We start from the raw sequence: 72089 nt of genomic DNA on the forward strand, positions 1-72089 counted from the left end.
AACAAACTCCCACTTGCACTAATATAAAACAAAAAGTGCGTTTCAAATAATCTCAACACCTTGATATACAAATCAAGTGTAGTAGTAGTAAACTCCTCATAATAGGATCTGAAAGGTTGAATTAACCACAACCTTTTCTCCACCATTACTCTTCCTTTAATCACAAAATCATTGATAATGTGAAATTCCTCTCTATATGTCTACTCTCTTGGGATCTTTTGGATTCTATATCTTTGGCAACTACTTTTGGTTAATCGAAATTAACACTAGTAGTTTAAGGCAATTTGGAATGGTGCCAAAGATGTATAGAACTTTCCTTAGGCGGAATAAGTACCTTTCTGCAGACTTTAACATTCGGTCTCTCTCTCGGTAGACCTAGAGACTTCGTATAGGTTTTTACACTTCTCCAAAATCACTATTCCACCCCCGGAAGTAACCACCATCTTATCGAAATATTTACTAGCACATAGGCAAATTTCGAAATCTGATATGGTGTAGTCTAAGAGTTTTAAACACACCCTTATAGACTAACATATAGTTCCTCTTCTTTATCTTAGGATTTACTTGATTGTCTTCCAATGTTCTTCTCCTGGATTAATCGATACCTACTCATTACTCCCACTCAACAAGTGTCTGGTCTAAGGCATACAAAAGCATATCTAAGACCTCTCACTGTTGATGTAAGAAATTCTTTCATGGCTTTATCTTTTTGGAATAGTTAAGACTTTTCCTTAGATAAATAAAATCTATACCTAAGAAGTTGTGAAGCTTCTATAGATTGCCATTAGAAAGAAAATGCTTGACATCTTACTAAAGTAAGTTGCTTGCATTAGAGTAAGTAATTACCGGGTATACCACAAGCCATAGGTTTAGATAATCTCAAACCTATAATACTAGGAACGGGAAGTTTTGTTAAGTCCATAGAATAGACTTATTAACGAAAATTTCCTTTTATGTCCTTGTAATAGAAAACTTTAGGTTATTCCATGTGAATGGATTAAACCATAGTTCTATTGGCTTTCTTCTTAGTTTGTTATCTTGACAATCCATTACTTGTTTAAACTCACAATGGATTTTAATCACTTGTGTCTCCCAAGTCATAAGAAGGTGAGTTCCTAGAAACTGCTCCCACTACGACAAGGTACCGTGAATTATGTCGAAGAAAACTAAATGGTATTGATCTCTTCGGTTGTGACAAGACAACGTAGGCGATTGGGATCATCTTATGTTATATAAGATGATAGAACACTTTTGGAATCAAGAATAAATATCTCCTTTATTTGCTACTTGTTTTTCAGACTTAGTCATTTTCTTAGAAAAGTAGTATTTGTTTGAACAAACACTTTCTTATCTATTGACAATGGGATGGTCCACCCCTAATCACTTAGAAAAGCTAACAAACCATGGTTAACGAGTTCTAGCCTTTCTTAAGATTTTGATTAGGTCATCCATGAATCTAGTAATGATTTACATTAAGTATACAACCATTACATCATTCGAAATTGTATTACCATAGAAGGACTTAGGCAACGACTAGTAACTAATCATCAATATGCAAATCGAAATTTAGGGAGGTAAGTTTGGATATAATTCAAAAATCAATGTAATGATCTTTGAACCGCATATCTACTAACTATTTCTCCACCCCTATCGATTCGCAAGATCTTTAACCACATACCTTAATGGTGTTTAACCATTGCTAGAAATTGATGAAATTTTTCAAACATTTCAAATTTCTTTGCATAAGGTATAATCTAGAGTTATCGTTTTAAGAATACAACGAAAAACTCATATCCACCCCTGAATGTACATCCATCTGCGAATGAGATGAACTACTTTCGATGGATATAGGCATATTAACTCTTTGCAGAGATTGATCTTGTCAAAACCACTATGAACAAGATACAAATGCCATAGATTAAAAAAAATGTGGTAGTGTCTTTGGATGATATAGGTTTAGTTACATCAAAGAGTTCTTAGAATACTTCAAGTGGATCCTGGTCACGAATCACCTAACTCACATTCCATACAGATTTTAATCCATTAATAAAAGATGGATATTAAACACTTGAGAAAGTGTAACTGTATTGTATTATGGAATTAGAAATTTAAGAAAATTTCTATTTGGAATCTAAAATTAAAGTCAAAGACTTAAATTTATACCAAATATAATGAGTAATTCTATCTTGGACCAGCACTACTAATACAAACTCTAAGTCAGATTTGCCCATACAAGTAGGAGATTTCTAAGATTGAGGATTTATATCAATTGGGAATAGAATTTCGGGATTATAATCATATGCGTCATATAAAATGACATGAAATGATTTATAGACCATTCATCCAATGATATGTTTTGAAAGCTAATTCGAAATGAATAAGCTAAGAGGAATTAGGATAATTTCGTTTAAAATAAGAATCCAACGATGCTTCGATTAGCGAAAGTCAAAGTAATCTTATTTATATAATCTTCTTGTTTCATATCGTAAAAATACTAGTCTAAGGTGTCATCAATTGATGAACAGCTAGATGTCGCATGTACAATATTTATCTTTCGAAATCTAACACTATTATGTATGTCTAATGGTGAAAATCCACTAGGGATTTATCTCATTAGATAAACAAGCCAAGTTAGACCAACAATGAAGATTCGAAATTAAACTACAACTTAATAACAGAAAATAACATGGTTCAATATAAATTCATACACAATTCAGAAATTATAAGCATATAGCAAGTAGGAATGACAAGTGAAAATACTAAAACTTACAATCCTAAATAATTTCCAAGGTTTTCAACAAACCGATACAAAGGTCCCTAAGTAGGCGAGAGTCAAAGCATCATTTATTGAATAGAGTTGTCAGCTCTTCTAAAATAGAAACCATTCTAGCAACCTTTTATTCGATCAAAATAAGAATCCAACGTTGTCCCGGTAGGCGAGAGTCAAGGTTATTCTCATTTTATGAGCTTCCACCATTGTTTCATGTTTCATAAGTTTATCTCTAAGTAGTCACCGTAGGGGAGAGTCTAATAGAGACGAAAACTTACAAAACACTTATCAAATGAAATCTTACGGTGTTAAATGCGTTCAACGAATAACCATCCATAGGGGGACGAAGTCTAGCGTCTCGAGGTTATATTGAAAACATTTAACTTTTGTAAGACCAACAATGGAGATCGAATATCTTAATAATAATCAAGCTCATTATTTAAAGTGAGTTGTATTTTCTTTGATTCTCTTTATTTAATCTATTTATTTTAAATATATATTTATTTAAAATTTCCAATTTAGAATGAAAAATTCTAAATATAAATTTTAATTTAATATTTATAAATTTTACTTAGATGGATATGAAAATAATATGAATTATTTCCATCTTAGTAATAATTTCCAATAAATATTTAGAAAAATATTCAATTTAAGTTGTTACAAAATTAATTTAAATTAATTTACAACTCAAATTTAATTTTCTATAAATATATATTGCATTTCGAAAAATTAAAGTATATAAGAATACAATTTTCGAAAAATGCATATTAAAATAAAAAATAAATCCTGGAAAAAATATTCTAATTTAATGTTGGCCCAAAATTAATTAATAAAATTAATTTACAACAAAAAATATAATTTTCCTATTTAATTAAATATATAAGAAAAATTTCAAATATTTGAGTATGATGATGAAAATCAACTTAAATATTAATTTTCTATTTAATTAAATACATTAGAAAAATACTTCAAGCAAAAATATCATCTATCTAGATTTTCCTTTGACTAATTAATTCAATTTCTAATAATATACTTTAATTCAATTTATTTTAAATTAATCAATAAATGAAAAAATCATTGATTTAAGTTGATCCAAGAATTAATTAAAATAAATAATTAATTTACAACTTAATCTATTTTTCAAGATAAAATTCGAAATTCTAGCATTTAAGAAATGCAATTTCGAAAAATTGATTAATAAAATAAAGAAAAAATATATTTTAAAAATTATTTAAATTTAGTTGAAAAATTAAATTTCAACTAAAAATAATTTCTTTTTAATTAAATGTCATGAAAAAGAAATATTTAAGTATGATGATTAAATCAACTTAGATATTTTATTTTCAAATTAATTAAATGTATTAAATTCAAGAAATAAATAATTAAGTGTAGAGAAGGCTTAATTATTAATCTCTAGTTTAATACTAGGAAAAATATACTTAAAATAAATTGTACCAAAATTAATTATATAAATAATTAATTTCACAATTTATAATATTTTCCTATTTAATATTAGAAATAATAAGTAGTCTAGAAATAACTATCTAGAAAATATCTTATTTGACTAAGTATCTTTTCCACAAAATTTGAAAAAATATCTAATTTAAGTCGTATTAGAAAAAAATCTAGAACCTAAATATTTTTCAAATTTAAATTTAATTAAATATCAAAAATTAAGTTGTAACCACTTAATTTGAAAATATTCCATTTTAAGTTAATATTCGAAAAGATATTAACTTAAAAAAAATATCTAAAGAATCTTAATAACCAATGCCTAAAATTCCTCAACTTAATTTTGAAATTTGAAATTCAAAAGATATTCAGATTTAAGTTGGTTAGTTGAATATAACTAAATATCAACTTAAATAGGAATATTTAATGAAAAATTTAAATTAAGTTCCAGAAAGAATCTAGATGGTTATAATTCTATATTTAATTAAATACAAGAAAATACATATAGTTTAGCTTAGAATATAAAATTCCTTAAACTATATTTTTCTTAAATTAATTTCAAAATAAATGAAATTAATTATGTTGCTAATCAATTTTAATTAGGTTAAACTAGTGTAATTAACCTAGTACAGTCATTCAAATTAGGCAAATGGGCCTTCACAATTGGGGTGGTTTGTGTGAGTGTGGGTTCAGTATGTCGTACCCACTTCTATGGCTCCCAACTCTCACACAAGGCCCAAAAGAGAGGAATTTAACCTTAATAAGAACAACTGTTATTAATTGAATAGGCCCAAAAACTAAATGGGCCTAAATAAATTCTATCAATAACTATGATAATTTATTTTAGCAACATTAACCTATATGCATCTATAATAAAATTAAACACATAGGCTCACACAGGCACACTTTGGATGGGTCCTATCATGTTGCTAGGTCATACACAGATGAAAGAAGATTGTAAATATACCTGTTACAAATTATTATCTTGACCAAGGGAGCCATCAGATCATTAGATCTGGCAAAAAGTAACCATGGCTATTTGCAATCAAGTAATAATAGGTTTTAAAAACTTACACATAAGCTAAAACACATACTCCTGCAACAAGGTTAGCTGGATAGTTGGATGTAGGATTTATTTAATTTTAAATAAATATTTAATTTCGAAAATAATTAATTAAATAAAAAAAAAATTAATATTCGAAAAATAATTTAAAAAAAAAAATTAATTTCGGAATTTAAAATTAAATTTCGAAAATAAAAAAAATTTAAAATTAAACCTACTTTTTATCTTATATCTATTTAAAATTACATGATTATAAATATCTATTTTAAATTTAAATAAGGTCAAAATATCTTAAAAAGATTTAAAAAAAAATCTTAAAAGATAAGATATTTTTAAATATCTTAAAAGATAAGATATTTTAAAATATCTTAAATATCTTAAAAGATATTATAAATATCTTAAAAATCTGACCTTAAATTTAAAAAAAATATAATCAAATTTAAAAATAAGATAGATTTTTAAGCAAAAAGATAAATACTAATTCTATTCAAATTCAAATTACACTAATATCTTGAATTAAATTAAAAAAAAAAATTAAATTAATTCAAAATGATAATTAGAATTGAATTAGGAATAGTAATAGTATATATACAAAACCATACAAAAAATTGGAAGTTAATTCCATGAAAAAGTATGAAAAATTGAAGAAAATTGAAAAAATTCGAAACTGTACGGACAGTTCTGCGATCGCAGGAAACTATCAGCACAGCCCCGATTTTGTCAAATCTTCAAAAAATCATAACTAATTCAAATAAAATCCAAATTGAGTTCTGTAAAAGGCTAACTTGCTTAATTTTTTCCATACTATCCAATAAAAATAATGCCAGAACCGAAATAACAATTATTTTTCACGAAAATTTCACAATCATCAATCAATCATCAAATAACACTCAATACAACATGATACCATCCAAAGAACATACAAACAATCGTTTTAAAGTCCAAATTACATGTAAGTAAATCAATTACCATGGCTCTGATACCAGTTGTTGGAAATTATTTTACCAGGATCTTAGATCTACTCACAAGTATGTTTATTAACATCCTAAATATGAACTTTCTAAAACGATGAAATAAACACATATAAAGTTTAAGAAACCTTACATTGGGTGCAGCGGAATATAATGACTCCTTCCGTTCAGATATCTAGCCCTTGATTCCTTTACGTAGCGAGCATTATCAATATCTGAACCTGGATCTCTTTCTCTGAATCTTTGATGCTGAAGCTCCTGTGCTGATGATCTTTCTTCACGATCTTCCTCACTATGATTGAGGTATCACTTGATGTGTGTGGGCACTACTCAAATCACTAAGGATTTCGAAATTCTAAGGAAGAAGAGAGAGAGTGGTCAGCTAAAGATAGGGAGAGAGAAGGCTCAGTTTTTCTGAATAGAAAAAGTCAGAAGAAAAGTGTGTAATTTTTCTGAAGCCTTCACTATCTATTTATAGCATTCCTACTAGGGTTAGATTTGAATTATATGGCATTAAAATAATGAAAAAATCAGTTTAAATTTCCTACAAAAGTGGCTGGCCCTAAACTTAGTGGATTGGGCCTTGCTTTTTGCAATTTTGCAATTTTAACACCTTTTGTATCTGATTTTCTCAAAAATGCCAATTTCCTAATTCAACCATTTAAATGCCAATTCTAACTATTTAATAACTATAAATAATTATTAAATAATATTGTCATTTATCATATTTATTAATTGAACCATACAAAGTATCATAATTAACAAATATGCCCCTATAAACTCTTTCTTTACAATTTCGCCCTTACTTAGTGAAAATTTCACAAATAGACATAGTCTAACTTGTGAATTATAATTGATTAATCAAAACCAATTACATGAGTCTTACAAGCAATATTATCTCAACTAGTGGGGGGACCATGGGTCTATATAACCGAGCTTCCAATAAGTAGATCAAGAATTTAGCACTAAAATTCACTAACTTATTAATTCTTCGTTGAATCCACGCATAGAACTTAGAATTGCACTCTCAGTATATAGAATGCTCTATATGTTCCACCATATAGACACATCATTAGTTATCCATTGTTATAATCCTAATGTGATCAATGATCCTCTATATGAATGATCTACACTGTAAAGGGATTAAATTACCGTTACACCCTACAATGTATTTATTCCTTAAAACACTTGACCCCGTATAAATGATATTTCAGCTAATGTGAAATGAGTACTCCACCATTTATGTTCGTTTGGTCAAGCTCGAAGGAGATCATCCTTTGCTTACTATTCGCCAGATAGAAGCTATAGATTCCATGTTTATGCTAGCGCTCCCACTCAATTGCACTACCGTGTTCCCAAAATGTACGTATCACCCTGACCTAAAAGTAGGCTTAACTAACAAATCAAAGAACACGAATAGCCTTTCAAGATTGAGCCTAATCATATCAGGATTAAGATCATTTGATCTAGGATCAACTAGGCGATATTGACTTGAATAGATATTACGGTAAGTTTAATAAATCTAAGTCAAAGTTCAATATCGGTCCCTTCCGATGCATACTCCATGCATCCAACCTGAGCTTTACTTTAACCAATGCTCTGGAAAGAACATAGCACTTCTCCAAATGCAAGTAAACTCTTGTTGTAGATTATCATATCAGTAAAACCCTGTGTCTGATAAATCTAGGAAACTTTATTCACATAGTCATGTTTACTTTCCAATGTGTTGACGGCACAATAAACAGGATCAAGTATGTGAAAAGGGTTTCAGATGAATTTATACATTATGTACATATAATCATGAAATAAATCATGTGAACCATGCAACATTAAATGTTATTTCTGATCTATATTAATAAGTAAATCTGATTATATTGAAATGAGTTTTATTTAGGGCATAAAACCCAACAGCAATTTCAAGTGTAAATAAGTTAAAGAGCTCCATGCCATGGATGAGGAGATGGATTTACTCCGAAAGAACAAGACTTGGGTTGTTGTACAAAAGCCATAGAACAAAAAGATTGTGGAGTGAAAATAGATTCTCGAGGTAAAAGGGGGAATTAATGAGAATGAATCAGTGTCGTTCAAAGCCAGGTTAGTAGCTAAAGACTTTACTCAAGTGGAAGGAATAGACTACACTAAAATCTTCTCACTTGTGGTAAAGAACATGACAATAAGATTGATGTTATCTTTGGTAGCTCAAAATGGAATTTGAAGTTGAAAAACTTGATGTTAAATCTTCCTTTCTCAATGGATTCTTAGATGAAGAGATTGACATGAAACAACCACCTGGGTTTTAGGAGGAAGAAAAGTGAGTTGAATTAGTTTGCAAGCATAATAGGTCCCTATATGGTTTGAAATAGTCCCAAAGACAATGGAATAAATGATTTGATACTTATATGCATCAAATCGACTTGAAACGATATCAGCATATGATCCCTGCTTATATTTCAAGAACTTAGAGCAATCTCAATCGGTGAATCTGTTGCTCTATGTGGATGGTATGCTCATCATGAGCAAAGATAAATCAGTGATCAAAATTTTAAAGAGAACTTGAGATGAAAGAGCTTTGACCAGTTCAAATGATACTCAGCATTGAAGTTTCAAAGAACTGGAAGGAAGGGACTATCAGTTTGAAACAGTCTGGGCACATCAAGAAAGTTATTTTGAATCTCAACATGGAAGATGCAAAGAGTACATCCGTTCCATTAGGGGGATAGTTTGTTTTGTTGAAGGAATAGTGTCCGAACAATTCGAAGGAGAAAAAGGAAATGAAAGATTTACCCTATGCTATAGTCTTAGGATTTTTATGTTAGGGTTTATGCCCTCAAAAACCTGTAAAGATATTTTTAATTATTAATAAAGAGTTAAAAATTTTGATATATGCTTGAATATAAAATTATTAATATTATTATTGGATAATTTATATATAAATATCAAAAAAATTCTTTATTCATATATGAGGTTGTTGCTTGTAACTGTACAGAAAACTAAGACAACTTAGCTATGAATAAAACAGTCAACAACATATTAAAGTTGTGGAATCTTTAATCAATCGTTGATAGTACGGTTCACTCATGCCTGTTTTTCATTGTAAGTAATCTTGGTTCGACTCACAAATGTAGTATGACGTCAAAGAGAAGGTGTTGTATATAATAAAGATTATATATGACAATGATCTATATGAATGAAGTTGTCTTTATCTAAAATGTCGTTTACAATAATGACCTAATTCTTATCATGATGATGATCAATAGTAGATCGGCCTAAATCTTGAGTAATCATGAACTCCTATTCATGTTATTATTTTCTTAGACTCACTCATTAAAGTTTCTCAGAGAAGATGTTTCTTACAACTATTGTTTTGGGAAGCTAATAATGTGGATGGCTTGAAAAATGATTTACAATTATAGAAACTTAACTTTCCTAATGGAACGAATGCTGGTTTCCTTTAAGTGTTAATTCTAGATGAGATCTAAATTATACTTCCACTTGTGAATTAATGGTACTAAAGGATAAAGAAATAATTAGAAAGGTAAAATGGTAATTTAACCAAAACTAATTACTAACCAACACATGGAGGACTAATCACTAAAATTGATTATATTAATGGACACTGTAGTAAAACTCAGTAAATATAATTCTATAATTACTAAGAGTTCAATTCCATATATTAGTGGAGTAATCTTGGAATTTATAAACAAGGATTATTTGGTTGATGAGACTCAATAAACAATCTAGTTTATTGGAGCTTAGAATTATAGGTCCATAGTCTCTCAATCACCACCTTGAAACACTGTCAAGGATTGGGATAAAGCATAGTATATTATTGTTCAAAAAAATTTATTTTAAATTGAAAAAATAGTAATTATATATTTTTATAATAAATAAATAATTTTTTAAATTAACTAAATAAGAAAAAGAGAAATATTATTAATACAAAATTTGTTAAGATAAGATTTTTTGAGACAACAGTTATGAGGATAAAAGACACTATCTTTGTCTTAATTAGGACAAGGTAGGCACCTATGCCCAATGGAGTTTGTTTCTTTTGGTTAATTAATTATTTATTTAATTCAATTAGATAAATACCTGAATTTAAAAAGTGGTTAAAGATATTTCAAAGTAGTTGAGATATTCTCTCAAGTATGAGAGATTTTCTCATAAATATTAATAACCGAATTCGGTTATAGATACTTTATTTATTTAAATAATTATATTTGATTTTATTAAAGAGTTTTTAACTACTATAAAGAGAAGCGTGCTTTGAGAAAACAGAGAACTTTTGACATAACTATGAAAAGAAAAAGTTTTTCTCTAAGAAATTGTTCTTGCTCATGTGTTAAGAACTTAAGAACAAAATTATAAACTTTATCATAATAGCCCTTACTATTCCTTTTGTGTCGTGGATTTTTTTGGAAGTCACTGGTGTGAGTATAATTGCATTATCCTCATCATTTGAATTAGGGGATACAATATACGAAAAATTTTGAGGGTACCCTGATAGTCTTCAAGAGGTATATATTCTAGACTTACTATTTTATGTTATGATTTAATGTACACACATTTGAAGATTTATTGAGGTATGGTACAATGATAATTATAAATACAAAAATCTTTCCGCTGCGTATCTAATTTAGTACCATAAAAATTAACAATTTATATCAGAGTAGTATACATTAAATGTTTTGTGGGTTTTATACTTTTATATATATATATATCTGTTATATATATGTGAATGTATGGTTAAATTATTATGAATATATGAGAGGTGATGAATTGTTAGTTATATGGTATAATTGGATATAAATTTTGTTATTATTATTTTTAGAAAATAATGTAAGCCATCAAAGGGCATATGAAATTTTTCTTTGTAATTTTAATTTTATGAAAATTAATTTATATGTAAATTATATACCTATGTAATGCTCATTGCACGTGAGATCAGTTTCTAAACTTGAAACCCAACCATACACGTCAAATTCACATGCATCTGAATTCGAGAATTATTTCCTAGCTATGGACAACCACCAGAGTGGCTTCGGGTATCATGCCCACATTAATGCATGCAAGCCATGCATAGACCCATATGTTCCTTCTTGACCCAATCCACATGAACAACGAATGACCCTTTGGTCGTTGTTGTGAGACAGTCGACCGACCTCCCTAGAAGTTTTTTTCCATTCATCCCAAACCCACGGCTCCTCTTGGAGCTTATCACGGGGTCCTATCCCCGTCCACCTCGAGAAAATAAGACCTAGTTGGGTCTCGGGTTGATTGTGACCTGTGATCGTGCGAGTCTCCTCTCGTGGTCTCCACGGCCACCGTAGGCCATGGTGGTTGTCAAGCTGTCGGCTACAGCGGTCCAATATAGTGTATATATAGTATACTACTATAAATTATCTATTAGTTATTTATTGTAAATATTTAATTATTATTTTGAGATATTTATTTAGATTTAAATTTCAAATTTAATATAATAACTATCTTAATTATTTAATAATAAATAATAAAATAGTTTTATTATTTTATATACTTAAGATAAAATAATACAGTTTTGAGCGATATTTATTTTTTTCAAATTTATTTTTGAGTTAAATAAATATAATAATTTTAGGTTTTGAATTCAAACTCAAACCTAAAACAAAATTAAGACAAAAGTTGTCCTAACACAAAATAAATAATAAATGTTATTATTTTACGAAAAAAACTTGATGATAGTAATATTATCTTAAATAAAGGGTTTACTTAAGAATAAATTAAGTAAAAGAGTTTAAAATGTGTTTTAAATAAAAGGGCATGTGGAAACGGTGTACTGGTGCGCTGGGGAAGGGACACTGGTGGGTAAACGGTGATGATAAGGCTAAGCGGTCGAAGACGGAGGAGAATGGTACTAGCAGTAAAATGGTGAGCTGTCAAAAAGTGTCAATAGTACGAGGAGGCGTGGCCGTCCCCGTGGAATCCTTTGACAGTCAATGTACGATAAAGGAATGTGGGAATGTTGTGCATGTGAATGCTAATTGCACAGGTGTTGAGGCAAGGAACGTGGATAATTTGATTGGTGTGGGGACTAACATGGATAACAGATTTTCTGTGATAATTCACGAGAGTAGTTTGAATGCTATTAGACCTAGAGTGGATACTGGACCTGCTTTTTTGAAGCTACCTCAGCCCAATTTTACTTCGATGGAGGGTAGAGATGATTTGATCCCTGATATTGGGCCGACAATTGCACTAACATTGGAAGTTCCTCATTCTTGGATATGTCGATCCCAACGACCAATTCTATACCCTGAACCTACCCCTATATGCTGTCCCAATAATGATGATGAGGCCCAAAGACTGTTTCTCAAGCTTTACGGGCTAGATTACACTGATCTCTATAGGACTTAGGCTCCACTTATCTCAAACCCCCTTGACTTATCTGAGATGATTACGCACTTGCTTGGAAGTCGTAAGAGGAAAATGTACACTTGGTATCATCCCTATCTGACTATCTCATATTTTCAACTCCCTACTTGCCCTAGTAATGATGAGAAGGTAACAGAGATTGGTGCTACCGGGGAAGTTGCAAATTCTGAGCTTATTTTCTACATTGGTGTTGGCAAAGCTAGTCAGAGTACAAGGAAAAGGGGGCAGGGAAGAAAAATCAAAGGCACAGATAAACTGGTATCTACTATAAAGAAAATGTCGGGAGTCAAAACGAGGAGAGGACGAAGGCGTGAAGAGATATCAAAGGCAGATTGTAAAGATTTAACGTGTAATTTGGAAGTAGTGTTAGCTAACTGTGTTGAGATCCCAATTTCATATGAGCAAAATTTTGGCAATGGCGAGGAGGCAGCCTCTTTCATGCCCCCACCATCCCCATGAGGTGCCTATTTGGAACTGTCGTAGGCTCTACACGCATGCAATAGAGAGAACCCTTTGGGGTTTGATACAAGAGTCTAATGCGGATGTGGCTTTTCTTTATGAGACTAAGGTTGGAATGGAAGTTATGAGTACCATTATGAATCGCCTGGGTTTTGCAAATGTGGTGGGGATACCAGCTGTTGGTATTGGCGGGGGATTTTGTTTAGCTTGGAGACAGGGGACTGTAATTCATGTGATTGACACCTTCAATATTGGCTTCCATGGGGTGATCCCCGTGGCCAGGGGAGTGGGTAAGTGGCATCTGTTTTGTATGTATGGCACGCCATATGCTGAACTAAAAGGAGCATTCTGGAACTGGTTTACGAGTAAAGTGGCGGGTTCTGACAAACCTTGGGTCGTTATTGGGGATTTAAACGTAATCTTGGACGAAACTGAGAAGGAAGGTGGGACGTCTATAATGGACAAGAGGGAAGTATTCTGAGGAACTTCTTATTTGAGACTAGAGGTGTCGACTTGGATTTTCATGGTGTCACATGTACATGGCACAACTCTAGAAGGGGAAATTATCGCATTCGCAAGAGGCTCGATAAGGCCATGGCTGACGTCTCCTAGTGTATGGCCTTTCCTAATGCCAAAGTCACAAATTTAATTTTGGCATCGGACCACTCTCCTCTATTGCTGAATATTTGGGGTTATGTCAGATTCTTAGAAGCATGGACTACAAGCCCAGATTGTGAAAAGTTGGTGAGCAGATCTTGGAGTAACATATTTAATGGCAGTAGTGATGCTATTCTGTCTAAGAAAGTAGGGAATATAAAAAAGAGCTTAAAATTTGGAATTAAAAATTCATTTGGTTTTTGTGAACATAAGTTACGAAAAAAAAAAGGAGGAATTGGTTTCTATCTAGAATTCTTCATTTTCTCAGGAGGCTTTGAAATGGGAAGCGAGTGTGCAGCTCGAAATACTTGATATAGAAGAAAAAATTGAGCAGATTTGGAAACAAAAATCCAAGGGAAATTAGCTGTGTTTTGGGGATGGTAACCCCAGATTTTTCCACGCTTCCACAGTGGTTTAAAGACGAAGGGATTTTATTGGAAGTATTGAGGACGAAGATGGTTCGTGGCTGCACCATCATGACAATATTGGAGATTTTTTCAAGAAAAAATTCAGTGAAGTCTTCGAATCTCAATGCCCTGTCATCGGGGATGATTTTGAAGATCTGTTCACAGAAGGGATCACTGAGGCAGAAAATGACATGATTTGAAAAATTCCTAGCTGTGAAGAAATTTGAGACGTGATCGTTGCGTTTCATCCTTTGAAATTGCCAGGACCAGACGATTTTTCAGGCATTTTTTACAGGAAGTAATGGGCAATCGTTGGAAGCCAAGTTTGCGAAATGATACAAGATTTGTTTGCTCTGAAGAATCCTAATAGAAAAATTAATCATACATTTTGTGCTTGATCCCAAAAACTACAAAAGCTTCGACCTTTGATCAATTTTGATTAATAAGCCTATACAACTTCTGTTACAAGATCATCTCAAGAATTCTGACGGACCGACTCAAGGGAATTTTGGATAGAGTAGTCTCTCCACATCAGTCGTCTTTTATTCCGAGACATTGGATCGCGAAATGTTCGATCTTGGCTCAAGAAGTTCTACACTCTTTCAAACACAAGAAAGGGAAATATGGAGTTAATGCAGTTAAAATGGATATTATGAGTAAGGCCTATGATCACCTTGAATGGAGCTTTTTGTTACGGGTTTTGAAAGCTATTGGATTTCAGAGATATGCCTGCCTGCTCATTATGAATTGTGTAACATCTGTTTCATATTCTATTTTACTTAATGGCGCGCCTTTGACTCCCTTCATTCCCAAGCAAGGTCTAAGACAAGGCGATCCCTTATTTCCGTATTTATTCATACTCTACAGTGAATTGTTGTCCAAACTTATTCTTCGGGTGAACGGAAGGGAGATATTGTAGTTGTGCCGGTCTCTCGAAATGCACTACCTATCACACATCTGTTCTAAACTCATGATGTTGTGTTCTTTTGTCAAGCTTCTTATCGTAATGCCACTAGTCTCATGGAGTGCTTGAGACAATATGAGGGTTGGTCTGATCAAAAAGTTAATATGGTAAAAAAGCAGAGTCGTTTTCTCCCCCAATACGCCATGCAAAGAAAATGAGACTTTAAAGGTAGTTCTTGGTATGAATACGCTTAACTCTAAAGAAAAATACCTTGGTAATCTTTTTTTCTTCTCTGCTAGAAAACACGATGATTTTAACTTCCTGAAAAAAAATTATTGCTCGTTTAGAGGGTTGGAAAGCTAAATATTTATCGCAGGCTGGTAGAACTACTTTGGTTGGGTCAATCCTGCAAAGTATCCTTAACTATTATATGTCTACGGCCAAGTTGCCCAAAACTTTATGTGAGGAGCTAGATAAGGTTGTTGCACATTTCTAGTGGATAGGTAACGTGGACAAGAAACACTATTGTGCTCTCAAGAGCTGGAGCAATATATGTCAACCGAAGAGCTGTGGAGGATTGGGGTTGAGGAAGTTTTTTGACATGAATATGGCTTTACTTCCCAAACTTTACTGGATGTTCATTAAGGGGGATAACAAATTTTGTATTCGGATTATGTCAGCCAAATATTGCCATGTCCTAGATGCTTGGTCTGTCTCTAAAAGGGTAGGGGATTCCCGGTGCTGGCAAGGCTTGTTGAATGCGCGCCCCATTTGTTTGGATGGTGCAGAGTATTTAATAGGAAAGGGAAATATTGATCTCTGGGATAGACCTTGGATCCCAAACAAGACTATAGAGGAGATTAAGGAGAGTTTCAAGTATAATCGAGTTCATGCTTTTTACAAGATTTCAGACTTATTCTTGGCTGGAGAAAAGGACGGGGTTGGTGACCTTATTCAGGCGTGTTTAGATGAGGAGATGGCACGTAGCATTCTCTGTATCAGGCTATTGGAGGAAGATAAGGATGTGCTTTTTTGGAAAGCAGCAAACTCAGGTAAATTCTATGTGAAATGTGCTTACTGGGTGAGTCAAAGCTTTCGTTTTTAGGAAGCTAACAAAATTTGGAGGGTTCTGTGGAAGATGAAAATGCATTCTAAACTAAAGCTTTTATTGTGGAAAATCTGGTCTGATATTCTTCCAGTGAAAGAAAGACTGGGATTCTTGGATCCTAATAAAAACAGGTGTGCTTTCTGTGTATCTTCTGAAGAATCGACGGTGCATCTTTTCTGTCAATGCAATTTTACTAGAGGTCTATGGTTTCAGAGTCCTTGGGGCATTCGGATAGACAGTCTGTAATGAAATTCGGTCTGGGATTTTGCTATCTGGTGGACAAACTTTAGTGATGGTGATTTAAAGTTGTCTGTTGTCTCCCTATGTGATGTGCTTTGGAAATGGAGAAAGAAAATTCTGTTTGACAAAACTAGAATTAATATGGAATGCATTGCACATGATCTTCGTTTCAGATATCAAGAAATGGTGGTATCTAGGTCGGTGAAGGAGATTTGCGACCCAAAAAAAACTATACTCTCTACTGGAGTTTCTGAAGGATGTGGACACTGTCTGTTTTCAAACTGATGCTTCGATGATGCACAAGGCTGCGGGGATGGACATCGTGGAAACAAGGGATATGTCTGCTACTGAGCTGTGGGTTGCAACGGATTTTGCTCAAGTTTCGAGTGCCCTAGAGGGTGAGCTTCTTGCAATTTTGATGGCCCTCCGAAAAGCAAGGGAGCGAAACATTTTAATGCTACACATTCAATCTGATGCTTTGGTTGCAGTCGATGCTCTTAATTAACTCTGGATACCATCCTGTGGGATGGACGACATATCCAGTTTTCGTCTCTTCTTTAAACATCTGTAAGCAGTTTGATAATGTGTTCTTTATCCACATTAGCCGGTATGTTAACGGCATCGCGGACGCCTTAGCTGTTTGGGCCTGTTGTAGTTACTACTATGTTTTAGTTTACTTTCTTAATAAAATTCACTTAATTATTGAAAAAAAATGTACAGTCATCATTCCAACAGAATGATAATGATAATAACAGAAAATTAATAGAAAAATGTAACATGTGATATTTATGCTAGGATGCCACATTCCGTATATCAATAATATTTATTATTTATAAGATATATATATATATAGCACAATGTCAAAGAGACCAATGTTAGTAATTAAATTTTGCAGGTTTGAGTGCAGTTAAAGAAAAGAGCATCTCATAATATATTCCACTATCAATATAGACATATAAAGAATTCAGAAACAGTGAAACTAAAAGAAACAATGTACAAGACAATGGTGGTGGATGTTGGTGCCAGCTACGTACTTTTTATTATCACTATCTTCATTTATCATTTCTCTTCTCAAACCACGCTCACTGTCACACACACACACTAGTTATCAATATATACAAACACTTATATGGATATATCTTTTCGGGGCAAGGGGTACATTCTCATGTGCTCTGACAGAGCCATTTATATGTAAGCATCAACAAATTAAAACTAAATAAAATAGTGGAGGTAAAATAAAATAATAAGGTATTGTTAAAAAATTAAAAATAAAAAAAAAAAATACCTTTGATTTAGAAGGTGTATTAAAATCCGACAAGATTATTTCACAAAAAAAAAAAAAAAAAAAAAAAATCAGACAAGATGATATTGTAAGAGTGATTGCTCTTCTGTTTTATATCAGCGTTCCTCTCTCTATAAATACATTACATGTTATTAATTGGATCACATTTAATAGATTTGGATTCAACTAATTCAATCCAATTATTTATTAAAGATTAAATTTTATCATCCGATCCAATCTAATCGAACTGAGTTATCCGATCTGATCCGATCTAATAGATATATTAGATTAGATCAATTCTAATCATTGAATGTGTTGATTGATTATTTATTAGAATATTAGATTGGATTTATCCAATCCATTTTAACTACTATTTAAATTAATTTCATTAAAAAATATATAGTATATATAAAAAATCATAATTTAAAAGTTAATGATCCAACATATATAATAAATATTAGTTTAGTCCAACATAATTCTCATAATCTCTTATAATAAAACTGTTAAAAATAAAATAAAATATATTAAATATATAAAATCATCACTACTACAAAAATAATTTTTCTCGGTGTTTTTAAATAGTCGTTTAAAGTATTCACATCGGTTTCCATAACCATCGCCTATACGACCGTCACAAAACAGGCAAATAAGCAACAGTTAAAAACCGTCACTAATATAGACTTCCCGACGTTTTAAAACCGGTGCCTAAGCCCTGTTATAGGCGATGGTTTAACCGTCGGGAATGAAAAAATAGAAAAAAAAAAACATATTTTTCTACCATTAATGGCAGAAAAATCTGTATTTTCTCTATTTTTTTCCTGCATTAGTTTTATAATTTTACCTAAATTAAAATAAAATAACTAATTAATTTTATTACAATAACAACTAACTTTAAAACACATTAAATTTATACAATAACAAAATAAATATATGTATTTATACCGAGCTCGGAGAGAGAGAGAGAGAGAGAGAGAGAGAGAGAGAGAGAGAGAGAGGGAGATGGACAGGAGGTGGTGGTCCGACGTATGAGACGGAGATGAAAGGGACACCGACAAGAGGTGGTGGTGGTCCGACGTATGCGACGAAGAGGAGAGGGAGACCGACGGGAGGAGGGGTGGGTGGAGATCGATAGACGAGAGAGATGAGAACAACGGGAGATCGAGAGAGGGAGGAAAACGACGAGACAGGAGGGTGATGGTGCGAAAGCGTGGGTGGGATTTTGGAGAGTTAAGATTTTCGGTTTAGGGTGTGGGAAATAGAGAAAAAATAGGTGGGCATGTGGGAAATAGAAAAAAGTAGGTGGGCACGTGGGAAATGTGGCGAGAAGTAGGTAACGATTTTTTATTGGGCCCTTATACCCGAAGATTTAAAATCGTCGCCTATACTATAATTACCCTAAACCTTAAGGGCCTGTTTGGCCAGTGGGATAGGGACTAGGGTTAGGATAAATTATTTCAATCCTATGTTTGGTGGTAATAGTTGACTGGACAAATAATCCTTTGACCGAAAAATAATCCAACTCCTATGGGATAAGTAGTCCCAACAATATATATGGGATTAAGTGGGATAAACCTCACTGACCACTCTTCTCCCAAAACCCAACATCAACGTCATTATTTGGATGGATTTATTCTTTTTGTATTTTTTTTTCTTATAAGGAATGTGTTCTTAAATATATATAATCTTATTAATATATACAAGTAAATTATGTAAATAAATTTATTAAATAATAATAATTATTTTTTCTGCATATAAAATATTTTAATATTTTTTTTTCCTTTTAAAGAAAATATTTTAATGTATAGATAATTTTATATTTTACCAATAAAATATAAATTTTATTAAATTAAGTTTTTTAAAATTATTTTTTTCAATACAAAAATCCAATCTAACTCATAACCAAACACATTACTGGATTCAGCATAATCCTATCTAGTCCAATCCAATCCAATCCAATCTAATACAATCCTGTGTACCAAACGGGCCAAGTAAATCCAATGGGATAAAAACTATAGTAAGAAAAAAATAGTACATGCTACAGTTGATGCATTCCAATATCATGACTTAACTATTTGAAAATTATAGTAGGTACTGATTTTGTAAAAAGATCTAATAGATTCTTACCAGATTTGATATATTATACATTTAGATCATTTTTTTTCTCAGTTTATTATGTGAACGAAAAAAATTTAGTAGAAATTTGGGTTTTAGAGAAATTTTTCAGAATATACAACGTCGATTTTGACAAAATTCGTAATTGACATTTTTCCAGGTGACACTATTGGGAGAGAATTAACCAACGGCATAAAACACTCTTGTCGGTTATTAGCTACTAACCGACACTTTAAAAACAATATTTTTATAGTGTTAGTTATTAGCAAATAACTGATACCTTATAGTTAATATATTTAAAATTTGATATTGATATAGAATTTATTTTTTCTATATTTATACTTTTTTTTTGTTATTTTTATTAATTTATTTAAAGAAATTTTTACATGAAAAATCCTTTTTACACACTTTATTACATAATTACCCTCACACGCCTATTACTACATTTCTACTTACAAACTTATTTTTATTACACATTTACCACTTACTCATCATACCATGCATACACGTGTTCTCTCCCCATGCATCATCAATCAAATCATACTCTCTTCCCTCTCTTTTTTCATTTTGTTTTCATTTCATTTTCTATTCTTCATTTCTGTTCTCTAAGTTCATTTTGAATTCAAGTAACCTCCATTAACCACCCATAATTTATCACGTTTTTCCCTCTTATTTTTGGTTCATCCACGAATTTTCAACTTCCTCTTAGCCCACGATTTAGCAACTGTTTTTCCCTCTCTGTTTCATTTTTTTTCAATCTTATTTATACCATGGCAATCACTCGGTCATCTTCATCCCCTTCTCCAGTTCTCAAAAAGAAATCAAAAATGGGCAAGAAATCTTTGGCCAACAAATCCAAGGGTAAACGCCCAATCATTGATGATTTTGATTCTGATTTTGAAGCTCCCATGCCGAAGCGTGTGAGACCCCATTCTTCGAAGAAATCGAAGCTGAACTTGGAGGAGCCCACGCTTCCAGAAATTTCTGGGAAAAAATTTCAAAAATCTATTACACATGCTGAAGATCGGACTGAGGTTGGTTTTTAGTTTTATTTTCGTTTCCCCCTTTCTTCCATTTATGCTTTACCCAGATTTTGGCGTTTTCATGTTCATTATGCTTTGTGTGATTTTAGGGTTTCATTTGCGCATTTTGTTTTATGTTTTTAAATTTTTTAGTTATTTATTGTTGCTTTTGATCATTTCATTTGATTCTGGTCTGGGTGTTGTTCTTTAATTTTGTTTTGTTTTCTTTATTTTCAGTGTTTTTTTGTGCTTACAGGTTATGTGTTTTGTTTTCGTTTTTGGTGTTTTCAATCATTCTTCGGTAGTTTCTTTTCAGTTTTTTAATAGTTTGTTACTGGTATGTTTTGATGTGTTTTCGATTTTCATTAGGTTTAGTTGTTTGCTGTTATATTTTAGATTTCAAAACGATTTTCAAATCTTTGCTCTATATTTTTCTATAGTTGTATATGTTTTTTAGTTTGTTTGTTGTTTTAATATAGTTTTGTTGTTCTTTTTATACTGCATTTTTCGATTTCTTTTAGGGTTAGTTGTTTACTGTTTTTTTTATGTTTCCAAACGATTTAAGGTCTTTTGTAACACCCTAACTAATTTAGGCGTATTACGTGATTTTTAAACGTACTGTGCAGCTCGTTGCTAATCAACGAGGTTTATGGAAAAACGTGATTAATTAAAATTTTGCTTTTTCATTAAACTTATAAACCATTTTACCAAAAAGTCTCGGGATCCCGATTTATAAAAATATTTACAAACGTTTTTACTATTCAACTTTTACATCAAAATGAGGTCATCTAACGACCGTTACAAAAATCTCAGCCCTGCTGTCCCGAGGATCGTACGCTCCAGGCCTAACCGCCCCGACATGTACAATCTCATAAGCCCGCTCACGGTCCATCAGCAACTGCCTTGCCTTTACCTACACATGAACGTAAACTGTGAGTCGACAGACTCAGTAAGAAAAGCATAAAAATATCATACATAAAACTGACTGCCGTGTCCAACACGATACTGAGTCCCGCTACTGCCATGTCCAACATGGTACTGAGCACTACTGCCATGTCCAACATGGTACTGAGTTTTGAACGTTCAGGGGACGGTACTATTGACAAGTATCCTCCTGATCGGTCGAACCGGTCATACTCCGCCGCCGGTCATACTCCAGCCTGTACCGACGGGATAGGTCAATAGCACTGAACCACCAACCAGTGTCAGCCTGATCGGTCGAACCGGTCATACTCCGGCTGCTGGTCATACTCCAGCCTGTACCGACGTGACAGGGTTGGGTGGTTCGAAGCCTAAATACATATCTAATGTAATCTAACAGGCTTCCTACATGCACGCTAAACATGTAATCTACATATGCATACTGTTATACTAATCTTACCTGGATTCCGATTTCAGGTGTGCCGGTCAACCTGACTGGAACTGAAGCTGAACGGCGGATTACTGGCTCCTAAACCATAAAAATCACAACGCTATAAGTGACACGCTAAATCACTTCCCGGGGACTAAAACTTGAAACTAAAAGTTTCCCTATCGATAAAAAGCATGGCAATACCCCTAAAAACCCAAAAACGAGGAAAACTAGGGTTCTGAAAAATCCCCATCCGGAAGACCGGTTGCCCAACCGGAATTCCGGTTCTGGAAAAATCTGAACCCCCATCCGGAATTCCGGATGCTCAACCGGAATTCCGGTTCCTCGCAGGCAGCAACCAAAAATTCACATATCTTGACCAATTCGACCCCAATTGATCCCAAACTTTCCAGACCTCCTCTATAGGTCCCAAATAACAATTCTAGAGTATCAAACCTACCCAGAAATCCCACATGCAAAATTCACCATTGGAGCTCAAGCTTTGAGTTCCAAACTCAAGCTTGAGCAAAACCACTTAAACAAGCAATCCAATAGCATAAAACAACATAACTAAGCATCATATAACCTCTGCAAACTAACAAGAACAACAGCAACAACACAGAACATAAACATAGCATTTTCTCACAAGATTCACCTATTTTCACATATAATTTAAAAGTTTGAACAACCTAACTAATATGCTTTCAACACAGCTCATTTAACATCAAAAATCATGCTTTGAATCAACCTAAATCAACAACAAAACGCAGCAGAAACATCTCTCAAAAATCACATGCATTTCATCCATTTTCATCATTTTTCTCAAGTAATTTAAAGAGAAAGAGTTAGAATTTACATACCACAACCTAGAGTTCACAAATAGGATGAATTTAGCTTAGAGAAATGAAGAAAAACCCAGCTTTGCACCCCAAAGTTCCCAGCCGAAAGTGAAGAGGAAAAGAGAGAGCTTTCTTTGAAAATTTCTATTTTTTTCTCTAAGTGTTGAAAAATGAAAGACTTAAAATGAAAATGCCATTTAACTAAACTCATTTCAGCTAACATTTAATAAAATAAACACTTATTTTTCCATTTAATAAATCACATAAAACAAAACACTAATGGGGCAAAAAGACCATTTTGCCCCTCCACCATAAAATCACATAATTCATACTAAAGGGGTACTTTTGGGACATTCTAAATTCCCGGCCATTCCCGACATTCCCAATGTCTAAAACCCGTCCCCAAAATACTAACATACTAAGTTGTGATTTCTACTGAGCCAAACGCCGCGTTCCAAAATACCGGACACCGGAAATGCGAAATATAAAAGCTACCGATAACATACTCATGCATATCTGAATTCCATAAATATCCATAATAAATTATTTAAATAGCTATAAATAATTTCATGATTAACATAAATAACTGCTAATTTCCAAATTAACTAAGCGGGCTTTACAACTATTCCCCCCTTAAAAGGATTTCGTCCCCGAAATCTAACCTGAATAACTCTGGATATTGAGCTCGCATATCTGATTCTAGCTCCCAGGTGGCTTCTTCCACCTTACTGTTTCTCCAGAGAACCTTGACCAACGCTATGGTCTTATTCCGAAGGACTTTATCCTTTCTATCCAGGATCTGCACTGTCTGTTCCTCATAAGACATATCTGACTGAAGCTGAAGGCTCTCATAACTGAGTATATGAGAGGGGTCTGAAACGTATTTTCTCAACATTGAGACATGAAATACGTTGTGCACTGCTGATAAAGCTGGAGGCAATGCTAACCGATATGCCACTTGACCTATCTTCTCGAGAATCTCGAAAGGTCCTGTAAACCTAGGGCATAACTTGCCTCTTTTCCCGAAACGTTTAATCCCCTTCATCGGAGATACTCGCAAAAACACATGGTCCCCTACTCGGAACTCAACATCCCTACGTTTCGGATCTGCGTAACTCTTCTGTCTGCTCTGGGAGGCAAGCATTCTAGCTTTAATCTTCTCTATTGCCTCATTGGTCCGCTGAACTGACTCTGGACCTAGGTATTTCCTCTCCCCTGTCTCATCCCAGTGGATAGGGGATCTACATTTCCTACCGTACAACAGTTCGTAGGGTGCCATCCCTATCGTACTCTGGTAGCTGTTGTTGTACGAGAACTCCACTAACGGTAGGTATTTACTCCATGAACCCTCAAAGTCCATAACACAGGCTCTCAGCATATCCTCCAATATCTGAATTGTCCTTTCGGACTGACCATCTGTCTGAGGATGGAATGCTGTGCTGAATTTTAGCTTCGTACCCATTGCCCGTTGCAAACTTTGCCAAAATTTAGAGGTGAATTTCGGATCCCTGTCCGAAACTATAGACTTCGGTACCCCGTGAAGTCTCACTATCTCCCTGACATATAACTCTGCCAACTGATCCACTGTAAACGTTGTTCTAACCGGCAGAAAATGAGCAGATTTCGTAAATCGATCCACCACTACCCAGATGGAGTCATACATACCCGTGGTCCTAGGTAACCCGACCACAAAATCCATCGTAATATCCTCCCATTTCCACTCTGGTAGGGTTAGAGGCTGCAACAACCCTGCTGGTCTCTGATGTTCAGCCTTGATCTGCTGACACGTGAGGCATCTCGAAACGAATTCTACCAAATTCTTCTTCATACCGCTCCACCAGAAGTACGGTTTCAAATCTTGGTACATCTTGGTGGTGCCGGGATGTAGAGAATATGGAGTAGAATGAGCCTCCTCAAAGATCTCGTTCCTCAAGTCCACACTGTTCGGGACACAAACCCTGGCTTTATACAAAAGCATCCCACTGTCTGTCACTGAAAAGTCTTTGGCTTGACCAGCCAATACCTCATCTCGGATCTTCACTAACTCCGGATCTGTTGTCTGAGCAACCTTTATTCTTTCTAACAGATCAGATTGCAGCGTTAAGTTGTGAAGCTGACCTACCACAAACTCAATGCTGGATCTAACCATATCCTCTGCTAGCTGAGGTGAGATCTGAACCATGCTAGCCACTTGCCCGGGACCCTTTCTGCTCAGGGCATCGGCCACTACATTGGCTTTCCCGGGATGGTAAAGGATCTCACAATCATAATCCTTCACTAATTCCAACCAACGCCTTTGTCTCATGTTCAAATCTTTCTGAGTAAAGAAATACTTGAGACTTTTATGGTCGGTATAGATCTCGCACTTCTCTCCATACAAGTAATGCCGCCAAATCTTCAGTGCAAAAACCACTGCGGCCAATTCTAAATCATGAGTCGGGTATCGCTGTTCATAATCCTTTAACTGACGGGAGGCATAAGCGATAACCCGATCGGCTTGCATCAATACGCACCCCAAACCCTGTTTGGATGCGTCACAATAGACCACGAACTTCTCCTCGTCCGAAGGCAAAGCTAGTACCGGAGCAGTAATCAATCTCTGTTTCAGCTCCTGAAAACTAGCTTCGCATTTATCTGTCCAGATAAATCGCTGATTCTTCTTTGTAAGCTCGGTTAGGGGCATTGAAATTTTGGAGAACCCCTCCACGAACCTACGGTAATACCCAGCTAATCCCAAGAAGCTTCTGATCTCAGTCACTGTCTTCGGTCTCGGCCAATCCCTGACGGATTCGATCTTCCCGGGATCCACCTTGATCCCGTCCTTACCCACAATGTGTCCTAGGAAGGACACCTGAGACAACCAGAACTCACATTTCTTGAACTTGGCGTAGAGTCTATGTTCTCGAAGTCGTTGCAGTACCATCTGAAGATGTAACTCATGCTCCTCTTCTGACTGAGAGTACACGAGGATGTCGTCGATAAACACAATCACACAGATATCGAGGAAATCCTTGAATACTCTATTCATCAGGTCCATGAATGCTGCAGGAGCGTTGGTTAGTCCGAATGACATAACCAGGAACTCGTAGTGTCCATACCTAGTGCGGAAAGCCGTCTTTGGAATGTCCTCCTCTCGGATCCTCAACTGATGATAACCCGAACGGAGATCAATCTTAGAAAAGACCGTCTTCCCCTGAAGCTGATCGAACAAGTCATCGATCCTAGGTAATGGATATTTATTCTTCACCGTCAGCTTGTTCAACTCTCTGTAGTCGATGCACATCCTCATAGATCCATCCTTCTTCTTCACGAACAAAACCGGGGCTCCCCAAGGTGACACACTGGGCCGAATGAACCCTATGTCAAGCAACCCTTGGAGCTGAATCTTTAACTCCTTAAGTTCAGCTGGAGCCATCCTATACGGGGCTTTAGAAACCGGATCCACCCCTGGTGCCAAGTCAATCACGAAGTCAATCTCCCGTTGAGGTGGTAACCCTGGAAGTTCTTCGGGAAAAACGTCCAAAAATTCCCGAACCACACTGATGTCCTCTGGCCGAATGGTGTCTGGCCGAGTGGTGTCCACCACCACGGCCAGAAACCCTAAGCACCCACCGTGCAATAATTCTCTCGCTGACATAGCCGAGATCACCGGGATCCGAGATCCCTGAACCGAACCCACAAACACGAACGGTTCTTCACTTTCCGGTTGGAAGACCACCATCTTCCTCTTACAGTCAATGCTCGCCGAATATTTAGATAGGAAATCCATTCCTAAAATAATATCAAATTCGACTAAGCTCATCTCTATCAGATCAGCGCTCAACTCTCTACCATCTATCCTGATCGGCATAGACCTAATCCACCTATTGGAGATAACCAATTCTCCGCCAGGTAACAGGGTTCCAAACCCTGATTCATATCTATCAAAGGGTCTACCCAACTTACTAAAGACTCTGGCCGCCACATAAGAACGTGTAGCCCCAGAATCAAACAGCACTGAATAAAGCGAGTCGTTAATAAGAATCTGACCTGTAACAACTGATGGGCTGGCATCTGCATCAGCCTGCGTGATCGCGAATACCCTGGCTGGAGTGGGTATCGCTGGAGCCCTTGGTGCCTCTGACCGGAGCTGGGGACATTCCCTCTTGAAGTGCCCGGGCATGCCACAATGAAAGCATCCCTGCCCCTTGCACTCACCCCGATGGTGCCTCTTGCAGCTAGGGCACTCGGGGTAGGAGAATCGGGTCTCGTTACCGCTAGGACGACTCCCTCTGTTCTGGTTCCCCCGGAACCTCTTGTTCTGACTCGAGCCGCCGGAAGCAGTGGGTGCCCTCTTCCTCTGATCAATGGCCGAACCACTACTCCCCCTGCTGAAGCCTGATGCAGGAGGGGTAGGAGCTCCGCCACCAACCGGAGTACTGGCTGAATCTGACATACACCCCACTGCGCCCTCAGCTCGCAGTGCCTTCTCCACCATCTGAGCGTAGGTGGTGCTGTCGTCAGTGGTAATCATCAGGTCATGCCTGATCTTGGGATTCAACCCGTCCAGATACTTCTCCTTTCTGCTGAAGTCGGTTGGCACAATTCCCGAGGCTAACCTCGCCAACCGGTCAAACTGAGTAGTATACTCAGTGACGCTCATGTTCTCCCGCTGGGTCAGGTGAACGAACTCTTTCCTCTTGGCGCTTCTAACCGCCTCATTGTAGTACTTCGCGTTGAAGAGTTCTTGGAACCTCTCCCAAGTCATGGTGGTGACGTCATGGATCTGAGACACCATGTCCCACCATACCAGGGCGTCCTCCTGGAACTGAAATGTGGCGCACACCACTCTGTCGTTGCCGGTGACACCCATAAAATTCAGAATTCTGGTGATCACCGTAAGCCACTGCTCGGCTTTCGACACATCTGGACCTCCCAGGAATACCGGAGGTGCTTGTTTCCGGAACCTCTCATACAACGGTTCCAATCTATGGGCCGCCACTACCATCTCGGCACAGGCAGCAGGGGCAGGTGCCACTGGAACTACTGGCACAGGAACTGCAGGAGCACCCTGCTGTCTCAACCTCTGAATCTCGAGGTCTTGCTCTTCGATCCTGGCTTGCATCTCCGCAAACCGTAACTCCCAGTTCGGGGCTCCCTGATCGGCTGGGGGAGCCTGGGCAGCCTGTGGCGGGTTCTCATCACCCCGACCACGAGCCCTGCCTCGGGGACCTCTACCTCGGCCCCTAGCAGGTGGGGGAAACCGAGCTCCCTCTCCCTGATTCGACCCCACGGAGTTGCCTCGACTCCTGGTAGTCCGCCTGGCGTCCATCTAGTTAGAACCGCCTGCGAAACCAAGAGTTGGCATATCAGGTCGTATTCAAGGCGAGCTTACTAATGCCGCTTAATTTGGAAATTAGAAATGAAACATGCGCCTATTCTACTATCAGGCTACTAACATGCTTCCTAACAGGCTTTTCTTTTTTCATAACAGAATAACATAAACTACTAAAGCAAATAAGGCTTACTGAACCGTGAACCGAGCTAACTGCTGATGATGATTGTACATGTCGTGACGATCTTCGGAAGACAACCTGGCGGCTCTGATACCATTTGTAACGTCCCCGCTTCAAGCCTCCATTGGGTCCTTACACCCACGGAATGAATGACTCTTATACACGAGTACGTCACTTTGGCTGCTTCCTGGATTGACGACTGACCCTACAGACCAACACGAGTGTTTCCAGCATGCTTTGTCCTCACTCGCACGCTTCCTGGGAAAACTTCCCAGGAGGTCACCCATCCTTAAATTACCCCAAGCCAAGCACGCTTAACTGTGGAGTTCTTTCGAGATGGGCTACCGAAAAACAAGATGCACCTTGTTGATATAGGTAGTACCAATCAATCCATTTAAGCTCTCTTCAACTATGTAGTCCCATACCTAAACAGTCTCAGAATCATCCCACTTGACCTTCCCCAGGCGGTGTGGGATTGCACAGCTTACCCGGTATTTCCCCTTACGGATCACGGGACTACTGACTGTCACAATCACCGCCCCTTACGGGGTCCGACGTCCTTGTCGACCACACTTCCGGCTGGGTCAAGGCTCTGATACCAAGTTGTAACACCCTAACTAATTTAGGCGTATTACGTGATTTTTAAACGTACTGTGCAGCTCGTTGCTAATCAACGAGGTTTATGGAAAAACGTGATTAATTAAAATTTTGCTTTTTCATTAAACTTATAAACCATTTTACCAAAAAGTCTCGGGATCCCGATTTATAAAAATATTTACAAACGTTTTTACTATTCAACTTTTACATCAAAATGAGGTCATCTAACGACCGTTACAAAAATCTCAGCCCTGCTGTCCCGAGGATCGTACGCTCCAGGCCTAACCGCCCCGACATGTACAATCTCATAAGCCCGCTCACGGTCCATCAGCAACTGCCTTGCCTTTACCTACACATGAACGTAAGCGCGGGTCGACAGACTCAGTAAGAAAAGCATAAAAATATCATACATAAAAGGCGACCGCCGTGTCCAACACGATGCGAGTCCGTTCTTGCCATGTCCAACATGGTGCGAGCACTCTTGCCATGTCCAACATGGTGCGAGTTTTGAACGTTCGGGGGACGGTACTATTGACAAGTATCCTCTGATCGGTCGAGCCGGTCATACTCCGGCTGCTGGTCATACTCCGGCTGTCTGCCGACGGATAGGTCAATAGCCGAACCACCAACCGGTGTCGACTGATCGGTCGAGCCGGTCATACTCCGCCGCCGGGTCATACTCCGGCTGTACCGACGTGACGGGGTTGGGTGGTTCGAAGCCTAAATACATATCTAATGTAATCTAACGGGCTTCCTACATGCACGCTAAACATGTAATCTACATATGCATACCGTTATACTAATCTTACACGGATTCGATTTCGGGTGTCTTAGGTCAACTTGACTTTGGGCCCGAAGGCGAACGGCGGATTACTGGCTCCTAAACCATAAAAATCACAACGCTATAAGTGACACGCTAAATCACTTCCCGGGGACTAAAACTTGAAACTAAAAGTTTCCCTATCGATAAAAAGCATGGCAATACCCCTAAAAACCCAAAAACGAGGAAAACTAGGGTTCGAAAAATCCCCATCCGAAGACCGGTTGCCCAACCGAATTCGGTTCTGAAAAATCTGAACCCCCATCCGAATTCGGATGCTCAACCGGAATTCCGGTTCCTCGCAGGCAGCAACCAAAAATTCACATATCTTGACCAATTCGACCCCAATTGATCCCAAACTTTCCAGACCTCCTCTATAGGTCCCAAATAACAATTCTAGAGTATCAAACCTACCCAGAAATCCCACATGCAAAATTCACCATTGGAGCTCAAGCTTTGAGTTCCAAACTCAAGCTTGAGCAAAACCACTTAAACAAGCAATCCAATAGCATAAAACAACATAACTAAGCATCATATAACCTCTGCAAACTAACAAGAACAACAGCAACAACACAGAACATAAACATAGCATTTTCTCACAAGATTCACCTATTTTCACATATAATTTAAAAGTTTGAACAACCTAACTAATATGCTTTCAACACAGCTCATTTAACATCAAAAATCATGCTTTGAATCAACCTAAATCAACAACAAAACGCAGCAGAAACATCTCTCAAAAATCACATGCATTTCATCCATTTTCATCATTTTTCTCAAGTAATTTAAAGAGAAAGAGTTAGAATTTACATACCACAACCTAGAGTTCACAAATAGGATGAATTTAGCTTAGAGAAATGAAGAAAAACCCAGCTTTGCACCCCAAAGTTCCCAGCCGAAAGTGAAGAGGAAAAGAGAGAGCTTTCTTTGAAAATTTCTATTTTTTTCTCTAAGTGTTGAAAAATGAAAGACTTAAAATGAAAATGCCATTTAACTAAACTCATTTCAGCTAACATTTAATAAAATAAACACTTATTTTTCCATTTAATAAATCACATAAAACAAAACACTAATGGGGCAAAAAGACCATTTTGCCCCTCCACCATAAAATCACATAATTCATACTAAAGGGGTACTTTTGGGACATTCTAAATTCCCGGCCATTCCCGACATTCCCAATGTCTAAAACCCGTCCCCAAAATACTAACATACTAAGTTGTGATTTCTACTGAGCCAAACGCCGCGTTCCAAAATACCGGACACCGGAAATGCGAAATATAAAAGCTACCGATAACATACTCATGCATATCTGAATTCCATAAATATCCATAATAAATTATTTAAATAGCTATAAATAATTTCATGATTAACATAAATAACTGCTAATTTCCAAATTAACTAAGCGGGCTTTATATCTTTGCTGTTATTTTCTGTGTAGTTGTTTGCCATTGATAGTTTGTTTTTAGTTTGTTTGTAGTTGTATTACAGTTTTCATACTGTTTTATTCAGGATTTATAATTTATCTTGGCCCTTTTTTGTTATGTTGCAGGTTTGGGACTGTAAATTTAGTCCTTCTGATTTTTACAGATCTAAGTGTGTATGCACCAGTATTTATTCTGTGATAAATAATATTAAAAACACTTTATCTGTTAATTTGCTTTCTTTGTTTCGTCAAACTCAGTTTGGGCATTTTCTGGATATGCCTGAGTTTGTTTTTCATCCACAAGTCGTTCATAGTTTATTACTAAGGGAAGTTTTACAGCCTAATCCTAAGGAGTTTTGGGCTAAGGTTGCTGGCCGTTGCATACGGTTTAGTGCCGAAGAATTTTACCTGATTTCTGGTTTAGATTGTTTCGGTGATTGCAACAAGTTGTTGTTTTCACAGGAAACAAATCAATTGGTAGAAACATGTTTCCGTGGTGTAAAAACTATTGACAACAAAGCCATCGAGGATGCTTTTTTGGGTAGTCGGTGGGGTTTGGATGAGTCTATTGGTTTGAAAATGGCTGTTTTGTATTTCATTCAGTGTTTTCTTCTTAGCAATACTCCTGACAAAGAAGTGTCTAGGTTTGTTCTAGATGTAGTTGATAGCGGTCGGTGGGATGAGTATTGTTGGGGTAGGGAATCATTTGAATTGACAATTGACTCATTCAAAGGTAGGATTGAGCATGGGATCATTATGAAAAATAGAAAGGCAGAGAAGGGAGGCCAATATGATGGCTGGTATAGGGCATTGGGATGTCCTTGGGTTTTCACTGTTTGGTTTTATGAATGTTGTCCTGCAATGGTGAACTCTTTCTGTAAGAGAGTTTCATCTTCTATTCTCAGGATTCTGAACTGGAGCAACACCATCGTCACCAAAAATCCAACCCTTCGAGACTTGAAGGGCAAGATTTTTGATTTACCTTTGGAGAAGGTACTTTACGGTTCTTTCTTGTTTTTTTCTGTTTCTTTTCGTTTTATATATGTTGTTGTTTTTTGGTTTTTCCAATTGTTTTAATTTTTTCATATTATGTTTGATTATGCTTTGTTCGGATTGAAGATAAAAAACATGCGTCCTGCGATGAAGAGAGGCAGCAGCTTCAACTTGACGGTCTATTTCTCGATGAATCTATTGATGAACGTGGTGTAGCGAAGCAATCCTTCGAGGGTGGCTCATCTTCAAAGAAGTCTGATTCAGCAGATATTGATTGGATGAAATCTAAGCTGGAGATGCTCAGTTCGAATCAATCATCATTGGCGAGGACTTCATTTCGTTGAGGTGTTTTGTTGATTTTAATTTCAAATCCGTAATGACTGTAATTAAGGATATCCAAGAGAAGGTTAATGCCATTCATCGTCGTCCTTCTGACGAGGTATTTATTCTTATTTTATTGTTTAGGTTTTTTTATATTTTTTTTTGTATAGTTTCTTTACTGTTTTATTTAAGTTTCATTTATGTTGGTTGATACAGGGAAAGTCATCGGATGAATTAGTAACTCAAGATTCTGATGATGATCCTGATGATGATGATGATGATGATGATGCCGAGGATGATGAGAAGCAATTGCCTGATCCAGAAAATATTGATTCCGACTCTGACGATGGTGGTGAGTTGGTTAAAGTTGGTGGGGATGCTGATGATGCTGACAAGGCATTCTTCTTGTTCCTTCTGCTGATGTGAATCCTTCTGAGGATGTTGGAGGGAGTGATAAAAATGTTAAGGATGTTGAGAAGCCGAAGGGCGATGAGTCTCGATTGAAGGGGGACGATTTCTTTGATGGGTTGAGCCAGCTTGTAATAGATGATGATCAAGTTGTGTTGGCTGGCTTGGAGGCTGTTGCTAAAATCAATGTAAGTTTACTTTTAATTGTTTTCAAAAAAACTAGGTTTCTTTTTGGTTGCTCATTAGTTTCTAGTATGTTTTGCAACTGTTTTAATGCATTCTTTATTTTTTAGGTCCCCGCACCCAATCCAGATGTTGTTGGTGAAAAGTCAGATGCCCTTCATACTGATGAAGAAACTGAGGATACTGTCTCTGATACACCTCTGTTGGATAAGAGGAAGCGTGCTCCGGCCTTGAAATCTCCATTTGTTGATTTCGGGTCTGCTGATGTCGGGAGCACTCCAATGGAGCTTATGTCCTCAGGTTCTCAATCAGTTGGGGATGATAGGGATTTCAAAATGGTGACTTATGTGAAGGGCCTTTATGCTCTTAATGATGCTTTTGCTGATCCCGTATCTACCGAGATTGAGGCAAAATTTGACTCTTGGATTGGTGAAGGATTGCTTAAACATCCCAGGTGACTTTTTTTATTAAATCTGTTTTTGTATTATTTTTTTTTTCCAGTTTTATTCCTGTTTTAATGCTATTTTTTTGCTATTTTTTTGTTGTTGTAGGCATTATAATTGTTATGAAGACGGCGCAAAGAAATTTACCCCGGGTTTTAGGCTAGGTGTTGATTATGTTGAGGATAAAACTTGGTTTTACCATTTGGCCACATGCGACATGTTTATGAACGACTCGGTAAAGTTTCCAATTTATATTGTACTTATGGTAGTTTGTTTTTAGTTTCTTTATAAATGTTTTTTAGTTTTGATACTACATTTCTGTTTTTTTACAGTTGTTAAACCTTTTCATTTGTGTTTCTGTGTTGTTTTTTTTTCTCAGCATATGAACACCATATTCTATTACCTTTGGAAAAAAGGTAAGTATTCTTCCGCTGTGACGTTGAATTTCGCAACTACTGATTGTCTTTTTGATGATTCCATCCAAGCATTGTACCACAAATTTAACAAGGCCAAGTCAATGAAGACTAAGATGTCACACATTCACGCTGCCCACCCAATTGCGCATTACATCCGAGGTATGCGCATTCCCTGTTCCAAGCCTTGGTATGAAGCCGATCACGTGCTTTTCATCATCAATTTAAGAAGGGAAAGTCATTGGGTTTTTGGGCGTCTTGACGTGCACGAAAGGACGTTATTTCTGTACAATTCTTTGAGAACCGCGAAGATGAATGCCGCAGCTAGGAATGCGATGAAGGCTTATTCCGTGTTGCTGCCCTTGTTTTTCGATTTACTTGGGTTCTGGAAGAATAGAGCACAAGTTCCTGCCTCAGTTTCTGACCCTACAGCTCCATTCAGAATCGTGGAGCTTAGTGGTCTTGCGTCTCAGCAGAAGAAGTGAGTGTTTCTTTTAAGTTTCTTTTATGTTGTTTTTTAGTTTCTAATCTGTTTATTTTTTCTCTATGTTTTTTAACAGTGATTGTGGAGCATATGTTGCTGCCTTTGCTGAATTCTTTATACACGGAAAGGATGTCCCTGCAGACTTTGACATCGAAGTTTATCGAACCCGACTTGCTTGACTTTTCTACTCGTACGGACAAAGGAAAATTGACGAAAGTATTGACAGCGAGGATGAGAAGCAAACCAAGTCTTCTAAGGCATCTAAATTGAAGAAATAGGATCTTTTAATTTGGTGGCTCTATTATGTTATTTGTTGAATCTATTTACTTGACAAGTTTTAGTGTTGTTGTGTGTTTAAAACTATGTAGCTGGTTTAAAACTTTTAGGATATTTGACATTCACTCCTTATAATATCTTTATTGTATAGGTTTGTATTTCCCAAAGTTGTGTGTTTTTTTAATTGTTCAAGTTCTTATATACGGTCGCACAACTATGGAGAAACTATTAACCAACTAAATACAAACTATGTTTTCATTTTTCCTAAATAGTGCTATGAATGTATATTTATTCTTCGTATTCCATTAACTCTTTTCCCTTATTCAAGTTATGTTTTATCAATTATTGACTGACTGCCTTTAAAACTGTAAAGAATAAGTCATTCCGGTACTTAATATTTTACAAAGGGTCGCAACTGTAACAAAACGATTTTGAAACTATTAAAAAACTGTTTCAAATTTCATAAAAATGAAATCCCATGTATTTAGAGCATCACAGATCAACCTGTTTGAATTTGCACACAAAATTAAACAATTCAAATATTTCATATGTATCTATTTTATTGCTTGATTGTTGCATGTCTTTCGATTGTGTCCGTGTTGTCCACATTTGCCGCACCTGTTATGTTTTTTTGTATCCCATTCAGATAAAAACCTTCGTTTCCTTGGTCTTCCAGATCTTATTTTTTGGTTTGGTGGCAGAACAATGATATCTTTTATGTTTTGTGGCACATCCCAAGTTGTGTGATTGTGTACCGGATATGTTGAGCCGCTGTATGTTTCAATCCATGTTCGCGTGGTGTAATAACCCGAACAGTAGTCGTAAACATTCAAGTTCATCTCTTTTATAACAGCAAGCGCATGAGCACACGGTAACTCATCAAGTTGGAATCTGTTGCAACTGCATGTTTTCTCCTTGAGGTTGATGACCCATGATCTGGTTAGTTCAATGACTTCGAACATGGTCTCGTTTATTGGTTTTACCTGCGGATTAAGTGTAAAACTGTTAATATGTATAACAACGAAAAACAAACTATAAAGAAACTAAAATGCAACTAAAATATTTAACATGTCATTACATTTTCTGTCAATGATTCCACAAAGTTGTCGACTAATTTCTTTTCTGCTGTAGGTGTTAAAAATGTTGTTGTTTTCTCGTGCTTTTTTCCTGTTTGTGTATGTCCATTGTTGAATCAATGCTCTCAATGACTCCATCAGTGTTGTGATTGGTAGCTCTCTAGCTGCCAAGTTTGCTGCATTTAGAGATTCAGCAATGTTTGAAGTCATAGTTGAATACCTGTTGTTTTTGCAGTGGTATCTTGACCATTTGTGGTATCCAACTTGTTGTAAATATGGTCTTACACGGATGTCCAAGCTGTCCAACTCGCTCATATGGTATTCAAATTTCCTCTCTGTGTATGCTGCGGCTGCGGCGAAGAATGGTTTATCCGGCTTGCTTGCATTCTTCTTGAAGGTTGCTTTTAGGTTGCTTAACGAGGTGGTATACACAATAGCAATGTGTGATTTACGGAAATACTTGACAAGCTGCCTTACTTATGCTCTCATGTCTATCTGAGATCAAGCACTGTTCCTCTCTAATCCCATATGTTTCTCTCACTTTTGTGAAAAACCATTGCCATGAGTTGTTGTTTTCTGAATCCACAACAGAAAAAGCTAGTGGAAAAATGTGCCCATTTGCATCCTGTGTACAAGCGAGAGAGCGAGTGTACCTCCATATGTTGATTTAAGGAAAGTTCCGTCAACAACTATTATAGGTTTGCATTTCTTCCATCCTTTTATTGATGCATCCGGTGCGACAAACAAGTACTTGAAGCCGTTGTCATCCTCTCGTTTCCATGTGCACTATTGTTCGGGATTAGTTTTTTGCAACATGTGCAAAAAAACGGGCAGCAACCTTTGTATGATTCGTTGGCTTTTCCTCGTAATTCTTCTTGCGCGTGCTCTTTGCTTCTCCATGCTTTCATGTAGTTCATTCTGACCCCATACTTGTGTTTCATTTCTCCTCTGATGTCTTGTGGCGTTTGAGTTGTTTTTATGTTGGTGAACCGTGGCTTGATGTAGTTTCCAATCAATTTCGTTGTAGCTTGTCTCTTGTCGGCAAATCTGATGTTTAGATCACAAGTGTGTATCACCTTTCTGTCGTACTTTCGAATGATGAATGACTTTGTTGGCCCGTTTACGGATCTTTGTTAGTGCCCACTTGCATTTTGGATCCAAACAACAAATCTTGTATGTTCTTGCACATGATTTTTTAACTCTGAATTGGAAGTTGTTCCTAATTGCATAGAAACCAAGCACACTCTGCAGTGTTTCTTTGTCTTTGTATATTTGTGCTTCTTCTATTTACGGATGATGCGGATACGTGATTAGTAGTTCGTCATAATCTGTGATTTACGGTTCCTTTTTTCTATTGTTTTCCAGTTGCTCAACCATTTCCTCTGCCACAAGTTTTGCATAGTCCATGAAGTCAAAACTTTCTTCCCCAAATTCCAGTACTCTTGCTTCAATTATATGTTGTTGATTTGTTGAGTCTTCTGTTGTTGCTGCATTGTATTCGATTGGTTGGAAGGCGCTTCTATGTGTAATTAATGAATTGTCATTTCCAAAGAATGTTGCATCGATGGTTGTTGTTGGGTTGTTGATGACATTCACACACATTGGGTATGTTGTGAAGTCGGGGTCTTTCAGTTTGAGTTGTATGTAGAAATGCAGGCTTTGATCATCCTTTATCCTCAATGGTTGGTATCCTTCCTTCACTTGATATTTCAGTTGCAAAACAGTGTTTTCTTGGTTGCATTCCAGGGCATCTTTGAGTTTCTGTTGCAAATCTTCATAGTTACAATTGCCTTCAATCTACTGTCCAATGGCTACATAATTTTCATAATTCATTCGATCATCGAATTTTCCATTGTAGAAGACTAGGAATGGAATGTCTTTCCTTTCCTGTGTTTTTGCAATGGTTATTAGTCCGAGGCAACGAATTTTAAAACTGGTTTTATTATGTTATGAAATAGAGTACAAACTTACTTCTATCTCTGTTCCTTTGTTCAAGCATTGTATTTCCTGTCCTGATTCCTGATTTTGCCATTTTTTTGGTTGTTAATAAACTACAAAGAAACGAGAATAAAACTATTAAGAAACTTCATTTAAATTTTGGGAAGCTAACCATTTCTCAAACTGTTCTGTCCTCTATCTTTTCCACAATAAATTCCTGCAAAAAACGTAATGAAACTATTATTAAATGATTATGCAACTGTAAACCAACTGAAAAACCACAATTATATCCCCAAAATTACATAGTTCTTACGCATTGTCATTTTTCATCATGTTTATTCGAATCAGATCGATTTACAACTATTATAAAACTAATTTGCTACCATTAACATACATCTTACCTTGTATATATGCTAGCTCTTGGTACTTGTCATATAACACTTCTTCATGATTTCTAAACCATTTTCAAACGATAATGCAACTGTAAGCCAACGCAAAAAAAAATAAAAAAAAGTTATTAGTATCCCTTGCTTCCTTAATCAGAATCAGTTCTTGTTTATGGGTTTTACCATATGAATTGCCTGTTGCACACCATTGAATCAACCAGAATGCAACTAAAAATGCTGTGTATCATTGTTGAAAAAAAAATTCAGTTCATACCTTTTTTTTTGGATTTGAGGGGGAGCTCCAGATCTGTTCAATACAGATTTACATTGCTTCAATCTGAATTTTCGACGATCGTTTTAGTGATATTGCACTATAAAAACCGAAATCAAATGTTGAATTTCAGTTTCTCCACGGTTGTCCTGCTCTTTTTTTTAAAAAATTTATGTTTAGATCGTTGGATTTGATCGTTTCCTATTGAAATTCGACGGGATTTACAGCTGTTTTACGTTCGATCTGGTTTCATTATGGTTGCGTGGCCGACTGCATCGATGGAGCTTCATTCATCCTCTCCGTTTGTGACGTGCGGCTGAAGGTAAGGGCAAGTGGTATTTTTGTAATATTTTCCTTTTGGGCTGTACAAATGTTCATTGGGCCGGCCCACAGTATTGTTGTAATATTTTTCCCTTTTTAGAATATTCCTGTTTTTTTCCCTTATTTAAATTGAATATTAATATTATATAACTACAAATTAAATTAATAATGTAAATAATTTTTTTTGAGATAACAATGTAAATAAATGTATATATATATATATTATTCTAAGTAAATATAGTATACAAATATTTTAAATTAGTCTAACTGTTTATAAGTTATCGAATTAAACATAAAAAAATAAAGAAAAAAAAATCTTATACAATTATTCTACTCATCAATCACCACAAGTAATTTTATTAACCACTCTCGTTGTAACGGTAATAACTTTATTTTTACATGGAATGTAGCCTTTCCCCCAAATTGTAAAAAGAAATAAATACTTTTATTAGTACATATGTTAGATTATTTGTTAATATAATATTTAAGGTAATTAATAATTAAAACTCACAACTTTATATCCGTTATACCCACCCGGGCATTCAAAGCAATCTTCTAAACCGACTTCGCACTCTATTTTATCTACCACTCTCTCTCTAGCCGGGGAAGGTCAACTAATCTCGATCCAATGTTCTGCTCTCCTAGCTCCATTTCTGAAAATGACGCGGAAGCATCTGACCTAGCCTTCGAGGGCAAGAAAGAAAATGAGCTTTCACTTTCAGAAGTAGCTATCTCTTCAACCCGACAAACTATGAATCTTTCTTTCCATCGATTGGATCCAATGCATTGCCATCTCCAGACCCAAATTCTTCCATTTCCCAGCTATTAGGATTTGCATGTCCGACGATGTTATTGATGTATTACATAAAATGTACATTCTTAATTTTTAAGTTGGTGTGGGCAAGTGCATTTGATTCACCTAACTTCTTAAATATTTTATTTTGAAAACTATATTAATATTTCAATTAATTAACACATATAACTTAACTAATTAAAATATTTCTTAAGAGTAATTAAATTATTACCCCCTCATCATCACATCAATTTATTTGAGAATTTTACGAACTTCTATAATTTCTAAATTATATGTAAAAATTTCCTAAATTAATAAACAAATTATAATTTAATTACTCTTAGCTAATTTAAGTTAATTAAGAATAAAACAATAAAAAAATTATAATTTTCTAAATTATATGTCAAAATATCCTAAGTTAAGACTTTTTTTAAATTTTTACAGAAATATCTAGGTCATTTAAATATTTAAAATACTATTTATAAATTTCTGATAAGTAAAATGATATAATATAACCATAAATATAATTTTTCTAACTTATAATTTATAAATAATAAAATATTTTAGATAATAACTAATTTATGAATTTAAAAATATTATAGTTAAGATATCTATAAAAAATATTTAGATTAATTTTATATTTATAATTATTTAATTTGTCATATAAGATAATTTTAATAAAATATTTCAAATTAAAAAGATAATGATATCTTTTAATTAAAAATATATCCAATATTAGAATATCTAACCTTATAATTAAATAATATATAAATTTTAACAAATTAAAATTTTTTAAAAATCTAACCCTAATTTAAAAAATAAAATAATTAATTTTTCAATTTAAACCTCAAAATATCATAAATTAATAATAATCTATTAAAAATTAGATGTTATTAATTTGTAAATTTGATAATTAAGTTTAAATGGTAAAAAAAAATATCTTATTTTTTGATACTTAGGGTTTTGAAATTGAAAAATTCAAAATTAGGTGAAAAATCCCCGAAAAATTGAATTTTGGGTTGAAAGCACTTAGCTGCCGTGAAAATAGGCTGCAAGCAGGGTGCTTACGCGCGCGGAAGTGGGTTTGCAGGGTGGGATGTGCGGGAAATCTGGGCGTGTGCAGCCTCCGTGTACACGAGATGAAGCGTGTCTGAATGGGTGAAACCATGTCTTCAGACACGATTTGTCCCCTATACGCACACGTAAATGGTGTCTTGTCCGAGATGCTGGTGCGCGCAAGCACCCATTCTTAACACCATTGAACCCAATTTTCAAAACACCATAACTTTCTCAATTTTTATCGGAGTCGAGTTCCGTAAAAGCTAAAATTGCTTAATTTTTCACAGGGAATCTAAATAAATTATTTTAGAACGAAAAATAAATTATCTTCATGAAAAAATTCATAATTCTCATAACATCATCAAATCACACATAAACCAACATGAACAGATCTGAATCAACAAATTCATCGTTTTAATCTATATTTCATGAAAGTAAATCATTACCATGGCTATGGGGCCAGTTGTTTGGATTTATTTTACCAGGATATAAATTTACTAACAAGTATGTTGAATTAACATCCTTAATATGAATATCTCTAAAATAATAGAATTAAACACATAAAAGTTTAGAAAACCTTACATTGATTGCAGCAGAATAATATGACTCCTTCCACTTAGATCTCTAAACCATGTTCCTTTATGTCGCAGAGTATTATCAAGATTTGAGCCTAGATCTCTTTCTCTCTTTTGGGTTGGTTACCACCGTCTTTCACACTATGATTGAGTACTTGACTTGCTATGTGTGGGCATGGTACTCTATCAATATGGGTCGATTATGAAGAACAATGAAGGAGGCTTGAAATCACTATAGAAGGTGTCTCTCATCTACTGGTTGTTAGAGAATAAAAATTAGGTTTAGTAGGTTGAAGTGAATAGTTGAATTAGATGAGATGAGAGCATCATGTTCCTTTTATAGTATTTCAACTAGGGCTTAGGTCTGAATTATATGGATTAAAAAACAATAAAATAATGGGCAAAAATTACACATAGTGGCTGGCCACTAAAGGGCCTTTTACTAGTTACAATTTTGCCACTTTGTTTCAACCACTTATTTTGCATTCAATGGTAATATTTTCCAATTTCAATCCTATAAATGTCAACACTATTTATTTAATATTTATAATTAATTATCAATAAAATTGCCATGTATATTATTTATTACGTAGACCATACAAAGTCCCTTAATTAATAAATTAACTCCAAAACCTCTTTTCTTCACAATTAAGCCCTTGCTTAGTGAAAATTCATAAATAAGACATAGTCTAATTTTATAATTATAATTGATTAATTAAAACCAATAAACAGAGTCTGTAATAAGTATTATCTCAACTAGTGGGGGACCATGGGCCTATATAACCGAGCTTCGAATAAGTAGATCTAGAATTTACTAAGTAAATTCTCTAATTTATTAATTCCTCCTTGCCCCACTATAGATTCGGAATTGCACTCTCAATTATATAGAAGGCTCTATATGTATCAAGATATAGATACATTACAATAATCCATTGTTACAATCCTAACAGTCAAAGATTCTCTATGGATGATTTACATCGAATAGGGACAAATTTTGTAACGCCCCGATTTCCCGAGACGTCACACTCGCTAGTCCATTTAAAACCATTTATAATAAAAACAATAAACTAATTTATTGAAAATAACTAAGCATGAGATCTCATTATTTTAAAACAAAAATACTTGATTCATTTATAAATTTTTAAACATTAATTTACAAAAGTAATCGAGCCATAATATTTAAAAGAAATATTCTTAAACCAAAACATTGTGACAATCCCCTAACATGTAATCGATGCCTCGAGCTCGCCATCCTCACTGTTTAGTTTTGCCTTTACCTGCACACAGAGTACCCGTGAGCTAACCCCCAGTAAGAAGAGCTATCTAGGACATAGCCCCCCAACTAGATAACATAATCATAAATATAATAATATCACAACATCAAATCAATTCATAACATGCTGGCATACGTATATCAACATATCATCACTTATTATTCTCACATACAATATAACATCATATCACAGTGTAATCTTAATGCATGCTATACTCACACACATAACACACAGTATCCTATCGTACATTGTCCTCACATATGATAATCTACTCCCACTCATGTTGATCAGACATGAAGTGTAACTTGCCTTGCCTTGTGCTGTTCTCAAACTCGACATCTAATAGGGCAATCCTTTATCACAAGTTGTACTCACCCATGATAGGATAACCTGCAAGTAAACCCATACAAGCAGCCAAAAAAAATATCATGCAGTGCTATGCCCACACCAGCAGCAGAAAACCTATCCTATAAGTGCTATTCTTACACAAACGATCAAAAACCTTATCATTATCACACACTAATAACATTAGCATAAAACAACAATCCACCATAGAATAAAACATGTAAATACAATCCCATAATACAATTGTATGTTTTAACATACACCCTGTGCACAGATGTCCACTCTTCTTACCTCAGTTGCTAAGTATATCATTTTCTCTCCCTCGAACCTCTTGCCGAGTTTCTTTGTTGAGAATAAGATCCTAAATCCAATAACACAATAACACTTAAAACATATTCAAGCATAACTTAATATTAACAATGAAATCTTACGTCAAACTACACAACACGTAGGTTAATTTCACTTGCATGACACACTAAACACAATCATTTATCACTATGATTCACACCAACACATATAATTTACTTAAATGAATATTTTTAACGTAAAACATGAACTCATACAAACACTTTTTACGTGAAATCTCACTAAAATACCATTTATTAACAAAATATACAAATATGTAATTATTTACCAAAATCAGAAGCTAGCATATATCTTAATCATTTATACAGATTATAAAACATATTTAATCTATCTAGAAACACGTACAGTTTATTATCCATATTTATGTACTAATTTAAACTTCAAACTGTATATAAAATACTAATTATTTAAATAAATAAAATAACAAAACATCTCAACCTAATCTTAAATTTATTTCATAGACTAGAACTATATTGTAACATCATATTGACAGTTCCCAAATAGTGAACACAATTTTTAATATTTACTCTATTTAAAACTTAATTAAATAATTAATTAGTCACAAATAATTATAATAAATACCTACATCAACCAATAAATTATAAAAACCTTTTTATTTTGTACCACAGATAGTAAATAGCACTACAAAAATACATTTTACTGTTTTAGCATCACCTAACTATTTTTCATAATTATTTTAAGTATTAACTAAATAAATTCATGAAAAATATAAAAATAACCGAAAACCAAATCTAACCATTCTAACACAGTTTATAGTCTTTACTAAGACCCAGATAATTTACTTTGAATTTTCTGAACAATCTAAGCATTTTTCATAATTAAATTAAGAAATAATACAAATAATTCATGAAAAATATAAAATCGATCAAAAATCTAATCTATTAATTTTCTAACAGTTTATAATCCATATTAAGCCATACAAAATTATTCTAGAATTTTCTGAGAAGCCTAGCTATTTTTCATAATTAATTTATAAAATAAATCAATTAATTCATAATAAATTAAATAATTGCAAGAAAATTCTAAAACTTCATAGCAGACCTAGAAATACCTAAGTAAGATCAAAAATCTAAGAAAATCCAGAAAATAAACCACAGAAGGTGTTGATCGGATCTTCGCCGGAGTTACGCCGGCGAACCCTTCTTCTCCGGTGACAGCGAGCCTCCAACTTCTTATACAGTTGCTTTTCACGCATTATTTTGATGGGCAAAGCTTCCTACAGTGCTTAGAACCTCCAGCCGACCATAAATCACGAAATAATACGGTCCAACACCGTTGTCTTCTTCGTTGCCGGTGTACCTTTAAAAATGGAGTCCAACAATAGCGATTTTCGTTCAGGGCTTTAAAGCTTTGATTCTCCACGTCAAAAGAGATCCTTGGGGTCCTATGAGCTTAAACACAATGTTCTTTAAACCCAGAAACAGTTCAAATACGTTTAAATTCGATATTGCTCAAGAACATGCTTGAATGTGCATGAAAATGGTGGATTTCGAAACCTCTGCTCTTAGCCTGTTTGGTCATGACTATTAGCTTCCTTAGATCGTAGAAAAGCTACTCAAAACAATCAAACAAACCCAGAAACTCTCTAAGTGTTTCAAGATCAAAATTTCTCTTTCTCTCTCTAAGTTTCATGTAAAACTATATCGGTCTCTCTCGCTCTCTTTCCAGGACTTCTTAACCTACAAATTTTGGTCTTTAGGCTTCTAAATAATAGTATAAAAGATCGTAACAAACTCATTTTGTGGAACGATTCTTAGTTCCACAATTATCGAGATTTTGTTACGGATATAACTAATACCTATAATAATAATAAAATATGTAACAATTACACCTTTCTATAACAATATTATTAATATTATCATATTATATCTCTAATAAAATAACAAAAAAATATAACAAATATATTACACCATAATATAAAATAAATTCACATAATTATTATTGTTATACCCACAATAATAATATGTACAAAATAAATAATTAAATTATCACAAGTAATTAATTATTTACTCAACATTCCATACATTGTAAAAAAAATATTCGAACTCAAGAAATCAATTTCTTTTTGTCACTAAAATCTCATATGTTTAATAAATTTTCTTAATATGCAAATTAACAAAGTACCTACAAAAGGAAAAAAAATTACAAAATTACCCTTTCGAGAAAGAGGATATTACAAATTTACCGTTCTACCCTTCAATGTATTTTATCTTTAAAACACTTAGCTACCTATAAATGATATTTTAGTAAACTAATATAATTACTAAAATGAGGCCTCAATTATTTATCTCTAGTAAGCCAAGCTTAAAGGAACTCATCATATCACTTCTAAATACTTATAGAAGCTATAGATTCCATATCTATGATTAGCGCTCCCACTCAATTAAACTATCATTTTCCAAAGATGTAAGTGTTCAGCCGACCAGACTTTAACGAAAAAACTTTATGAACATAAATAATATAGTTGAGATGAACCTAACTATTGTTGGGTTTTATGCCCTAAATAAAACTCTATTTCAATGCAATCCAGATTATTCAATATCAATAAAGTAACAAAAGTATTTTTCATTCATTTGTGTATGTTTCGGTTCACTTAATCAATTGTTTGTCTATTTGATTTATAAATTCATCCAAACCCCTTTTCACATACTTGATCATGTTTATTGTGTTGTCAACACAGTGGAAAAAACATGACTATGTGAATAAAGTATTCCTAGATTTATCAGAACACTGGGTTTTACTGATATGACAATCTACAACAGAGTTTACTTGCATTTGGAGAAATGTTATGTTCTTTCCAGAACATAGGTTAAAGTAAAGCTCAGGTTGGATGCATGGAGTATGCATTGGAATGGACCGATATTGAACTTTGAAATAGATTTTTGAAACTTACCGTAAATATCTATTCAATTCAATATCATAAGTTGATCCTAGATCACATGATCGAAATCCTGATATGGTTAGGCTCAATTTCAAGAGTATTATTCGTGTTCTTTGATTTGTTAGTTAAGCCTAATTTTTGGTCAGGGCAATACATACATTTTGGGAACGCGGTAGTGCGATTGAGTGGGAGCGCTAACATAAATATGGAATCTATAGCTTCTATCTGGCGAATAGTAAGCAAAGGGTGATTTCCTTCGAGCTTAACCAAACGAGATAAATGATTGAGTACTCATTTCACTTAGTTGAAATATCATTTATACAGGGTTAAGTGTTTTAAGGATAAAATACATTGTAGGGTGTTACGGTAATTTAGTCCCTTTACAGTGTAAATCATCCATATAGAGGATCATTGATCACATTAGGATTATAACAATGGATAACTAATGATGTGTCTATATGGTGGAACATATAGAGCATTCTATATACTGAGAGTGCAATTCTGAGTTCTATGTGTGGATTCAACGAAGAATTAATAAGTCAGTGAATTTAAGTGATAAATTCTAGATCTGCTTATTGGAAGCTAGGATATATAGACCCATGGTCCCCCCACTAGTTGAGATAATATTACTTGTAAGACTCATTTAATTGATTTTAATTAATCAATTAAAATTCTCAAGATAGATTGTGTCTATTTGAGAATTTATCACTTATTAAGGGCAAAACAGTAAATAGAGATTTCGAAGGGCATATTTATTAATTAGGAAACTTTAATTAGTTTCATTATTAATAAAATAAATGCCAATATATTATTTGACAATTAATTTTAATTATTAAATAATTAGATTTGACATTTATGTGGTTGAACAAAGGAATTGGCAGTTTTTGACAAAACAGGAAACTATCAGTGTAGGAAAAGGAAAGTTGGAAAAGTGGCAAGCCTTGTTTCCACAATGCCTAGGCCGGCCACTTAAGTTCCCTTTTCCCTTTGATTTTTTCAATATTAAATGTCAATTCATTCAATCATAGCCCTGGGTGGTTTTCTATAAATAGAAGGCAAAGGCTTCAGAGTTCACAACAACTGATACACAACATTATTCTGACAGAATTTTCTCTCTGAGCCGCCACCCTCTCTCTCTCTATTCCTTCACTGTTTCGAAATCTATAAGTGCTAGAGTAGTGCCCACACACATCAAGTAATACCTCAATCATAGTGGGGAAGACTGTGTAGAATTCAGAAACAACAAAGAAGGACTATCGGGCTCAGATCTTGATTATACTCTGCTACAGAAAGGAATCAAGGGTTAGAGATCTGAGTGGGAGGAGACATATATTCCGCTGCACCCAATGTAAGATTTCTGATACTCTTATGTGTTTAATTTTCTATCGTTTTAGAAGTTCATATTTAGGTTGTTAAATCAACATACTTGTGAGTAGATCTAAGTTCCTGGTAAAATAACTTCCAACAACTGGCACCAGAGCCATGGTAATTGATTTGCTTGCAAGAAATTTGGACTTAAAACGATTTGCTTGTGTTTTGGATGGTATCATGTTGCTTTGTGTGTCATATTGATGTTTGATTGTTGTTTGTGAATTCTGGGAAAAATAGTTACTTTTCTGTCTCTGTAATTATTTTTGTTGGATATTTTGGAAAATTCTAAGCAATTTACTTTTTTACAGAACTCGATTTCGATTTAATTTGAATTAGTTATGAATTTTTGAAAATTGGAAAAATCGGGGTGATGAGCACCCTCATCACGCGCGCGGAATGGCTGCAAGCAGCCTTCCTACGCCGTGATTCCTCGGCATGCACCCCAGATACGCGCGCGGATGAGCATGCATGGCATGCCATCCGTACAGTTCATCATTTTTTCAATTTTTTTCGATTTTTCATGCTATTTCATGGAATTAAATTCCGATTTTTTGTGTAGTTTTGTATGTTGATTTTTGTTTTTCAAATTTCAAATCTAATTATCAGAAATAAATTAATTTTATTTTTTAAAATTAATTTTAGATATTAGTGTAATTTGATTTTGAAAATAGGAAAAATCAAGTTTTGCTTACCTCTTTTCTTATTTCCTTTAAAATTTGATTATTTATTTTTTTTAAGGTCAGATATTAATTTTTTTTGGTAACTTGACCTTAATTAGAATAAGATCAAAATAATCATGATAATTTTAAAAGAGGAAATAAGGTATTTTTGTTAACTTTTAAATTTTGTTATTTTTAATTAAATTAAATTGTAAAACAAGAAAAGGGTATGTATTTACCATTTTCTATTTTATTATTTAATTTATTAAATAACATGAAGTTTAAAAGGAAAGTTAGCAATTTAATTTTGAAATGACATTTAGGTTACCCAAAACCTAATTTTTCAAAATGGTAGGTTTAATTTTAATTTTTATTTTTCGAAATACATGTTTAAAATTAAATAAATCCTACATCCAACTATCCAAATCTAACCTTGTTGCAGGAGTATGTGTTTTAGATTGTTTGTAAGTTTTCTAAAACCTATTATTGCTTGATCTAAATTGCCTTGGTTAACTTGATGATAGATCCAATGATCTAATTTTAACCAATGGTTCAATTGATGATAGATCAAGTAAATAATTTGTAACAGGTAATTTTTACAAACTTCTTTCATCTGTGTATGACCTAGTAACATGATAGGATCCATCCAAATGTGTATGCCTGTGTGAGCCTATATGTTTAATTTCTGTTATAGATACATATAGGTTGTTGTTGCTAAATAAAATATCATAACTGATAGATTTTATTTAGGCTCATTTAGTAGTGAGCCTATTAACAGTTGTTCATTTTAAGGTTAAATTCCTCTCTTTTGGGCCTTGTGTGAGAGTTGGGAGCCTTAGAAGTGGGTACGACATACTGGACCCAACCCCCCCCCCCCCCCTCACATGAACAACCCCAATTGTGAAGGCCCATTTGCCTGATTTGGATAACTGTGCTAGGTTAATTATATTAGTTTGACCTAATAAAAATTGATTAGCAACATAATTAATTTCATTCTTCCTTGAAATTAATTTAAGAAAAACATAGTTTGAATAGTTATATTCTGGAAAACTATATGTATTTTTCTTGTGTTTAATTAAATATGGAATTATAACCATATAAATTCTTTCTGAATCTTAATTTTATGATTTCATTAAATATTCCTAGTTAAGTTGAGATTTAGTTAAATCTATCAAATCAACTTAGATTTGAATATTTTTGAACTTCCTATTATAAATTAAGTTGAGGAATTTTAGGAATTGGTTATTAAGATTCTTTAGATATTTTTTAAGTTGATATTTTATAAATATGGGAACTTAAAATGGAATATCTTCTAAATTAAGTGGTTACTACTTAATTGGTGATATTTAATTAAGTCATTGATTGAAGAATATTTAAGTTGGGTATTTAGATTTTTCTAAACAACTTAAATAAGATATTTTTCAAAATTATTCCATTTTTGAAATTTAATTAAAATTTTTACTTTAATTTGTAATATTTCATTATTGAGATATGGAATATAAATGATTAAACAAAATACATATTTTTTTTAAATAATGAGCTTTAATCAAGAGAAATTCGATCTCCATTGTTGGTTTTACATAGCTATTGTTTTAGTGAGTAATCCTCCCTAATGGAGGAACGTTCATTAGCAAGTTAGCGCCGTTTAATCTCGAAAGATAAGTATTCTTATAAGTTTTTTATATGGTTTATGACCACCCTAATGGTGGCGACTGTATAAGACTTACAAGAGTGCGAAACATAGTAGAAGCTCATAAGATAGAATTGCCTTGACTCTCGCCTAAACGGGACAACGCCGAATTCCAATCTTGATCGAATAAAAGGTTGCTAGAATGTTTGACATTTTAGATGAATTGACAACTCTATTCAATGGATGATGCTTTGACTCTCGCCTAAACGGGACACTGTATCAGTTCGTTGAAAACCTTGGAAAATAAACTATGTTAGATTTAGTATTTTTATAACATATGTGATTATTTGTTTTCTGAACCTGTGTATGAATTTATAGAACCAAAACCTTACTTCTGTTTATTGATATGTTGTAGTGCCAATATGAATAACCCTCATCCCGATCCACTCCTAGTTAGTATCTTTGCAAAAGAACTCAATAGTGTGAAAATGCATCCTGGTAGTTGCATTAACTCGCACCTATTGTTGATGAATCTGAAATTCCAAAAGGCAAATCTACTAGGAATTGATTTATCAAGGGAACAATGGGTAAGACTCATACTTAATAGTCTTCCTCAGGAGTATGATAGTTTTGTTCTATATTACTTATTGAAAATCCTCACTCCACCGACATGGACAAACTCGAGACTGAGTTAAGGGCCCATGAGCGGAATCTGATTGCAATGGGACCTCCTGGTATTGCAAACTTTAATCAGAGGAAGAAGATTAAGCATGAGGGCTCTAACAAAGCTGCTTCTTCAAGTACAATTATCAGACATCATGTTCTATGTGCGAATTGTAATGGAAAGGGACATAAAGAAGAACAATGTCCTAGGCTTCTAGACAATTCAAACGAAGGTGATGCTTTTGTATTTGAATCATGTGTTTTAGAGAACGACAAATCCACATGGATTGTTGATTCTGGATGTAATATCCCAATAAGCTTAATAATTAATAATTAGGGTTTATATTTATATTATGAGTTAACCAGGTAATGAGTGGGATGATAATCCAACTAATTTAGTTCAACATAAAATTTTAAATTTGCTATAAGTGGATAAATAAGCGTGATTTTTAAATTACGGAGATTTATATAGTATGTGTGAATGTAATATGAACTATATGTGGAATAAAAATATTTTCAGGTTTGACAACCTTGGAGACTCGATCGGGGGCTAGAAATGTCATAACAGGCTTAATTGATAGAATTAATGAGAATATTTTGATAAGTTGATAATATAGGTATTGGGATAATTAGGAGTATGTAGAATTTAATGTAGCGCTCTAGAAGTAAAAGTTTCTTAGTAACTAAGAAATAATAAAATAATTATTAATAATAAAATTTTTATTAATATTATATTATTATATATTATTATTATTATTATTATTATTATTATTATTATTATTAACGTTAAAGTTAAAAAGAAAATTTGAATACGTATATATATATATATATTATTAAGTTATATATATAACTTATCAGAGAACAGAGAGACGAACCCTCGTTTCTCCCCTTCAACCAAATTTTCTCCTTTTATATCCATTTTCTTTGATTTTCAATCCAAAACATAGCGATCTAAGCTCCGGTAGTAACAGGATAGCGAATTCTCAGAGCGGAGAAGCTTAAGGTAAGGTTTAATTTCGTTTTAAGTTTAATAACAATTGGTTTCGTATAGGGGTTTTGTGAATTAGAATAGTTATGAAGGTTCTGACCTTATAGGATTGTTCTCGGGTAGTCATGGGACTAGTTCCGATGTTTTCTTGTTGAAATTGAAGTAGTTTTGGGTTAGAAATCGAGTTTGGAACTTTTTAAAGCTTAGTCCGAGCGTTAATGGCGTTTTCCATTTAAGGGCTTGATTTTAACTTCTGTTACATAAGAATGATAGTATTCATGGTATATATGTGCCCTGTGAAGTTTGGAGTGATTTGGATAAGTTTTGGTAGTGTTTCGGTGAGTGCGAAAATTGAGATTTTCGTGTTTCATAGTTTTTAGAAATTCATAAGAGATCAGAAATCGTATTTTTATCATAACTTTTTACTCAGGTGTCTATTTTGGACGTTCTATATACCGTTTCGAAGCTTGCGACGAGCTCTACAATATGGTGTATATTTTAGAGCCAAAATATAAGTTTTATTTTAGTGTATTATACCACAGAGTTTGGTAGAAAATCCTAGATTGTCTTACGCGAGTGTTAAGTGGTGTTTTGGGATAAACACTTATTGATTTACTATTGTTATGACATAGGGCCCGAGATTATCGATCGTTCTCCAAGCAGGTCGGCCAACATACCTGATCCGAAACTTGAGGTAAGAAAAGTATAATGTACCACATGGCATGACATGTTCTGAAATTACCGATTGTCTGATTAGGCAATGATAATGTAATGATACTATGGACACGATATATGGGCTCACCTGATTAGGTGATGCAATACATTTGGCGACGTACCAGGCAAAGGTACGGGCGTCAGTGGCATATGATGAGTACCGAGCGTAGGTACGAGATCGTCTGATTAGGCGATGCGATATATTAGCGTCAAGTTGTGGCACGGGCTCACCTGATTAGGTGATGCAATGATATTATATATGATATTGCATTATGACATGGGCTTGCTTGATTAGGCAATACAAATATATGAGCATATCTGTTTCTATGCATGTGATTGATTATATTACCTACTGTTGAATGTTATAGTTTAATCATTTTGTGATAATGAAATGTATAATTAGCTATTTAATGTATCCTTCTTTATTACTTTTCTTGCTGAGTCTATGTGACTCACGGGTGCTTTGTGGCGCAGGTAAGGGCAAGGCAAAGTTAGAACAACCATGAGATGGCGATCTTCTCCAGCAATGTACATATTGACCCCACCAGCTTGCGTGTTGAGTTGACAGGAGTTGTTTTAGACTGGCTGTGTCTTGTGTCTGCTGTATTTTGAATTGTATTTTGAACTGTTGTTGTATATCATCTTTTGGATAAATCTTTTATAACAGGGATTTCCGGAACTCCTTTTTACTGCCGTTATAATGTCCGTTTTTAGTATTTTATTTTAGTCAAGTTTTTATTATCCTCACAGTTTTTAATAATTAATTACTATATTAGTATTAAACTAGTTTTATAAATTCACACACGTGGCGTTCCTATAGATTAGGGCGTTACAACTTGGTATCAGAGCAGCCATGGTTTTAAAGGTCCTGAAGACTGGTCGAATATGTACATTTGCTGCGAGGACAGGTCGACTCATGGTATAGTAAGTGTTTATGTTATTTGCTATTGCCTTACCTGTTTAGACAAGTATAGTGTATGATGAGAAGAAGTAGTGTGTGAATAGCATATGCATATTGATGTTGATATTGTTTGAATTCTAAATCGTTGAAGGTTTTGGGTTGCAGGATATTGGATCATGCAACGGCGATCTGGCCGTTTAAACCGCGAGCTGGAGCTCGGGTTAGGTGGTGGGGAAGAGCATCCTCCACCCCCTCAAAACTGGGAACAACTATTTGCTGCCATGCAAGAGACGATTAGGCAGCAAGGGGAGCAGATTCGAGACCTGAGAGAGCAACAGGCTCGTCCTGCACCTATACTGGCACCTCAGGTAGTGCCACCGAATGTGGGGGATCGTATGGAACCAATTTATGAGCGGTTCAGGAAACAAAACCCACCTGTGTTTGAGGGTGGCCCAGACCCACTGAAAGCAGAACAGTGGATGACTATGATTGCTTCTATCTTTGATTTCATGCGGGTAGAAAATAATGATCGGGTACGATGTGCTATTTATATGTTACGAGATGATGCCCGGATATGGTGGGAGATTGTTTCCCAAGGTCATAATCTGAATACTATGACTTGGGATGCATTCAGGGCACTGTTTTATGAGAAATATTATAATGAATCCATTCGTGCCGCTCAAGCTGAAGAGTTCGCACGATTAGTTCAAGGTAGCATGACTGTGACTGAATATGCTACCAAGTTTGACAGGCTAGCCAAGTTTGCTTCTGATGAAGTGGCCAGTGATGCTGCAAGAAAAGCTAAGTTTATCAGAGGTCTTGAAGAGTATATTGCTAGAGATGTGATTATGGCAGCCAAACAATCAGGGATCGTGAAGACTTATCCTCAGATTGTGGACTTAGCTCTCACTGCTGAGGGGGCTGAAAGCATGATTCGTAAAAAGAGTACTCAGAGGAAGGACGTGTGGAAAACCTCATCTAGTACTGGAGTGAGTAAACGCTTTAGCCCCAATGACCGAAAAAGGAAACCAGATGGACCACTGGTTGTTGGTTCAAACAGAAAGTTTCAAGGTAACCAGGGCTTTCGTCGAGGCAGAAATGAGGTTTGGCAGCCTTACCCTGAATGCCCAAAATGCAAGAGACATCACTTGGGTGAATGCCGGTCTAGAGTTTGCTACCAATGTGGAGTAGCAGGTCATTTCAAGAACAACTGTCCACAGCTACAAAAGCCCGAGGCTAAGAAAGAAAGTCCTGTGGTTCCTGCTAGGGTGTTTGCTTTGACCCAAGCAGATGCTGAAGCTGGCCCTTCGACTGTTACAGGTGAGATATCTATTGGTGGTATTATGTTTACTATTTTGATTGATTCTGGTGCCACACATTCATATATTTCTAGTAGAATCATTGAGAAATTGAGTAGGCCATGTGATATCATGTCTAGTGGATTTGGTACCTTGTTACCTACTGGAGAAGTGGTAATCTCCAGGAGGTGGGTAAGGTCTCTCCCAGTGTTAGTAGAAGGGAGAGAATTGTCAGTGGATCTGATTGAATTAGACTTAGAAGATTTTGATGCAATCCTGGGAATGGATTGGTTGACTAAGTACAATGCTACTATAGATTGTAAGAGAAAAATGGTGACTTTTGAACCAGAGGGTGAGATTCCATTTGTTTTTATGGGAAAGGTGCAGGGATCTCGGATTCCTTTGATATCGGCACTTAGGACCAAGGAATTATTACGAGAAGGATGTATGGGATACCTGGCTAGTGTGTTGGATACCACAAAAGATACACCTGAGGGGTCGGAAAAGGTTCGAGTAGTATGTGAATTTCCAGATGTATTCCCGGAAGAGTTACCGGGATTACCACCAAAAAGAGAGATTGACTTCGAAATTGAATTAGTACCTGGGGCTGAGCCAGTTTCTAAGGCTCCATATAGAATGGCACCGGTAGAATTGAAAGAATTGAAAGTCCAATTACAGAACCTACTTGATCTACGATTCACGAGGCCGAGTACCTCTCCTTGGGGTGCACCAGTTTTGTTTGTCAAGAAGAAGGATGGATCGTTACGTATGTGCATTGATTATCGTGAATTGAACAAGTTGACAATAAAGAACAAATATCCTTTGCCAAGGATAGATGATTTGTTTGATCAGTTACAGGGAAAGACCATCTTCTCCAAAATTGACCTTCGATCTGGTTATCACCAGTTGAGGATTCGGGAAGAGGATATTCCCAAAACTGCTTTTCGTACTCGATATGGGCACTATGAGTTTTTAGTGATGTCCTTCGGCTTGACTAATGCACCAGCAGCATTTATGGACTTAATGAATCGGGTATTTAAGGACTTTCTAGATAACTTTGTGATTGTGTTTATTGATGACATTCTAGTCTATTCTGAATCGGAAGAAGCTCATGAACAACACCTCCGTATGGTATTGCAGCGTCTTCGAGAACACAAGCTTTATGCAAAGTTCAAGAAGTGTGAATTCTGGTTGTCCCAAGTGAGTTTCTTAGGACACGTGGTAAGTAAGGATGGGATTCTGGTAGATCCAGTGAAGATTGAAGCTGTTCGAGATTGGCCACGACCTAAGACAGCAACTGAAGTTAGAAGTTTCTTAGGATTGGCAGGGTACTATAGAAGATTTGTAGAAGGTTTTGCCAAAATTGCTACTCCTTTGACCGAGCTGACCCGAAAGAGTTATAAGTTTATGTGGACTGATAAATGCGAGAATAGCTTTCAAGAATTAAAGAAGAGATTGATTACTGCACCAGTTCTAAGCCTTCCAGTCAGTGATGAAAAGTTTGTGATATACTGTGATGCCTCAAGACAAGGTTTGGGTTGTGTGTTAATGCAATCAGGGAAGGTTATTGCTTATGCCTCTAGGCAATTGAAGGATTTTGAACAGCGTTACCCCACTCATGATCTAGAACTGGCAGCCGTGGTTTTTGCCCTGAAGGTTTGGCGTCACTATTTATATGGTGAGAAGTGTGAGATTTACACCGACCACAAAAGTTTGAAATACTTTTTCACTCAAAAAGATTTGAATATGAGACAACGACGATGGCTAGAGTTAGTCAAGGATTATGACTGTGAAATCCTCTACCATCCCGGCAAAGCAAACGTAGTGGCAGATGCACTTAGCCGGAAAGGCCCAGGGCAGGTTTATGAGTTGAAGGAAATCTCTCCAAGATTGGCTGAGGATATGGCCAAGGCTGAGATTGAGTTTGTAGTCGGGAAGTTGGCAAATATTACATTGCAGTCTGATTTACTGGAAAGAATAAAGATTGGCCAACAAAATGATCCTGAATTTATTGAACTCAGAAAAAAAGTTGAGATTGGTGCTACAAAAGATTTCATTGTGACTCCAAGTGGACTACTAAGATATAAGGGTAGAATTTGTGTTCCGACAGATGATCAGATCAGAAGAGAAATTCTTGATGAGTTCCATACTACTCCGTATTCCCTACACCCGGGGACAACAAAGATGTATCATGACACCAAGGCAATATATTGGTGGCCGGGAATGAAGAGTGATATTGTTGAATACGTTTCAAAGTGTTTAACCTGTCAGCAGGTTAAGGCTGAACATCAAAGGCCAGCAGGTTTACTTCAGCCCTTGAGAATACCTGAATGGAAATGGGAAGATATAACTATGGACTTCGTAGTGGGGTTGCCTAGGACTACTGGGTTATATGATTCCATATGGGTGATAGTGGATAGATTCACCAAGTCAGCGCACTTTTTACCTGTGCGAGTGACTTATACTGTGGAGCAGTATGCTGAATTGTACATTAAGGAAATAGTGAGACTCCATGGAACCCCAAAGTCAATTGTTTCAGATCGTGATCCCAAATTTACTTCCAAGTTCTGGGAGAGTTTACAGAAAGCTATGGGAACCAAGTTGAGATTCAGTACAGCTTTTCACCCTCAAACAGATGGTCAGTCTGAGAGAACCATTCAGATATTGGAAGACATGTTGCGAGCATGTGTAATAGATTTTGAAGGATCTTGGAGCAAGTTCCTACCCTTGATTGAGTTTTCATATAATAATAGTTATCAGAGTACCATTGGTATGGCACCTTACGAGATGTTGTATGGTAGGAAATGTCGATCGCCTATCCACTGGGATGAGGCTGGAGAGAGACGTTATCTTGGACCTGAATTGGTCCAAAGGACCAATGAAGCCATTGAAAAGATTCGATCTCGTATGCTTGCTTCGCAAAGTAGACAAAAAAGCTACGCTGATCCAAAGCGTAGGGATATCGAATTTCAAGTGGGAGACTCTGTATTTCTTCGAATATCACCTATAAAAGGGGTGCGTAGATTTGGAAAGAAAGGAAAGTTGAGCCCTAGATACATTGGTCCTTTTGAGATACTGGAGCGGATAGGACAGGTGGCCTATCGATTAGCTTTACCACCCGCGTTATCCGGGGTGCATAATGTCTTCCATATCTCTATGTTGAGAAAGTACGTGTCAGATCCGACACATGTTTTGAGTTACGATGATATTGAGCTCCAGACAGACTTATCTTATAATGAACAACCTATCCAGATTTTAGACAGAAAGGAGAAAGTACTTCGAAATAAAACGATCCCTCTGGTTAAAGTCCTATGGAGGAATAGTAAAGTTGAGGAAGCGACTTGGGAATTAGAGTCACAGATAAGGGAGTTGTATCCCGAGTTATTCAGGTAAATTTCGAGGACGAAATTCTTATAAGGAGGGGATGGTTGTAATATCCCAATAAGCTTAATAATTAATAATTAGGGTTTATATTTATATTATGAGTTAACCAGGTAATGAGTGGGATGATAATCCAACTAATTTAGTTCAACATAAAATTTTAAATTTGCTATAAGTGGATAAATAAGCGTGATTTTTAAATTACGGAGATTTATATAGTATGTGTGAATGTAATATGAACTATATGTGGAATAAAAATATTTTCAGGTTTGACAACCTTGGAGACTCGATCGGGGGCTAGAAATGTCATAACAGGCTTAATTGATAGAATTAATGAGAATATTTTGATAAGTTGATAATATAGGTATTGGGATAATTAGGAGTATGTAGAATTTAATGTAGCGCTCTAGAAGTAAAAGTTTCTTAGTAACTAAGAAATAATAAAATAATTATTAATAATAAAATTTTTATTAATATTATATTATTATATATTATTATTATTATTATTATTATTATTATTATTATTAACGTTAAAGTTAAAAAGAAAATTTGAATACGTATATATATATATATTATTAAGTTATATATATAACTTATCAGAGAACAGAGAGACGAACCCTCGTTTCTCCCCTTCAACCAAATTTTCTCCTTTTATATCCATTTTCTTTGATTTTCAATCCAAAACATAGCGATCTAAGCTCCGGTAGTAACAGGATAGCGAATTCTCAGAGCGGAGAAGCTTAAGGTAAGGTTTAATTTCGTTTTAAGTTTAATAACAATTGGTTTCGTATATGGGTTTTGTGAATTAGAATAGTTATGAAGGTTCTGACCTTATAGGATTGTTCTCGGGTAGTCATGGGACTAGTTCCGATGTTTTCTTGTTGAAATTGAAGTAGTTTTGGGTTAGAAATCGAGTTTGGAACTTTTTAAAGCTTAGTCCGAGCGTTAATGGCGTTTTCCATTTAAGGGCTCGATTTTAACTTCTGTTACATAAGAATGATAGTATTCATGGTATATATGTGCCCTGTGAAGTTTGGAGTGATTTGGATAAGTTTTCGTAGTGTTTCGGTGAGTGCGAAAATTGAGATTTTCGTGTTTCATAGTTTTTAGAAATTCATAAGAGATCAGAAATCGTATTTTTATCATAACTTTTTACTCGGGTGTCTATTTTGGACGTTCTATATACCGTTTCGAAGCTTGCGACGAGCTCTACAATATGGTGTATATTTTAGAGCCAAAATATAAGTTTTATTTTAGTGTATTATACCACAGAGTTTGGTAGAAAATCCTAGATTGTCTTACGCGAGTGTTAAGTGGTGTTTTGGGATAAACACTTATTGATTTACTATTGTTATGACATAGGGCCCGAGATTATCGATCGTTCTCCAAGCAGGTCGGCCAACATACCTGATCCGAAACTTGAGGTAAGAAAAGTATAATGTACCACATGGCATGACATGTTCTGAAATTACCGATTGTCTGATTAGGCAATGATAATGTAATGATACTATGGACACGATATATGGGCTCACCTGATTAGGTGATGCAATACATTTGGCGACGTACCAGGCAAAGGTACGGGCGTCAGTGGCATATGATGAGTACCGAGCGTAGGTACGAGATCGTCTGATTAGGCGATGCGATATATTAGCGTCAAGTTGTGGCACGGGCTCACCTGATTAGGTGATGCAATGATATTATATATGATATTGCATTATGACACGGGCTTGCTTGATTAGGCAATACAAATATATGAGCATATCTGTTTCTATGCATGTGATTGATTATATTACCTACTGTTGAATGTTATAGTTTAATCATTTTGTGATAATGAAATGTATAATTAGCTATTTAATGTATCCTTCTTTATTACTTTTCTTGCTGAGTCTATGTGACTCACGGGTGCTTTGTGGCGCAGGTAAGGGCAAGGCAAAGTTAGAACAACCATGAGATGGCGATCTTCTCCAGCAATGTACATATTGACCCCACCAGCTTGCGTGTTGAGTTGACAGGAGTTGTTTTAGACTGGCTGTGTCTTGTGTCTGCTGTATTTTGAATTGTATTTTGAACTGTTGTTGTATATCATCTTTTGGATAAATCTTTTATAACAGGGATTTCCGGAACTCCTTTTTACTGCCGTTATAATGTCCGTTTTTAGTATTTTATTTTAGTCAAGTTTTTATTATCCTCACAGTTTTTAATAATTAATTACTATATTAGTATTAAACTAGTTTTATAAATTCACACACGTGGCGTTCCTATAGATTAGGGCGTTACACTGGATCTACTAACCATGTATGTTCTTCATTGCAGCTGCTTGAAACTTGGGAGAATCTTCACCCAGATGAGTTAAAGCTTAAGGTTGGAAATGGCGAGTTGGTATCAGTTAAAGCAAGAGGAACAGCCCGAATCAAGTTTAATTCTAAGAAGTTTTTACTTTTAGAGAATGTTTTATATATTCCTAATTTTAGTAGAAACTTGATTAGCGTTTCATGTTTACAAACACAATTTTATATATTGAATTTTTTGAGTTCAAATTGTTCAATTTCTCGTAATGGATTTCATATATGTGTTGCAAACATGGAACAAGGGCTTTATGTTTTAAGACCTGATACTCAAATCTCACTAAATACTGAACTTTTCAATGTAGCTAAACCTAGAAGCCTTAAGAGAAAAGAGATTGATAATGATGATCAAACTTATCTATGGCATTTACGTTTAGGTCATATAGGCTTTGATAGACTCACCAAAGACGGTCCATTGAAAAATGTCGTCTTAGGAGAACTGCCAGTTTGCGAGTCTTGCCTAGAAGGAAAAATGACCAAACGTTCTTTCTCTACGAAGGGAGAGCGTGCCAAACAACCTCTAGGGTTAGTGCATTCAGATGTTTGCGGACTGCTGAATGTAAAAGCCAGAGGAGGTTATGAGTATTTCGTCACTTTCATTGACGATTTCTCTAGATATAGTTTTCTTTACCTAATGCAAAAGAAATCTGAAACGTTTAAAAAGTTTCAGGAATTTCATGCTTTGGCTCAAAACCAATTAGGTAAAACATTAAAGATCTTGCGAACTGATAGGGGTGGAGAATATATGGATATGTAGTTCAAAGATCATTTAACTGAACTTGGAATTGAATCCCAGTATACTGCCCCAAGCACTCCACAGCAGAATGGAGTTGCAGAAAGAAGAAATTGCACTCTCTTGGAAATGGTTAGGTCTATGCTGAGTTATTCAACTCTGTCTACGTCCTTCTGGGGATATGTTATTCAAATGGCAAACGATATTTTAAATGTTGTACCATCTAAAGCAGACCCTAAGACACCTGTCGAACTATGCAATGGTCGTACACCTAGTTTACGCCATTATAGGATTTGGGGGTGCCCTGCTCACGTCTTGAGAAAGAAAGAAGGCAAACTGGAATCGCGAACTGAAGTTTGCATGTTTGTCGGAAATTCTAAAGAGACTAGGGGTGGACTATTCTATAGTCACAAGGATAACAAAGTGTTTGTTTCTACAAATGCTACTTTCCTTGAAGATAACTATATGAAAGAAAACAAACCGAAAAGTGAAATTGTATTAGAGGAAATGCTCACAGATACTGTTCCTTCAAATGTACCATCCTCTTCTACTCAAGAAGAGGACCATCCCACTCCCTCAGTTGTAGCAACTGAGAAAACTACTACCAAAGCTCCTGTTCAGAAGGTCACCGCTCCTCGTCGTAGTGGGAGGGTTTCTACAAAACCATCTCGTTATGGCTTGGATGGTGAAATCAATATGGTCGTTGGTGACGGTATTGATGACGACCCATTAACCTATAAACAGGCAATGGCAAGTCCGCAGCGGAAGCGATGGTCAGCCGGTATGGATTCAGAAATGGATTCCATGAAAAAGAACAAAGTCTGGGAATATGTAGAACCACCTGATGATTTTCGTCCAATTGGATGTAAATGGGTCTACAAGAAGAAAAGAGGTGCTGGAGGCGAAGTCGAAACTTTCAAAGCTAGACTGGTTGCCAAGGGTTATACCCAAAGAGAAGGTGTGGACTATGAGGAAACTTTTAGTCCGGTTGCCATGCTCAAATCCATCCGAATTCTTCTCTCTATAGCTGCCGCTTTAGATTATGAAATTTGGCAAATGGATGTCAAGACAGCCTTTCTTAATGGGCTTCTTGAAGAAACCATCTATATGGAGCAACCAGAAGGCTATGTTCTTCCTGGGCAGGAGAATAAAGTTTGCAAATTAAATAGGTCCATATATGGACTTAAGCAAGCTTCTCGCTCATGGAATAAAAGGTTTGATGAGATCATCAAAACCTACGGCTTTCATCAGAATGAAGATGAACCTTGTGTTTACCAACTCAAGGAAAACCAAGTAGTAGTATTCTTGGTCCTTTATGTTGATGACATTTTGATCATTGGCAACAATGTCAAGAAAATGACTCACATCAAGGAATGGCTTGACACTCAATTTGACATGAAAGACTTGGGTGAGGCAGCCTATGTTCTCGGTATTCAGATTGTCAGAAACTGGAAGAACAGATCCCTTGCTCTCTCTCAAACAGCTTACATTGACAAAGTTCTAGAGAGATTTTCCATGACCAATACCAATGGGGCAAATATGCCCTCTAGACATGGTATCCGTCTATCTAAGGAACAGTGTCCTACTGATCCTTAAGAGATAGAAGACATGGCAAAAATTCCTTATGCTTCTGCAGTTGGAAGTCTAATGTATGCTATGCTATGCACTAGACCTGACATTTGCTATGCAGTTGGAATCGTGAGCAGGTATCAGTCAAATCCAGGACGGGTACATTGGAATGCTGTTAAGTATATTTTGAAATACTTAAAGAGTACAAGAGATTATGTATTAGTCCACAAGGGTGGTGCTTTAAATCCCTTAGGCTATACAGACTTAGATTTCCAAGGATGTCTTGAAGACAGGAAATCTACATCTGGGATGGTGTTTACTCTTGGGGGTGGAGCAGTGGTTTGGAGAAGTGCTAAACAAACTGCGATTTTGGATTCTACCATGGAGGCAGAATACATAGCTGCGGCTGAAGCAGCTAAAGAGGTTGTCTGGCTTAGGAAGTTCTTCACCAGTCTTGGTGTAGTTCTTGGAATGGAAAAGCCTCTAGTCCTGCTTTGTGATAACAATGGAGCTATAACCAACAGTAAGGAACCTCAGAGCCACAAGAGAAGTAAGCATATAGAAAGAAAGTATCATATTATCAAAGAATATGTGGCAAGAGGGGATGTACTGGTGGAGAAAGTGGATACGCAGGATAACTTAGCTGATCCATTCACCAAAGTCTTGGCAGTAACTTCATTCGAAAAGCACCGTCAGAATTTAGGATTAATTGAAATGTACTGATTTGTTTTATATTAGTGCAAGTGGGAGTTTGTTGGGTTTTATGCCCTAAATAAAACTCTATTTCAATGTAATCCAGATTATTCAATATCAATAAAGTAACAGAAGTATTTTTCATTCATTTGTGTATGTTTTGGTTCACTTAATCAATTGTTTGTCTATTTGATTTATAAATTCATCCAAACCCCTTTTCACATACTTGATCATGTTTATTGTGTTGTCAACACAGTGGAAAGTAAACATGACTATGTGAATAAAGTATTCCTAGATTTATCAGAACACTGGGTTTTACTGATATGACAATCTACAACAGAGTTTACTTGCATTTGGAGAAATGTTATGTTCTTTCCAGAACATAGGTTAAAGTAAAGCTCAGGTTGGATGCATGGAGTATGCATTGGAATGGACCGATATTGAACTTTGAAATAGATTTTTGAAACTTAGCGTAAATATCTATTCAATTCAATATCATAAGTTGATCCTAGATCACATGATCGAAATCCTGATATGGTTAGGCTCAATTTCAAGAGTATTATTCGTGTTCTTTAGTTTGTTAGTTAATCCTAATTTTTGGTCAGGGCAATACATACATTTTGGGAACACGGTAGTGCGATTGAGTGGGAGCGCTAACATAAATATGGAATCTATAGCTTCTATCTGGCGAATAGTAAGCAAAGGGTGATTTCCTTCGAGCTTAACCAAACGAGATAAATGATTGAGTACTCATTTCACTTAGTTGAAATATCATTTATACAGGGTTAAGTGTTTTAAGGATAAAATACATTGTAGGGTGTTACGGTAATTTAATCCCTTTACAGTATAAATCATCCATATAGAGGATCATTGATCACATTAGGATTATAACAATGGATAACTAATGATGTGTCTATATGGTGGAACATATAGAGCATTCTATATACTAAGAGTGCAATTCTGAGTTCTATGTGTGGATTCAACGAAGAATTAATAAGTCAGTGAATTTAAGTGGTAAATTCTAGATCTGCTTATTGGAAGCTCGGATATTTAGACCCATGGTCCCCCCACTAGTTGAGATAATATTACTTGTAAGACTCATTTAATTGATTTTAATTAATCAATTAAAATTCTCAAGATAGACTGTGTCTATTTGAGAATTTATCACTTATTAAGGGCAAAACAGTAAATAGAGATTTTGAAGGGCATATTTATTAATTAGGAAACTTTAATTAGTTTCATTATTAATAAAATAAATGACAATATATTATTTGCTAATTAATTTTAATTATTAAATAATTAGATTTGACATTTATGTGGTTGAACAAAGGAATTGGCAGTTTTTGACAAAAGAGGAAACTATCAATGTAGGAAAAGGAAAGTTGGAAAAGTGGCAAGCCTTGTTTCCACAATGCCTAGGCCGGCCACTTAAGTTCCCTTTTCCCTTTGATTTTTTCAATATTAAATGTCAATTAATTCAATCATAGCCCTGGGTGGTTTTCTATAAATAGAAGGCAAAGGCTTCAGAGTTCACAACAACTGATACACAACATTATTCTGACAGAATTTTCTCTCTGAAAATTCTCTCTGAGCCGCACCCTCTCTCTCTCTCTATATTCCTTCACTGTTTCGAAATCTATAAGTGCTAGAGTAGTGCCCACACACATCAAGTAATGCCTCAATCATAGTGAGGAAGGCTGTGTATAATTCAGTAACAACAAAGAAGGACTATCGGGCTCAGATCTTTATTATACTCTGCTACAGAAAGAAATCAAGGGTTAGAGATCTGAGTGGGAGGAGACATATATTCCGCTGCACCCAATGTAAGATTTCTGATACTCTTATGTGTTTAATTTTCTATCATTTTAGAAGTTCATATTTAGGTTGTTAAATCAACATACTTGTGAGTAGATCTAAGTTCCTGGTAAAATAACTTCCAACAACTATATCAAGATTAAGATCCATAGACCTAAGATCAACCAATGATATTTACTTAGAATGATATAATTGTAAGTTTATGATATGTTCTCAAAGTTCAATATCAGTCCAATCCAATTTGTACTCCATACATCTGATACTGGTAAACTTTGCCATGGCCCTGTAAAGGACATAACACTTATTCAAGGTGTAAGTATACCTTATCGCTGATTATCATGTCAGTCTAAATCCAGTGTATTGAAAAATCATGGGACTTAAACTTTTAAACTTATAATCATGATTATATTCCACTGTGTTGATGACACTATAATGATGAATAAATATATATGTTTTGGACTTAATATAATTTATACATTAAACGTAATCATGAAATAAATCATGTGAACCATGCATCATAAAATAAGTTTTGATCTTTTATTAATTAATAAATCTGATTATATTGACACGGGTTTTATTTAGGGCACAAAACCCAACAGGATTTGTGCCCAAAATCCAATTCAAGGGGATCTCAATGTGACACAGACCGGTCAATAGGCCGAACAAGTTCATCCACTTGTGCAAGCACAAATTGATCAACTTAAAAATATAGTACAAGGCTTGATCGACTCAAAACTCACTGATCTCAAACTCGGTCGTGCACGAGGATCACCTTTCTCCCCTGAAATTGAAGTTCTTGAACTACCCCAAAGTTCAAAATGCCAACCTATAAAATGTATACAGGGAAAGAAGATCCTTTATCACACTTAAAGTATTTTGAGATGCAGATGGACATGCAGGGGGTAAGAGGTGATGTACGGTGCAAAAATTTTCCTGCCACACTCGCAGAGGCCACCCAGCAATGGCATTTCAAACTGTCTCTAGGAAGGTTTAACTCATGGAATGCCCTCTCATTAGAGTTCCATGCACAGTTTTCCTCCTCTCGGGAACTTCCCTTCCACCTAGAAGACCTGGCATCAAAGGTTAGGTGTTGACTGAAGAAGGGAGATTGGCATCAATACTGGGGGGCATCGAGCCTCTTGAGGAATTGTGGAAGGATATTAAAAGGCTAACTGTGGGATCAATGACTGAATAGAAGGGTTCATTGAGCTCGAAGAAGTTATTCGGTGTGTGGATACTATCGGGCAAAAGAAAAACCAACAATGTGCCACTTCAACAGGGATGTCCGTCCAGAATCCACAATATCCCAGTAGTTCAAATTCAAATGGGAAGAGGTATAACAACGACAACAAGCAGGGTAATAAAAAGAAAGGCAAATTCACTGGCAATGCCGAGCGGCACCCTAGGGAAAATGCCTCTAAATTTACTGCTTTCTCGGTCCTAATAGACAACATAGAGACAATCTATGCGACAACTCAGTCTATGGTGTCGTACAAGAAACCGTCTCTCATGAAAAAGGATGTAAGTAAGAGACACATATCAAAGTTTTGCCGCTTTCATGCGGACTGCTACCACGACACAAGCAAATGTAATAATTTAAAGCATGAAATTGAGTTTTTGATCAGAAAGAAGAACCCGCACTTACATAAGTACGTCAAGGCCGATCAAGATCAAAGGGCCACCCAAGCAGACAATAATAATTGCCTCCACAAGTAGATGGACATTTACTTGTCATTATTGGGGGTCCACATCTTGGTAAAGACTCAACCTTTTTGGTAATTGTTTTGAATTTTCGAATGTATGCTGATGTGACATAATATTATTTGTGCAAATAGTTTTCTTAAAAGTATTTTTATAAATAAAATCAATTTTAAGTATGATATTTTAAAAAACTCAACAAAAATATTGAGCAGTACACTATCATATCTCAATATAAGAAATATGTGTTGGGTTTTATGCCCTAAATAAAACTCTTTACAATCTGATTAGTAATCAATATAAGAAATTTGAAGTGATTAATGTTTGCATGAATTTTACATGCTAATGGTTTAATATGTTTATTACATTTACACACAGAATCAGTTAAATCTAGATCATATGTTTATTCACAATTACAGTATCGTCAACTCAGGAGTGCTATTCATGTTCTTTGATTTATTAGTTAAGCCTACTTTTGGGTCAGGGTGATACGTATATTTTGGGAACATGATAGTATGATTGAGTGGGAGTGCTGAACATAAATATAGAATCTATAGCTTCTACTGGTGTATAGAAGTCAAGTGATGATTCCCTTCGAGCTTAGCAAATAGAAGTAAATGGATGAGCTCTTGTTTAAGTGACTAATTCTTAGATCACTAAACACCATTTACAGGTAGCTAAGTGTTTTAAGGGGCAAAATACATTGAGGGGTGAGAACGGTAAAATTATCCCATCTCGATGTAAATCATCTATATAGAGGATCTTTGATCACAATAAGATTATAACAATGGTTAAATGAGATAGCATATCTATATTGTGGAACATATAATATGCTCTATATAAGTCTGAGAGTGCAATTCTAAGTTCTAAGAGTGGATTCAACGAAGAATTAATAAGTAGGAATTTACTTAGTAAATTCGGTTCACTTATTGGAATCTCAGCATATAGATCCATGGTCCCCATTCTAGTTGAGAACATACTGCTTGTAAGACTCAATAATTGATTTGTGATTAATCAATTATAATTCTAAAGTTAGACTATGTCTAATTTGTGAATTTTCACTAAGCAGGTGCGAAATTGTAAAGAAAAGAGATTCTAGGTTTATTTATTTATTAATGGACTTTATATGTCTAGTTAATAATTAAATTAAATGACAATATTATTTAATAATCTATTTTAGTTATTAAATAATTTATTTTGGCATTTAAATGGTTAGAATTGGAAAATTGGCGTTTTTGAGAAAATAGAAATAAAATTTGTTAAAACTGCAAAATCAAGTGGGGCCCATTATCTACACCTTGGCCGGCCACTTATTTAAGTTTTTCAAATTGTTATTTTCATTATTTTAATGCCAAATAATTCCTAACCTAAACCTAGTAGTTGCCTATAAATAGAAAGTGATTGCTCAGTAAAAATTAGACTTTTTCATTATTCTTCTGACAGAAAATTCTCTCTTCAGAAAAACTGAGCCTTCCCTTTTCTATACCTTGGTCGAACCTCTCTCTTCTCTTTTCTTCTTCTATATTTCGAACCTTAATGATAGAGTAAGTGCCCACACACAGCAAGTGGTAACTCAATCATAGATTGGAAGACCGTGAAGGATCAAACACAAAGTGAAGGACATTCGGGCTCAGATCTTGATAATACTCTGCGACAGAAAGGATACAAGGGTTAGAGATCTGAGTGGAAGGAGACATTAATTCCGCTGCGTCAATGTAAGGTTTTCTTAACTTTATATGTGTTTATTTTATCGTTTTAGAAAGTTCATATTTAGGGTGTTAAACAACATACTTGTGAGTAGATCTAAGATCCTGGTAAAATAATTTCCAACAACTGGTATCAGAGTCATGGTAATTGATTTTCTTGCAAGAAATTTGGACTTTAAAACGATTGTTTGATGTTTTGGATGATATCATGTTGTATTGAGTGTTATATGATGATTGATTGAGTTTGTGAATTTTCGTGAAAAATAATTGAATATCTATTTCTGGAATTATTTTTATTGGATAGTATGGAAAAAATTAAGCAAGTTACCTTTTTACAGAACTCAATTTCGATTTAATTTGAATTAGTTATGATTTTTTCAAGATTCGAAAAAAGATAGGGATGCTGCACTCACCCACGCGCGCGGACACAGAGCATTCAGACAAGTAGCTCGCCCAGCGCCTGTCTGAAGCCCCTTACGCGCCCGGAAATCCTGCGTCCCCCCAGCACCGAGGTTTCTCGGCAGGCACCCTAGTGAGCGCGCGCGGACGAGTATGCACAGCATACCGTCCGTACAGCTCACATTTTTTTTCGTTTTTCTTCGTTTTTTCATGCTTTTTCATGGATTTAACTTCCAATTTTTTGTGTAGTTTTGTATTTAGACATTTACTATTCCTATTTCAATTCTAATTATCATAATTAAATTATTTAATATTTTTTTAATTTAATTCATGATATTAGTGTAATTTGAATTTGAAAATAGTTAATATCTATTTTTTTTTTTTGCTTAATTATCTATCTTATTTTTAAATTTGATTATATCTTATCTTATTTTTAAATTTAAGGTCAGATTTTAAATTTTTAAATTAAATATTTTTTTTAATTATTTGACCTTATTTAAATTTAAAATAAGATAACTATAATCATGAAATTTTAAATAGATGTAAGATATTTTGCTAACTTTTAAATTTTGTTATTTTATTTATTTAAATTAAATTTAAAATCTGAAAAAGATATTTATTTATCTTTTTTAATTTTATTTAATTTTTATTTATAAAATAACATTTATTTTTTAAAAGTAGTTAGCAAATTTTGAAATGATATTTAGGTTAGTTGAAACCTAAATTTTCAAAATTGTAGGTTTAATTTTAAATATTTTTTTATTATTATTTTCGAAAATAAATAAATATTTTTTTAATTTTTCGAAAATTAAATATTATTTTTTATTTATTTATTTATTTATTTTATTTTCGAAATTTAATTATTTAAAATTAAATAAATCCTACATCCAACTATCCAGCTAACCTTGTTGCAGGAGTATGTGTTTTAGCTTGGTTGTAAGTTTTTAAAACCTATTATTGCTTGATTGCAAATAGCCATGGTTAACTTGTTGACAGATCCAATGATCTGATTTTAACTCATGGCTCCCTTGGTCAAGTAAATAATTTGTAACAGGTAAAATTTACAATCTTCTTTCATCTGTGTATGACCTAGCAACATGATAGGATCCATCCAAATGTGTGCCTGTGTGAGCCTATATGTTTATTTTATTATATAGATGCATATAGGTTGTTGCTAAATAAAATGTCACACTATGATAGATTTTATTTTGGTCCATTTAATTTTTGGCCACCTATTCAATTAATAACAGTTATTTATTTTAAGGTTAAATTCCTCTCTTTTGGGCCTTGTGTGAGAGTTGGGAGCCATAGAAGTGGGTACGACATACTGAACACCCCCTTACATGAACTACCCCAATTGTGAAGGCCCATTTACCTGATTTGAATAACTGTGCTAGGTTAATTATATTAGTTTGATCTAATAAAATTGAATTAGCAACATAATTAACTTTTAAAATATATGAAAATTAATTTTCATTTTAATATTTTAAAGTTAATTTTAAGAAAAACACTTTTAGTTTTAGATATTTTTTTAGACAAACTATTTGTATTTTTCTTGTATTTAATTAAATAAAGAATTTTAACTAACTAGATTCTTTCTGGAACTTAATTTTAAATATTCTTATTTAAGTTATAAATTAGTTATATTAACTGATTTTTCATATCTAACTTAAATTTGAATATTTTATTTAAATTTAAAATTAAGTTGAGGAATCCTAGGCATTAGTTATTAAAGATTCTTAAGATATTTTTTAAGTTAGTTTTAAACTTAAAATGGAATATTTTTCAAATTAAGTGGTTACAACTTAATTTTTGATATTTAATTAAATTTAAATTTGAAAATATTTAAGTTTTAGATTTTTTCTATAACAGCTTAAATAAGATACATTTTCAAATTTTTTTTGTTGAAAAGATACTTAGTCAAATAAGATATTTTCTAGATAGTTATTTCTAGACTACTTATTATTTCTAATATTTAAATAGGAAAATATTATACATTGTGAAATTAATTATTTAAATAATTAATTTTGGTACAATTTTATTTAAGTATATTTTTCCTAGTATTAAACTAGAAATTAATAATTAAGCATTCTCTACTCTTAATTATTTATTTCTTGAATTTAATACATTTAATCAAATTGAAAAATTAAATATCTAAGTTGATTTTCATCATGATACTTAAATATTTATTTTTCATGACACTTAATTAAATAGAAAATTATTTCTAGGTTGAAATTTAATTTTTCAACTTAAATTTAAATAATTTTCAAAATATATTTTTCTTTATTTTGTTGATCAATTTCGAAAATTGCATTTTAATTATGCAATATTTTTGAATTTTTTCTTGAAAAATAGATTAAGTTGTAAATTAATTATTTATTTTAATTAATTTTTGGACCAACTTAAATCAATGATTTTTTCATCTATTGATTAATTTAAAATAAATGAATTTAAATATATTATTAGAAATTGAATTAATTAGTCAAAAGAAAATCTAGATAGGTGATATTTTTGCTTGAAGTATTTTTTTTTCTAAGTATTTATTATTTAGTATTTTCGAAAATTTGTATAGTTTTATACTTTATTTTTCAAAATACAATAAATATATTCTTATAAAAATCTATTTTAAGTTGCTAATTAATTTAAATTAATACCACTTAAATTAATTTTCTTAATATTTATATTTAAAATTACTACTAAGATGGAAATAATTCATTTTATTTCAATCACCATCTAAGTATAATTTTATAAATATTATATTAAATTCTTATTTTGAATTCTAATTCTAAATTCGAATTTAATGAATATATTTATTAGAATAATAAAGAAAATACATTTTAAAGAATGAGCTTTATTATTATTAAGATATTCGATCTCCATTGTTGGTTTTACATCACGTTTGTTTTAGTGAGTAATCCTCCCTAATGGAGGAACGTTCATTAGCAATTTCGCACCGTTTAATCTCGAAAGATAAGTAGTTTGTAAGTGTTATATATGGTATAGATCACCCTAATGGTGGCGACCATATTTGACTTGCAAATTGCGAAACAACTGAGCCTTCCCTTTTCTATACCTTGGCCGAACCTCTCTCTTCTCTTTTCTTCTTCTATATTTCGAACCTTAGTGATAGAGTAAGTGCCCACACACAGCAAGTGGTAACTCAATCATAGATTGGAAGACTGTGAAGGATCAAACATAAAGAGAAGGACATTCGGGCTCAGATCTTGATAATACTCTGCGACAGAAAGGATACAAGGGTTAGAGATCTGAGTGGAAGGAGACATTAATTCCGCTGCGTCAATGTAAGGTTTTCTTA

At 34.7% G+C, this 72089-nt stretch overlaps 1 protein-coding gene and 1 long non-coding RNA gene across 2 annotated transcripts; one reads left to right on the plus strand and one right to left on the minus strand.

Moving 5' to 3' along the window:
• The first annotated feature begins 31659 nt into the window (after window positions 1-31659).
• LOC133036136 (uncharacterized) lies at window positions 31660-35209 on the plus strand. Its single transcript, XM_061112630.1, has 8 exons — window positions 31660-31829; window positions 32289-32386; window positions 32503-32679; window positions 33094-33293; window positions 33399-33742; window positions 33840-33966; window positions 34111-34625; window positions 34705-35209. Exons 1-8 carry the CDS (start codon window positions 31660-31662, stop codon window positions 34805-34807), a joined length of 1734 nt encoding a protein of 577 aa, XP_060968613.1. The 3' UTR covers window positions 34808-35209.
• A 144-nt stretch (window positions 35210-35353) lies between these two features.
• LOC133035781 (uncharacterized) lies at window positions 35354-36059 on the minus strand. Its single transcript, XR_009686876.1, has 2 exons — window positions 35983-36059; window positions 35354-35887 (listed from the first exon to the last, which is right to left on the minus strand). It is a non-coding gene; the product is annotated as an uncharacterized LOC133035781 (long non-coding RNA).
• Window positions 36060-72089: the final 36030 nt, after the last annotated feature.

The sequence above is a fragment of the Cannabis sativa genome, chromosome 3, assembly GCF_029168945.1.
Source record: "Cannabis sativa cultivar Pink pepper isolate KNU-18-1 chromosome 3, ASM2916894v1, whole genome shotgun sequence".
NCBI classification, from domain to species: domain Eukaryota; kingdom Viridiplantae; phylum Streptophyta; class Magnoliopsida; order Rosales; family Cannabaceae; genus Cannabis; species Cannabis sativa.

What these genes read in the sequence shown, in the direction of transcription:
- LOC133036136 (XM_061112630.1), top strand. Translation starts at nt 31,660, where the DNA reads ATGCCTGAGTTTGTTTTTCATCCACAAGTCGTTCATAGTTTATTACTA. An exon ending in ATCTAAGCTGGAGATGCTCA is followed by an intron (nt 32,680 to 33,093) that starts GTTCGAATCAAT and finishes GATGCTGACAAG; the next exon opens with GCATTCTTCTTGTTCCTTCT. An exon ending in AGGCTGTTGCTAAAATCAAT is followed by an intron (nt 33,294 to 33,398) that starts GTAAGTTTACTT and finishes TTTATTTTTTAG; the next exon opens with GTCCCCGCACCCAATCCAGA.